Source organism: Ochlerotatus camptorhynchus, unplaced genomic scaffold (genome assembly GCF_037179485.1).
Source record: "Ochlerotatus camptorhynchus isolate MF236.1 unplaced genomic scaffold, CSIRO-AGI_Acam_v1.1 ptg000097l, whole genome shotgun sequence".
Classification (NCBI taxonomy): Eukaryota; Metazoa; Arthropoda; class Insecta; order Diptera; family Culicidae; genus Ochlerotatus; species Ochlerotatus camptorhynchus.
In genome coordinates, this window is record NW_027040587.1 from 592,539 (window position 1) to 664,627 (window position 72,089).

Consider the following 72,089-nt stretch of genomic DNA (forward strand, 5'->3'; position numbering starts at 1 on the left):
AAAACCGAAGATGGATCCGGAAACCAGCTCGACAAAACCGGCGGAACCCCGCGGTATCAACTTCAGCTTCTGATGCCGATCCCTATATCATCCTACTCCACACGTGACTTCGAAAGACAACGAAAATCTGAAATGGATTTTGAATCAATTCCGGATCCTCCTCCGACACCTAATGTATAAAGAAACCGATATGAGAACAACAAAACGACGCTAATATAACAAATTTTCACAGGTTCCACTGAACTGGAACACCCGGACACCCACTCCGACGGGTCCCCGCATCCTCGCTCAGGACCCCAATACCCACAAGTCACCCTTAATCGCAGGGTGAAAGATCAGGAATTTAGATGCCCTGCCCGAAGATCTTTTTTTTTTTATTTCTTTGCAATGCGTTTTATCTTGCTTTACCCTGCACTCAACAATTAAAATAATTTCAAAATACGTATGTTTATTTTTGTTCGCATAGCTGTTAAACCAAACAAAAACAAATACATTTGTTTTCAACACGAATATTTTTAAAATAAACGTAACATTATTTTTATTTTAAACATTAATTTCACATGACTTCAAGCATGGAATGCGTTTGAAATCAACCTAATTTATTTTTTGGCCAGAACAAACTGAGTTTACGTTTAAAATTACCTCAAATATTTTTGTTTCGACGATAGTTTTTTCTGCGTGTACGAAACTAACGATTTTAAATTGGCTCACTACTTGACTAGCCTATTGGTCCCAAGCAAATCGATTAACGTATTCCATTCTAGTCGAAATTCCAGTACTACACAATGTTTGTTTTGATTCGCTATGAAAGTTTGACAGATAACATGAGGGGTTCGTGGATTTTCTTATGTTTCGAGGGGTGCATCGATTAGCTTGGGACCGAAGAGAGTACCAGAGCTGAGTCAAAAAGTTGAGCTCGTTTCTTCGGAACCTTCTGGTCTTAGAGTTACCTCTATGGTAAATATATTTGCAGCGAGTAAATTTACTCACATATACTCAAAAATGATCAAAGTATTCTCGATTTTGTGATCAAAGAAAATTTCATCTGACAGTATATTTGGCCACTTTTTTTTTAAACTTTATATGAGAGCCACTGTTGGCCACTGTTTTCAAGCATTGAAAGATCCAAGGAAGACCACCGTTCTGGTGAATGAAGGAGCATGCTTTATCTAAAATTTCTGGTGCAAAATTTGCATCGCGCTGATAAATGAAATGAACAGAATATTTCTGGTGGAATACTTGTACCGTTATGGTAAATGAGACACAAGCTTTATTTCAAATTAAGCTTTGTTAAAAATTTCTGGTGGAAAACCTGCACCGTTCTGGTGAAAAGATGGGCAAGCTTTTTGGAAAATTTTGGGTCTTTATTTTGCATCCTTCTGCTGAATAGAGAAACAAATTTTAATAATAATTTCTGGAATAAAATTTTCACAATTCTGATGATGCTTTACTGTAGATTTGTGATGATTATAGGAGAAGCAATCTTTATTGAAAATGTCTAGTGGACAATGGAAAAAGGAAATCTGCACCAATCAGAAGATTGGAGAAGTAATTTTTAGTGAACATTAACGGTGGAAAATTTGCATCGTTCTGGTCAATTGAAATTTTTTGGTTTAAAATTACCTGGGGGCAAGTTTGTATTGAAAATTTCTGGTCTAAGATTTGCAACAATCTACTGCATGGAGGGGCAAGCTGAATTGAAAATTCCTTATGTAAAAATTGCACAGTTCTGGTGAATGGCGGAGCAAGCTTTTTTGAAAATTTCGGGTAGAAAAACTACAACGTTTTGGTAAATGGACGGACAACTTAAACATGATTTCCGAGAAAAACTTCATGGGTATTACATTCTGAGGACAGTTCCAAGAGAAAATATTACTGGGGATGATTTCATGAAAATTCTGCGAATAATTTCTAGTGAATACTGCAGATAGTTCCATAATAATGGGGGAGGTAGCTCATCGATTCTTCCGATTCGCCTCCTAGCATCGTGCTATAAGGTACCAGGCGATAACCAGGGTAGTTGATCGATAGCTCGATGACGTCATTTCGTTGGCGTCTGCAATGGGAAATTCTCATAGCAGGCGTTGACGATGGAACGTTGTCGAGTTGTTGAATAGCAACTATCGTGGTAACTCACCGATTACCTGTCGATCTGCCAAATTTGGAAAGACGTCTGCATTGAATTGTCTCATATAATAATATTCCGCCCACTATATCACAAGAAATTGCGAGTAGCTGAGTGGAATGGAGATAAGTTAAGCATTGGGTACAGGACCAAGTCTCCCCTGGGTGGTGCCAAAAGATGAGCGCAATAGAATCATCAAGTTGCCATAAGGCACGGAATGAGACTATTGCATGGCTGGGTAGTCAAAGTCTTCCATTCGTTAGTCATTTCAGGTGGATTAGAACAGGTTTAGGATTAGGGTGGGCGTTGGCCAGATTTGGATTTTTCAGATATAATTTTAAATAGGACCTAGATTATTTAATACACTAGTAACCTCAACTTCTCTCACAATGTTTCATTGTGACTAATCAACACTCGATGGGTAAAATATCAAATTTGCGGTAAATTTGAAAAAAAGGTAACTTGGCGTTTAGAGCGCACTGCCCACTGGACGATTCTGAAACCTGACCAAGTGAGTGGGTTACGGGTTTATTTGATTGTACGTCATTTCCAAGTTATATATATATAGATACATTCATACCATTGGCATTTTGTATTTGAGATAAGACAGAGACAGGATGCGGAGGGCCTGCTTAGGGGGAGCGTAACCCATGTGATGGCTTCCATTTATTAAATAGTTCAGATAGGCTGGAAATGATAGGTTCATGGTGAGAAAATGATCAAAATTAGATTCAAATCATCAGGCCCTGCCCTGGAATAAGGGGATTGACGATGATTTGTCAAGTTTCATCTTACATTTGCATTTAATTGTAAGTTTAGGTTTGCTTTTGTAATTGTAAGATAGATAGTTTGCTTCAATTGAAACATTGAGTTGTATAAACTTGACGAATCATACCTCTAAAATAGTAGTAGTTACAGTGCCGCATTATCTAACAACCACTGCCTGCAACTATTGTTGGAGAGGTCGGCAGGGCTGATTACGGATCAAAACTAACATAACTCTAACACTGAAATGATCCCGAAACTAACGCTCATTCATTGCACTTTGAGTCATAAAGTAGTTTTATTTATTTTCCTACTAATCTATCTACACACTTAGTTTTTTCTACCGAGCTCGGCTGAGCGGGTCTCAGCGGGAAGGGGGTTTCGCTGAGATCTCGGCGGGAGTGACATTTGATTGCTGAGTCTCGGATAATGCCTTTTCTAATAATCTTCCTACGTTTCTTTTCTTTATCCCCTTTTTATTTTTCTGCTCTTCTTTCCTCTTCTCTTCTTTTGTTTTTTTTTGTTTACATATAACTAATACTAATACCTCCTTGTTTTCTCTCTAATTTGTCTACTATGTCCCACCATTACGATGAGAGATGAGCTACCGTACATGGTACACGCTCATATACACTCCCAAAATAGTATGCCGCAAGTAAGTATATCACAGAGGCAACTAAAGATCCAGAAACGCTGATAACGCTGAAGATAATGACCTGTGGTGATTTATATGACTATATAGTATTATTTATTTATACTAACCTAAACACAACGTGGGTGACCCAAATCCAAACGATCACTAACCAAAATAATAGACTTATCTTTTTTCAGCAGGTGTAATTTCGTTTAGTTCTGTTTCTCTCTTTTCAGCAAAACAACTACAAAAAAACCTCTATAACTCTTCTTTATTCTTTTAATCTCCTACTATCCCCTATAAATGTATCGGAAACTAGTGGGACTGTCTGTGCAAACAGAAACAGACCTGCTAGTAGAAGAAGGTCGTTATAACTCGCTTAACTCGTACTCGCACTCGCAGCCAGCAAAGTTCAACAATCCATCGTTGCTTATGCCTTTGTTGTCGTTTGGAACCAGTTTTGCGAGGTAGGCGACGATTGTGCGTATTTCTCGCGTAACTTTTGAAAAGGGCCTATTTATAGCCTGAACAATACGTAAAGAGCAAATTGAAACATTGAACGTCGCGTGAAAGTGGAACTTAATGAAGGCCTAAGTACTTTTTCGTAGTTTTTAGTTTTCGGATTTGAGATATCGTCGGTTACAGTGGCCTGCTTACTGAGCAGGAAAACGCGGTCCCAGGTCCTTACATATCAAAGAGATTTATGGTAAAATCGCTTGTGTATCGTGTATTTTGCGAAACTCGTTGTTGTCGTTAGTTCCGGGTTTGAATGGATACAAAAATTTGAGCAACGGTATTATGTGATATGAGGGGCTCGGTGGCCTTAGAGCAACCGTTTATGCTTACTGAGCAGAACATCATGAGTCTAATCTCAGGCCCATCCACATTCAAGATTCGTCAATCGTTTTATTTGTTAATATGACTACATGGTAATAACAGCAACTCGGTGATTAAAAAGGCGCTCGTCTGCCTAGTGGCAAACGTTTTTGCTTACTGAGCAGAAGACCGTGGGTTTAGTCCCAAGCTCCTTCGCGTTATATGTTCGTTAGGACATCAATTCAGCTTATCTTTTACCAAAACGAACCCTGCTGCAAACCCCGAACATCTCAGTGATTCCTCGTGGAAGTGCAGAGGTGTTCTCGGCTTCCATCAAAGCGAGTGTCATGTCAACACAATCCTTCCTCTTCCTTTCTTGACCTGTGTTCGGGCGCGGCCGGCGCTGGTATTGCCTAATTTAGAATCACCAGTTTTTACACATTGAGGATGATTGCTAGTCCCAAGCATTATCTATTGGTTCTCTGTGTAATTACAGCTGATCTGGCAATAACAGAGTAGCAACCGTGGGCGGTCAATCAAGCTCAAGCTCAAGCTCAAGCTCAATACTGCAGATAGTTCCATAATAATTTTGAAAAGAATGCCGAGAGAATCAAATTTTGAATTAAATTCCAAGGGAATGTTGAGGAAAATTTCAAGGGAATACAGAGGAAATTCTTCAGAAATTTTATGAGAATTTCAGTTCCAAGGTGTTCTGAGAAAAAAAGTTCAAAAGTATTCCGAAAAAAACCTCAAGGATATTGAATTTTTACGTCAGTTCCAAAATATTTCTGGGGAAAATTCAAAGAAAATTCTGCGGATAACTTCTATTGCATCCTGCACATAGTTCCAAGATAATTTCGAAAAGAATACCGAGAAAATTCCAAAGGGATTTCAAGCAACATTCCAAGCGAATTCCGAGGATAATTTCTAGCTCATTCCGGGAAAAATTTCAGAAACTCTTAAGAAATGTTCTAAGAAAAAATCATGAAGAGTTCTAAGTATAATTCCAGTGGACTTCTTACTCTCCATTCCCAGATTAAATGAATCATAGAAAAAAAAAAATGCCCCTCCTTAACAAGATTCCTGTGCATGCTAGTGATTCAAATATCCAGGGAAAAATTCCCGAATTTGAGAAAACTAAAGATTGAATTCACTCAGTCTATTGGTACTACTCCGAGACTGAATAAAATTTTCGTCAATTTCCGCATTTTCCTGCAGATTTTTTAGGTTTTCCACAGAAAACCATGAGACAAATTTACTCATCGCTGAGTTCCTGCACTTTTGGCGAATATGAGTGAACTTTACTCAAATTGTGGTCGTTCTTATTCGCCGTGTATACAAACAAACAAATCGTAAACAGTCGAAATCCGCCGGTTGGGCTTTTAATACTTTGGCTGCTTTTTAGTTGGGCCTCCGCTGGTTGGGCCATGACCCAATTTAAAAGCAACTGGATGTCAAAGTCCCATGTCAAATTGGGGTGAGCATTTGCGTTTGGGACTGCGAATTCAATGTAATTAATGTAAACATTTGGTAATTGTTCGAAACATTTGACTTTCTTTTGAAATTTTAGAAGAAAACAAAAACAAAAAATGTTCAATAATATGTTTTGCTTCTTCCACTTGCTGCAATCCGATGTGATTTAATGTGATTTTTGTGAAATATTCTCAATCACAATAAATAATGCACAGCCCATATTCATGCAAATTTTAATTTAATTCAAAACGAGTTGCATTAACATCACACCGTTGAAAAAATTCATGCAAATTTCTGCAATATTTAGCGCACTCGTTTTGAAAGCTAGAACACGATATTTCATGTAAATTTAAGCACAATTACGCATAAACCAGCAGTATTGCGTACAAGCTTTTTAGCAATATCGATGTTTATGCCGACTCTTGATTAAAATTTAATGAGGGGACATGTTAAGCAATGCTTAAAATTCTTGTTTTTCTTCTGTGCATGAACGGTTTAATCTGTAATAATGCATTCAACCTGAAAGGTTGTAATTCGATTTAATTTGGGATAATATTTCAATCGAAAAATGATTCATCGCATAACAATCGGAAATTTGCATTCTATACGATTTAACATAAAGCGATGTATAGCGTTCGTATATTTGATGTTGACTGAAATTTACAATACTGTAAGTACATTGTTATACGACATCTGGTTGTCTATGTGCACAAACATCGAGCAGCCTAAATTTCATCAATGCTTATCATTATCATATATTTTTCTAATTGTTATGTGTGCTTAATAAGTGCAACAGATTAGCAAAACTACGTTCCTACAACATTTTCTTCATTTAAAAATGCAAACCCAAAATACTCCAATCGGCTTTCCCATGCAATTTATCCCCATAGCTAGACAGTCTTTTCGATTGATGTCCAGATGAGGAGAATTTATTGCTTCTTGTGCTTGAAAATCTCACAATTTCGATTTCACATAAGCGAAATAGCTCTCAAACTTCCAATCAAAACACCAAAACACTGCTTAGGAAAACTCCGTTATAAAAATAATCCCTTAAAATTGAGGTTCTCTTCCTCGCAACAATTCCACCTCACCGCCACACGCCGGAAACGGCTCTCACGAACAACCAATCTTGCACAACCGAAAGCACCGTTTCCGGTCCCACCGAAAGGCATCCATTGCGCCAACATGCACCGTCCGTAATTCATTCAACTTAGCCTGCACAGTGTTAAGCCGTTTCAACCGCCACATTCTTAGCACAAACCTTAAATCACACTTAATTGAATAATCCTCGCTCGCCGGTTGATTACCTGCTGGTGCACCACCACGACGTCGTCGGTAGCCGTTAGTCGGTTTGAATTGTGAGGTGGTGGACTACTAAGCGTCGTCTAATGATCTAATCGCGCGGTGCCAGCTACTTCCAGGGAAAACGACGAATTCTTTTCCTCCACACAATGTATGACGGACACGGTTCGAACGGAGATCCGGATTTAGTAGTTACACGAAAGCCGAGTGTCACCCCGGGTGAAAGACAGCAGCGTGGCGAGTGTCGGTCTTTTCGGTTTCGGTGGTCCCATTTTCCGATAAAATGTCAATTAGGGATCGAGCGAAGCGAGAGGTATGTCATCTGCTCTGCGCTGCTGAAGCGCAGGCAGGAATGGCGGATGGGGGTAGGCTAGGGCAGTCGGTTGGTGGTGGTGACATCGATTCTTGCGGTTGGTTGATTGTTGAGGCATCCGAAGGAGGAAGACAGGGTGGAGTGCGCCTGTCATCCGTGCGTCCGCATTGAAGCCGGACACAGTCGATCCGGATCGATGACGGACAGCTGTGTCCGTTGGGATGGTGCGGACTGAATTGGAAAGTTTCACTGTGTGCTGGGAGGTGGGCAGATTCGGGTTGGGAGTAGGACTCGGATGTCAAATTTTATCGAAAACACTCACCGCACATTGATCTGCAAGGGACACTGGCTCCTTGGGTCCTCTATAGGGAATCCATGTTCCTTGAGAACATCGATTTCGGAACGAGCGAGAGGCCATGGGACGCGCATGCGTCGGATCTATTGGTGTCCCTGTCTATCCGCCAGGTCCTGCTGAAGCCCTTGCATGGGGCCCCGAGAGCAGCTGGGAAAGCTGGCCCAGTTGGCTCCACCCCCTTTTGGTTGGATTGCATTGGGAGAGTGAGCGTGTATTGGCTCGTAACATTGTGCGATCGCTGTGTTGGTGCAGGCAGCGAACGGGTGGTGAGTTTCCCGTGCTTCGGTGGTGAGTTTGGGTTTCTTTGTTTGCGGCTCGTTCTCCCGTTCGTTTCAGTTGCGATTGGTCGGTGCGAGTCGGTGCGAGCGGGATGCAGTGATTACGTTGGTTCCGTCTCGCAAACAGCGACCGAGGGTATGAGATTGGATAATGTGTCGTTAATGTCGGTACCAATACGCTTACAGTTCCGTGCTCCGTCACGCAAGAAGAGGATGTGTGTTTAAAGTTTAGCTAGGCACTTCAGTCGAATATTGTTTGAAAGCCAAATAGTAGTTATTCCCCTCTGCAAACAGTCACATCTTGTTATTCCGGAGAGGCAGGCAGACAAAGTTTGTTCAACATTATAATATATAAACATAATATAATAATAAAGCACTCGCGCGCGCGAGCTGACGCTTTTTCCTCGGGAATTCGAGTGCGCCGTTTAGGGATTTTCCTTGCGACGACGGGATTTTCCACCGGGATTATCGAGTATTTTCGTTGGTTTGATTTTTCGCGTGTGTGAAAATTTCGACTCCGAGTGAGTGAGTGCAGCAGCTGTGACATTGGCTCCATTGGGAGGCGGGAATACAAGTGAGCTTTCGTGTGAAGCAGCTGCTCGTCCCCCGCAGAAGAGGACTTGAAGAGCATATGTGCGGCAAGTGGTGGAATGCTGTGGAGTGTTTTTCGTGAAATTTTCGGACATTGAGTGAGAAGAGAACGAGTGCCGAAAGGGACCATATAGCCGAAAATTGGTGTCGTCACGCACGCACAGCACACGCACGCACGTATCCTTGGTAGTGGTGGCGGCGCCGTACGACGGAGAGTCCTTCAGAGACCTATCGAAGAGATCGGCCCAGTGCCGGATGCCATATTACCATCTCGCGTGGCCCGAGAGGAGCGCACATATTTGCTTTTCCAATCAGTAAAACGACACTGGTGTTTGGGTTGCAACGAGTCAACATCGAACCGAGCTAAGGGAAGGAGCCACCGTTGTTTAGTGTAGTGGCAGCCCCGAAAAACGCTTAAGCCTTGAGCCTCTAGAGAGTAACGACTACGACTACGACTACCAAGAGGACGACGACGAAACCTGTTGAAACTCCCCCCGGAATCCCGGTGCGGCGTCTCTGTGTACAGAGTTTGTTTGCCAGCGGTCCTGTGAACTGTGAAGAAGGACTTTTGCTCCAGCTCCCAGAGTGTCCAGGGGCCTCGAGAACCGGGTACAAGTAGTTAAGTTTTTGTGTCCACACAAAACTCGGTCTCGAACGTCATCTCAGCCGTATCGTATCGACGACAACGACGACGTCGGGTGACAGTTTGTGTTCGAAAAGGAATCGACTATTAAACTCTTGGTGTGTACACTGGGAGTGTGACCCCCTCCCGTCCGTGCCGAGTGTCCAAGATATTACCAAACTCCCGTGTCCCCGAAGTGTTGTTCTCCGTAGTGGCGCGCGCGGTAACTGCCGGAGTGTGGGAACAAGCATGTTTGTGTGTTTGGAATTGTTTGTGTTTATTATTGAATTTTAAATAGGAGGGTGCTCGGTTGTTGTTGCAGTTTCCCGCTGTTAGGAAATCGAAGGAATACCCCCCCAACGACAGTGTGAACAAATAAACAAAGCATAACCTGGTCAAGATAACCGGTAACGGAGTGATAAACAATTTCGGTGATTGCATTCAGGAATGTGAACCTCACGCTCTGAGCGATTGAGAACGGGAGATGATTGATCTGTGCTTATGCTACTACGTCCCGCTGATCAGAAGTAGTATTGAAAAGTGATTTTGATTGATTTGTATGTGCACGGTCTTACGGGGCCGGGAAGACAAAGTTCGAATTGAAGGAAATTAAATCGATAACATAGCGAAGACCATAATACAGTGAAGTGAAAATGCAAAAACTCTATCCGGAAACATCGATCAACAGTACCAGCATGGCCGGCGGGAATATGAGTCCGATGACGTCAACCTACAGTATGAACAGTATGGGCATGACGGTCGGAGGAATGTCCTCGGTGTCGCCACAGGGTGGCAACTTCGGTGCTGGCGTGCTCGGTAGTTCCGGAATGTCCGGAATGGGTGCCGCCATGAACACCATGTCCAGCCAATGCCTAGCGACCGCTCCAATTGGGTACAGTTCGATGGGATCGCCCATCACCAACATGGGTTCCTGCATGGGTGGCAACGGAATGAGCTCCATGGCTGCCATGACCGGATACTCCAGCGTACCCGGTAGTCGTGAAGTACTCGGTGATCCAGGTTCCCCCAACTCTGCCGCTCTACAGCGAGTCCGAACTGAGAAACCCGCGGCAACCTACCGGAGGAATTACACCCACGCCAAACCGCCGTACTCGTACATCTCCCTCATCACAATGGCCATCCAGAACAACCCGCACAAAATGCTAACCCTGGCGGAAATCTACCAATTTATTATGGACCTGTTTCCGTTCTACAGGCAGAATCAACAGCGATGGCAAAATTCGATCCGACACTCGCTCAGCTTCAACGATTGCTTCGTCAAAGTGCCCCGAACGCCGGACAAACCCGGCAAAGGTTCCTTCTGGACGCTGCACCCGGACTCGGGCAACATGTTTGAAAACGGTTGCTACCTTCGACGGCAGAAGCGCTTCAAAGACGAAAAGAAGGAAATTATTCGTTCGATGCACAAGAGTCCGGCGCACAGTATGGACGCGACCAGTCCGGACAAGAAAGACTCCCACGAAGACCATCATCACCATCACCGGGATCACAAGGTCACCGTCGATACCCATGGAATGCTGAATGCCACCCACGGTAAGGATACCGACGCCCTGGCCATGCTACATGCTACCGCCGACCTCTGCCTAGCGCAGCAGTCACATACCCAGCACGGTTCCCATCACCAGCAGCTCCAGCAAGAGGAATTGTCCGCCATGGTAAACCGATGCCATCCGTCGCTGCTCAGCGATTACCACTCCATGCACCTCAAGCAGGAACCCCCCGGCTACACGCCCTCTAGTCACCCGTTCTCCATCACCCGGTTGCTACCGACGGAGTCCAAGGCAGACATCAAGATGTACGACATGAGCCAGTATGCCGGTTACAACGGCCTTAGCCCTCTACAAAACTCACATGCAGCAGCAGCCGCCCTGGGACAGGATTCCTACTACCACCAGAGTCTCGGTTACCACCATGCATCGGCCGGAACCACCAGCTTGTGACATCAGTACCCGTTGGCATAAGTGAAACTTAAGAACTACTACGGTTGCGGAGCCAACAGCAACAACACCCATCACTTTAGCCATCATCACAATCCGAATAGCTTCGGCCACAACCACCACAACAACAACGGTAATTCTATCAGTAGATTCTCCTGTAGCAGTAGCACCGACGCTGACCATAATTTCCAATTCTAAAAAAAACCAAATTCCCCGCGCAAAACTTAAACAAGTAATAGTATAGTTAATCGGAATCCTCCTACACCAGTCCAAGTACAGCACTCTTACCGAACGAACTGAGAGGGTTAGAAGCAATGAGAGAGCGCTTTTTTTTCATCGGAACGATCGAACCCGGCAGAACCGGTCTGTCAAGTGGTACCACGCGTCACAAAACACGAAACCTTCCACACGAACCACGCCAAAATGTCTCATGCGTCGAAACATGACGGCTACTTCCGTCATTCCATCCATCAATGCGTCCCAAGCAGCGCGCGCATCCAAACAAAGAACCGACTGACCGATCGCGACGCGAGCTTAGAGGTTAGGAGGTATTTGCTTTTGGTAAGTGCTTTCGTCCCGAAAAAGCAGCGAGTGCCTCTTGAGCGATCTTGGTTTTCGGTCAAAGCGGGGAATTATGCTAAATCGATCACGAGTTCTTAAGATTCCTTTTTTCTTTGGTTCGTTCGGAACCAACAACCTTTCGACCTTCGCTGAGGGCCATCTTCTGCTCTGCGACCGCGGACGAACGCGGGTAATTGGCGTTGATAGCCCTTTTGAACTGAATTTTGAAGTTTTGGTGGCACACAACGAGGTGGAGAAGGGCAATAAGAGCACTCGGCGAAGCCCGTGGCTGCTGGATGTTTGCTCAGCTGGGGCCTCTGGGCGCGTTTGTTTACGTTTTGGGGCGAATCTTCTGTGAAGGTTTGTTTTGGTAAATTAGTGGTTGAAAAATGGGTTTCCTTACTCGATTGAAGTTGAAGTTCAGGTCTAGCGATATTTTCAACGGATAGGGGAACTGACTCTAAAGTTGGCACACACATCGATGTCAGGGCTGGTAGTAGGTATGTGGTACACTTTACGAAATTTTTTAAACTTACGGCTAGCCACCACAGTATTTTGCCGGAAAAATGGCATTTCGGTATAAACGCCAATGGCTGAATAACACTATTCGGTGCATCACTAAGCACAAGCCATGAGCATTTATCATGGTTCTTTAAAATAATGCAAATGGTTTGAGGATCCCATGAATTTTCTATCAAATAAGCAAGAGCACACACTTAGAAATTATCGCCGACTTCGGTAATTTTTACCGAAATCTGAACAGCTGAACTTTTCGGTAAAATTTATGCATTTCAATTCAATTGCTTTTCAGCTACTTTGAAACAAAATCTCCACTAAAATGACAAGATTTGATCATTTAAACAAGGGTGAACATGTTTTGATATTATTTTCAAATTCAATAGACTTTAAATTGAAGGTCAAAGTTTTACCGAAACAAAACTTAGTGTGCATAATCCAATTCTAACCTCCAATTCCTCGCTCTTCACTAGACTGGCCCACAAAAATAAAAGTTCTAATTTTCCACGGGCCAACCTCCACATTTGTTCCTTTGGGTGAGAAAACCATTATCCGAAAGTTTCAGCTTCTACATGAACATTAAACCAAAAGCGCCAGCCCGTGTAACGTCAAAATGAGCTGAAAGACACGAGCCTGGATGATGGCCTGTGGAAAATATTAACTTTTATTTTTAGTAGTAATCTCCCAAACTGAACTGTTTGTTACAGCAACTACTTGGCATCCAGTCTGATTTATGATGGTTTTATAACGGCAATGAACAATCCATTTAGTTTAATTACAGCATTTCAAAGTGTAAAACATTCCTGGTTAGTAATTCAGCTTATTCCTGTTTTAAAAACTTATTATACTCTGTCTAGAATGACAAAAACTGCCTTGTTTTTAAAATAAATTTAAAGCAGCTCTCAATCTCTCCATAAAACTGTTCTGTAAATCAATCATAGCGGTGCCGGTGGTGTAGTGATAAGCGTGATTACCTCTCACCCCAGCAGGCCTGGGTTCAATCCCAGTCGGCGCCGCCGGGATGTTCTGAGGCATAACATCTCTGATCACGCCTTCCTTCGGAAAGGGAAGTAAAGCCGTTGGTCCCCGGTTCATGAGTTGATGGGTCGATAGGTAGGGTCCAGGTGTGGGAGCTGCCTTCCTGGCGTCGGTAGCATTGGTGCTCAGCACGGAAAACAAGATCGACGGAAAAAAACAAAACCAAAGGAAAAAAAAAAAAATGAACTGTCAAAAATATTTTAGCTAGTTAGTTGGACGACCGCCCACAAGTGAAATTATGCAAAAAAGCATTGTGTTGAAAAATTTTAACTTTTGTTTGAAGAAGGCTACTATTGTTCTACTTTGAAGGAAATATTATCTTGTAACAGTTTGCCTTTCATTCTACATAAATCTGGTAGAAAGACACTCGACGTTAATGGAGAAGATGAAGAAGAACTTGGAGATAATTAATAGTTTTAAGGTAGAGTGATTTTAATAACAACTGAATAAAAGAGCTTTTAAGTTATTTCTCTAACTATTTGATACATTGTGAAATTTAAGATACAATTCTGAAATTTAAGCAAAACTTACCCCATAATTTTCAGCAAAGAAATTGCTGGTTTTCCAGCATTCTCAGATCGGTAAAATGTAGCAAAACTTTGCTGATTTCCAGCAGTTAAAAAATGGTGTTTAAGGATCTACAATTTGGGCCCATCGATAAAAATCTCCTGTTCTTCAATTTCTCTTAGAACAATACGTGATCTGGACAACACAAATGGATAATGGATGGATGGTTGCTGATGAAACATTGGCAAAAAATTCTTCATTTTGAAACTCATGTATAGGCCCATTATAGACACTGTGGCCGACATTAGGGACATTAACCCTATTAGCAATCCAAAAGCGATCTTGGTAATTTTATGGGGATATACAATCGTATCGTCCACTGAAGAAGGTCAAATCCAAAGGCCAAAAAGTCGAGCAACTTTCGTATTCGTTTTGGTCCTTAATATGATTGAAAAGCCAATTGGCCCGAAATCAGTTCGAGTTCCAAACTGAACCAAACAAAAAAAAACGCTATTACACTTTTGATTCAAATAAATCAAGATCAACAATTGCAAAGGCCTCATCTGCTTCTTGTGGTATTTTCTCGTGAATAGGAGCTCTTCTACGCATACCAACAACATTATCGGATAGTGAAAGCTTTTCTCTCTTGATGGTGTACTGGATTTGCATAAAACAAATACTTACTGTTTTTTATGACATTAAGCGATGTCTCGCATAGCTCGAGAAAAAGGGCCTATCATTGTGGATCGATTCTCCTCTACAATTTTTTATTCTGTGAATAACATGGCAGAAAATGCATGTGTGTTGTTGCAGATTCAACCTTCCAATCGACCCGTCAAACGTGGTTCCAATCGAGCAATGTAAATAAACACGGGGACTTCACGAGGAAAATCGTAGGGAGTATTGAGATTGAGGTTGAAATTTAATCGTATACATCTTCATACATTTCATTCTCATCCCTCGTGCATATATGCAAAAATTTTATATTCAGAAACTACACTCAGAGTTGCTAAAAAATTTCCATTAGCCGATGCAAAGTATAAATCTAAATCTTAATTGCAATGCAGCTGAAATATAATGAATCAGTTTAAAGTCGACTTTCATCTAATGGACGATTCAATTATCAATATGGTAGATTACTTACGCTACATAATCAAGAGTTTTCCGTCATGCTATGATCGGTAGGAAGGCGACAGAATTGAAGCCAGTTTTCTCTGACAACACTGTCTTTGAGAAACCGGAAGAAACTGAAATTTTGTAACGTTTTATTCGGTTTAATCTTACAGAAGGTCAAAAAAGTATTAGTTTTACTGTGACGTTGAAGCAGACGACAGTCACTCAAAACAAAAGTCACTCGAACTAAACACAAAATTACGGGTTGCCAAACCAAGCAGGCCAAATAACTTAGTTTGCCAGCGGCGTCGGTGGTGTAGGGATAAGCGTGATTGCCACTCACACCAAAGGGCCTGGGTTCAATCAAAGTCGGTGTCGTCGGGATTTTCTGAGTCATCAATTCTCTGATCAAGCCGCTGGTCCCCGGTCCATGAAGTTGATGGGTCGATAGGTAGGGTCCCGGTGTGGGAGCTGCTTTCCTGACGTCGGTAGCATTGGTACTCAGTACGTAAAACAAAATCGACAGAAAACAAATCAAAGAAAAAAAAAAACTTAGTTGGCCGTTCAAACAGATTTACTTTTATTCTCTCCGCGCATCTCTGATAAAATATCGTCTCTAGCAAGGTAGTTCTGAGTAGATTTACAAGGAAATTTTAAATAGGATTCAAAGGAAGCTTCGACGAAAATTCATTGGTTTTAGCGAAGTTAATTCCTAAGGATATTTTCGAAAATTTTATGATGAATTCTGAGAATTATTTCATGATAAGTTTAAAGGAGAAATCCATGGGAATTCTGTGCATAATTTTAAGAAGCTTCTAGGAGAAAAATAATACTGATGGGAATGTTTAGAATTTTCGGAGAATACATAGCCAAAAGAAGGAATACAATTAAAGCTGAAAATAATTCCGGGCAAACTTCAAAGGCATCCCACGAAAGTTCTGACTTGAATGCCAAACAAATTTGGAGGAGAAATCTAAAAAAAAAAAAATGTGAAGAGAATTGTAAGTGTACTCTTAGGAGAAATTCAACTGGAATTCTGAAAATTCTTCCAATAGATTTTTTCAGCGATATTCAAAAAGAACTCTTAGGAAAATTTTAAGGATATTTCAAGGAAAATGCCAAGGGAGGATAGTTCCACCATATTTTGAGGAAAATTTAAAAGGAATTCCGAGGAGTATTCTAAGGATATTCCAGGGATAATATTTAGACAATTTAAATTCGAGTTCATAGGAAATTTTTAAGGAGTATTTCAAAGAATTAAAGGCCCAAACGCAATGTGGGCGGAAGCGGAATGGAAACGGAAAATTTGACAGTTGTCACTAATGACATCAAGATGCCTAACCGAAGTCGATTTGATTCTAACTAGTTTTCAATCCGACAAGTAGGCTTACTCAGATCGGGCTTTTCCGCTGCCGTTGCCGTTCCGTTGCCGTTGCCGTTCCGCTTCCGCCGTCATTGCGCTTGGGCCTTAAAGGAAGTTCTGAGCAGAGCTTAGAATGAAGTGAGGAGAACTTCAAGTGGATCCATGCGTATTTTTCGGAGAATTGCAAGAATTATTAATAATATGAAGAAAATTGCATTGTATTTCAGGGAGTGTTCTGCAGAAGATTTTAAATTTCATAAATAAATTCACTAGAGAATAGACAAAAGCATAAGAAGCAACGATAATATATCTTTTTTTTATTTGTTTTCCATCGATCTTGTTTTCCGTACTGAGTACCAATGCTACTGACGCCAGGGAGGCAGCTCCCACTCCTGGACCCTACCTCTTATCCCATCAGCTTATTAATCGGGGACCAACGGCTTTACTTCCCTTCCCTTTATGCCTCATAAAATCCCGGCGGCACCGACTGGGATTGAACCCAGGCCTGCTGGTGTGAGAGGCAATCACACTTACCACTACACCAATTGTAATTTCAGGCATGATATTTGCAAACATTTGAAATCAGTTTTGTTATTGTATGTCCCGGCAACTGATAATTATACTCTGAAAATGCGAAGTGGCATCAGAGAAAGGGCTTGCAGGTTGTATCACCTGAAGAAATTCTGAAGAGAATTTCAAAGGGATCCTGAGGAAAGTTCGCCAGTGAGCATTCATAAGGGTGTATACGCGATGATCGATTCTCTTCGTCGATTTTGTTAATAACTCACTTGGATTAACGTTTCTCGGTGCGTTTGCTGGTGCTTTTGATAGCCAATACAATCTGTTACAGCACTGCATTGAACAAATTCTAGAAAATTGTTTCGCTTAGCTGTAGCAATGCAAAGAGAAAATCGATAAAGAGAATGCCCTTACGAATGCTCACTGGCGAACGTTCCTCAGAATTCCTTTGGAATTCTCCTCAAAATTTCTTCAGGTGATACAACCTGGAAGCCCTTGCTCTGATGCCGCTTTGCATTTTCAGAGTATAATTATCAGTTGCCGGAACATACAATAGCAAAAATGATTTCAAATGTTTGCTAATGTCATGCCTGAAATTACAATAGTGTGCCAGATTTATTCCCGAGAGAGTTCGAGATTTCATCCCTTGGAAATCTACCCACAATTAAATTCTCCTCAAAATTAGTTAGTTCTCCATCGAATTCCAATGAAGATCACCTCAAATTCTTCTTACTACTACACGGAAACAAATCCGATTCCATTTTCATGAATAAAAAATCATGAATTGAAAAAACTTGCCATCCCATGAAGTCGTAACAATGATTCATGATTTTGTCTTGGAAATTCATGATTACATAATGCAGTGGAATCAAGACCGCTACAAGCGTTACACGTACTTGGCGAACCGTGTTCATAAACCACACTACATAGGTATCTGTTATACACCTTTTGTCTTCCATGTTATACAAGTACTGATAGTCTAGTGGTCAAAGTATGGGTTTAATGATCTCAAGGTTCTTGGTTCGAATCCAGTCTGACGCTACTTTTAACATTTTTTGGTTAAAAGTTAAACCCATGAATTAGCTTATGATTTCAACTCGGATGATTCATGATTTTGGGAATGTTTGCTGCGTTACGGAAAAGTTGCTCATGATATCATGATTGCTCATGATATCATGAATATTATTCATGGTGTATTTTCATAACATGAAAATACGCCGTGTTCATGAAATCATGAGTTATTTTTCTCATTTCGGAGATCAGATTTTTTTTCCCGTGTACAGTCATCGTGTTACCGCTCTTATGCATGCTCACTGTCGAGTTGAATTTCGTTTGCCGTATCTCGGTAATTCCGCCAACGCAACATTTGCTTGCTGAGATTTAGCGAAAAAATATCCGAGACTTTGCAATCAAACGTCATTTTTGCTGAGATCCCAGTAACATTTATTGCCGAGCTGCTCGGTAGTACGGGAAATTCCAAGATTTGGCAAACAATATTAAGTGTTGTATACAAGAAACTTGAATTCTGAGGAAAGTTCCAGTGACATTTTATTAACATTTTTAGGGACCACTTAGTGGAGTTTCAAGGAAATTCTAAGGTGTATTCCAATGTTATACTGGTGTTATTTGCTTTATAATTCAAAGGGGAGTTCTATGCGAATTTTCAGGAGCATTACAAGAAATGTTTGGGAGCTTTCAAGATAATTCTGAGGGAATTCCGAGGATACTACAATGGAAAATAATTAGTGAATGCTGAGAAGCATTCTAGGAGAATTCTTTGAGGTGTCCTACGTTATACAGCAAGTTATTTTAAGAATTAGAAGAGAATTCCAGGGTACATTCAGAGAGTTTTATGTATAGCGGTAAGCTTCATCCCGGATTATTTTTAAATACCGAACCTGATGGGATGATCTGCGGAATGTTTGCTTAGAATCGTGTTGATTAACGCTGATGTCGAAATCAAAGCAGCCGGAAATTCTTGATCAGTATTAAATCCAAGCATAATCCGGTTGAAGCTTACCACCATTAGAGTATTTTTAGAATATTATTGATATAATTTATTTGAAAGTTATCGAATGTGAAAACACTGTCGTTATATGCTTAATGCACAATTCATAGACCGAATTTGTTTTAATAACATGTAATGTATTAATTTATTATTGATAATGCAAAACATAACAACATTATTGGTGAGTATTTTTTTCAAACATATTGCTATTCTTCATAAACATTTCCACTCAAAATCACAACTCACTTATTGCATGCATTTCTGCGGTGGGACGGTACTGTCGACGCAGAGAGCAAAATTGTCAGAAGATCCGCAATAGCAATTCCTTTAAAATGTTCTTAAAGCTAAGACAACATATCAATAAGATTAGCAACTTTTAAGCCAGCATTTAAGGGACAAATACTGAAGCACTGCGCTTGAGCAGCTCTGGATAAAATATGAGAAAATACTCAAACCTCTCTTTTGAGGTTGGCACTTTTGCTGTCGAGTTCGCTTTGAGTTTTAACCTTATATGAATAGATAGTTAGGTTAGTTTCGCCTTCGGGGGGCATCCCTAGTTACAGAGTTACAGCCCAGAAGGGGCTCTTCCTAAAAGCAATGGAGGATCCTGAGAGAATTCCCTAAAAAGGATTATTAGAATTAGTTAACTAAAGCTAAATAAAAAAAAAAAAGACGTGTGCTGTCTCAGGTTAGGAATAGATAGTTAGATTTTGTCTGAATTTTGGCATTTGTATAAGAAAGCTTACGAGTTGTTAGTCTTTTTGATTTGTTGTCTTCGTTTAAAGATATGATATAAGCAAAGACAAACAAACATTACACTCCATGTGGTTCATGGACCACGCATTGAACAATCAATTTATGTACATATATCTTAATTGGTAGTATTGGACTCAAGATACCATAGATGAGAGCATTAATCCTTCAGCCTTCAGCATTAATTTCAAATATGAAAATTCGTATGATTTGAATTTAAAAAATCTGTGGCTTTGAAATCTTTAGAAATCTCGAACTTTTAAGAATACCTTAAGTCTTGAAGAAGGAAAATGGTAATACATAAAACAATAAATCAATAGCACAATTTAACAAACAAAATAAATATATAAAATGCTTTGAAATTTTGTATTCACCAGTCCATAATAAAATGGATGCCTCAAATTGCTGTTGAATCGTTGCTGCTTTAAATGATTCTTAAAACTGCCTATCAAAAATCTTTTAAAATTTGAAAAAAAATAATATCCCATTCACACTAAAGACTATATCACGTAATATAGGCTATCTTGCAATGAGCACTCATACATAGGATTTCCAGTGAAAACTATATGTATGAGTGCTCATTGCAATTTCGTTTGAGAATTTAGTTATAATTGTTATATATTTACCTGAATTAATAACCTGGTGCTACACGACCAAGCATGGGAAAATCGTTTCATTTGCATTTACTACTCACTCACACGCATACAACATCAGAAGCGTCCGAGCCGCACTAATTTCTTTCGTATTCTCATTGCTTCTATTTGTTCCATGAACAACCATGAGAACAACAGACAGCTGAGCATACATTGACAAATTTGAATTAATCATGCTACCATGCTTCTTACTTTTAAATTTTCCTTTAGATATCACTGCTGTTCTTAATGGTGACATCTTTTGTAAATTATATCTACACTTAGTTCCATTAATTGTTAAAAGAGGGCAATCAAGCAATTTTTTTCAGGGTTAGCTACTATATTTTGAAGTCTGTGCAAGGGAAATCATAAATCGCGCGGCATCGAAATACATGGCTAGGATTTGAATTTTGTTTTTGTTCTCTTGGGACTGGTAGTAAAGTGGATCCAAGGAACCCGATTGAAGCAAAATGGATGGGGAGAGTGTCTTTAAAATTTTATGAATAGAGGGCTGTTGGATGGCCTGTTTTTTACCGTTTGTATGATGCTGTTGTTGGAAGCAGATTCTCATTTATTCTGTGGATGCTCGTTGGAGATATTGCCCACGGATTCTCCCAAACCGTTTTTGGCCCTTCATACAATGACAGGCCCAACTTACAATGTAAACGCTTTACTCATTTAATGTATACAGCCTCAAGCAGTATTCAAGCAAATCTCGTGAACTTAGTCAGTTACTTATGGCTATTGGGACGGTTGGGACAAGTTCTTATAGCATATCAATTCACGCTTCTATACAGCTGTTATCCTGCTGTTAAGTTGTGTGTGAACTTGAAAGGCGATTATTCAACATTTTCCCGGTTATCCAATAATCACTACACCGCTCTTTTTTTTAAATTTTATTCAATATAGTCCCCTTTTAGCTCGATACACTTATTCCAGCGATTTTCCAACTTCATGATCCCGTCCGAAAAGCAATTTTCCGGAAGGTCTGCAAAATATTCCTCCGCGGCGTCGATGATTTCCTCACGCAAGCTGATTTTTTTTTTTATTGATGAGCCTCAAAAGATGGCTTTGGGAAGAGATAATAGTCTGAGGGAGCCAAATCGGGCAAATACGGTGGATGCGGAAGCAATTGGAGTCGTAAGTCATTGATTTTAGCCGTGGTTGCGATGCTCTTGTGCGCCGGCGCATTGTTTTGCAAAAACAATTTTTTTTTTCGCTTCATGTGAGGTCGTTTTGCAGCGGTTTCGGCCTTCAATCGCTCCAATAATGCACAGTAATACTCGCTGTTGATGGTTTTTCCTTTTTCGAGGTAGTCCACGAAGAGTATGCCATGACAATCCCAGAAAACCGAGGCCATAACCTTTCTGACCCATCGAGCCTCCCTCGGCCGCTTCGGAGCACTCGTGCCGGCTTCATTCTATTGCCGGGCAGTCATTCTGTTCTCTGGGGTGTAATAGTGGATCCAGGTTTTGTCAACAGTTACCAATCAACGCCAAAAGTCCGCCCGACTCCACATCAGCAAGTCCAAACAAGCCAAGGAGTGAGCTTGCGCGGCACCCAGCGGCAGGATAACTTTTTCATATGCAGAATCTCGCTCAGTGGTAATCTTTGCGGTATCTGCTAGCTCGCGCACCTTTACTTTCCGGTCATGGTGTATTTTTTTGACATTGCCCTCTGTAACCGCAACGATGGGCCTGCCGATGCGGACTTGATCGGTAGTGGAGCTGCGGCCACCACGAAACTCTCGAAACCAATATCGAATAGGGGATAGGGGAAATGGATGTAATGTCGGTCTAAATGACCCTATTTTTGACCCATACATAAATTCAGCAATCGACTAAATTTTCGATAGCGACCAAAAATATCCATTAGTACCGTCCCAATGACGCGTTTATCTAGATAAAATTGATAAATAGCAGATTTTTACCAATGGGCCCAATCTTAGATCCATAGGCCAACATTAGAGCCATTTCCCTTATATGTCACTCCATTCATGCAACATGTTCAACAGAAATTTACACTTCATTTTCGAACTGTGTAGCCTTTGTTGATTAGTAGGCAGGTCTACTGGAGCGAATGGATGTGGATCAAGAGCCTTAGTTTCTGCGTTTCGGAACTCACAGTGACATAAATGTTGCATGAATTTGGTTCTCTGCTACACAAAATAATAATAAATAAAATTAATAAATCTCAAATATGATCGTCAACCGAGAAGAGAATGTATCGAGGAATGACATCTTCTTCGATTAATAAGTCAATCATAAAGTAAATTTCCATGGATTCAATGCAAGCACCAGGTGGTACAATGTATCTCGTTCTGCTTGGCTTCGTTTGATTGGCCCTTCCTTCCACTGAATCTTGTGACAATGATGTTATTAACTTCGATTCCAATGAAGGAAAATTATTTCTCTAGGGTGGTCCGAGAAAATACACTTTATCAACTTCTTCTTCAGGATTTGGCCGTAATTCGAACAGCAACAAAAGAGCTTGTCCAAACCAAATGTATCGCAGGAAGCAGCTCCAAAACGTCAAAAATGTTCAAAATTCAACAATTGGACTGGCCATGGGAGCGGCACCAAATCAAACGGAACCTAACGGTAGATCGGAACTCGTCGAAGAATGTCCCGATTGAAATCGGAACGGATTGGTTGACGGTTGAGGGACAGACGAGAAGGTCATCAAAAGGCTGGTGGACGTAAGCACAGTGAAAAAAAGAATCGCCCACGCATCTTTTGTTACAGTTCGCGTTTGAAGCGAACCAATTCTTAACTGCTCGAATCTTGTAGGAGAAATATGTACTTGATGAGGTACTTGGACCCAGTGGTAGCACGAGTACTGGTTTTTTACATTTTCACAACTCCGTAGACCACGAGATTCGGTGGAAGATGGGAGTCGATCTATGTAGGCAATACGGGCAACTTCTTTGGCTTCTTTAAGGTCCCCCCAAACTGGGGCGTTTTAAACGCGGTGGCAGCGAATAATTCGCGGTGGAAAATTCACTGCGTTTTAAATTCACTGCGTTTTAAATGCACTCAGCTAACAAATAACATATTGCTGAGATATCAGCTAACAAACAGATATTTTGCAGAGATATCAGGAAAATTAAATGCCGAGGTAATCGGCTGTTGGAGATTTTACCGAGCTAGATTAAGTGTGTAAGGAATATGTTAGTAGAAGTACAATTATTTGTAAGGAGAATTTAGAAACTGTAAGCATGCTTGGCATACACAGTTGTACACACCAACTGCTAATTTGTTAATAACTTTTTACTCAGTTGTTGAAATTTGTTTTTCTTTGAAGTAATTGATAGATTAGGATCATAGCTTACTATAGATATGGAAAAAAGTAGATAAATCTTAACATTTGAATCAACACCAATGATTTTTTACTCTTAAAGTCCGAGATCTGCAGCGAGCATTTCTCACTTCATTTTTACAACGCAAAAACAAATACAGTTTATTACTAGAGTTAAAATCTACTTTGTTTTAAGTATCTATAACAAGCTTAAACTCTATTCTATCTACTGCTTCAAAAAGAACTATATTTCGTCAACTCTGTGTAAAGTTATTAACAAATGAGAAGTTGGTGTGTACAACTGCCAAACATGACAGTAAGTTGAATTCCAAGAAAAGGAGAAAATCCAATGCGATTTTAGAAATAAATTCAGTTCTGAGAATAATTCCATTGAATTTTTAGGAGTATGACAAATTAATTCAAAGGTGAGTTCCAGAGAAGCATTAAGCCGAACTAAATTTTTTTTCCTGAGATAATTCATCTGAAATGTCGGGAGAATACTAAGAGCGAACTCAATAGACTGTCCGAGAGTTCAAAGTTCTTCGAAAAAATCTAAAAAAGATACCAGCACGCTCAGAAATTATCGTAAACACCTAATACTTCAGTATGATCATTCTTCTGGAAATAATCAACAGCTCAACACGCCACAGGTATTAAGTTTTTCACATTTCCCTGAAGTTTTACGAAATTCCTTGATATTCTATGAAGTTCACACAAATTCCTGGGAAGATATGTTTTTCAATCTTCAACTTGAATTTCTTCGATGATCTACGAACTTTCCTGAAGTTCTGTGAGCTTCCCTTATGTTTTGCAAATTTCTCTGATGATCTATCAACATTTATGAAGTTCTGTGAACCTCTTTGAAATTCTGCAAAGTTTTTGAAGATCTACGAATTTTCCTAAAGTTCTGCAAACTTATCTGAAAATATACGAACTTTCTTTAAAGTTTTGCAAATTTTTCTGAAGCTATGCGAACTTGATGTTCTGTCTATGAAATTTCCCGAAGATCTGCACATTTTTATGATGATATGCATTTCAGGGGAAGTTAAGTTTTGTTTTTTTTTTTTCTAAAGATTGACAAAATTTCTTTAAAATTCTATGAACTTCCAGTGGTGAGAAAACTGTAATATCAAACAAAACTGTAACTAAAATGAAGGAAATTTCCAAAATACTTCAACGCATTTTCCTCTGCTTGTAAACAAACTAGCAAAAGCGCCTCTTCTTCATCCGACGACGAATCCACGACGCTACGACGCTGCGAAAAAACTGCCGCTCCGGTGTGGGTACCCACGCGAATTTCGCTACCACGGCGTTAAAAACGCGCCAGTTTGGGGGGGACCTTTAACCTGATGACACCTCAGGGACTTTAGAATTCATGGAAATCGACTTTTCGATTGGCGACCACATCCAAAAAGACGTCATTCCTCAAAATATATTGATTGATTGAAATAAACTCTCTAAACTCCAATTGGGGACTATAAAATGTATGTAACATTATTTCCCTGTAAGACCCAAAACACAACAACCAGGGAACGTGTTCTACTTCCATTCGGACCAGTAGCCTCTCAAGTACCTACCAACCACATGCGTGCTTTCATCAACCACCTACTGAACATTTCAAACCGCGATGGGCAGCTACTGACTGCTGTCTGTCTGTCTGTCTGTCCGACTGTCTGTCATCGGAACGAACAAACGACAGACAATCAGCTCTTTCATGACAGAATGTTGTCGTTTTTTTTTTCGTTTCATTCACATTGGAGCTCGGTCAGCATTTGGCATTCATTCACCCATCCCAGTTGCGGGTACTGGCTTTATGCCGGTAATCACACTCATTAAGCCCCAGAAAGCTCCGGTTTGACTTGCGTCCCGCGGCCCAACCCGAGAGTCCAACTTGAGTCGAAGTTCGGAAGCCGGCTGCATTTATGAATTGCCCACTATTCTCCGGTTTCGGTAGTACTGAGGAGAAAATGCAATGTGACCGATGACGACCTCAATTTGTGTCTCCAGGAAACAAAAGGGTTATTGAGGAATCCCCGCGGTGGAGAGGTACGAGACGAGACGTGCTCATTTCGAAAAACTTGTTCAGCGTGCGCGCGTGAGTGAGAGAATCAATTAAAAGAAGCGAAACTCGGATGATGGTGGTTCACGCTAAGACGCGGCGTGGTCAACTTGGCTTGAGCCCGGAGTAGCCCTCTTGAGGTTGTTGTTCTCCAAGCCGTCGTCGAAGTCGTCGTCGAAGTCGTCGTCGTCGTCGTTGGTTGTTGATATGTAAATATGTGTAGTGGTGACTCCTCTGCCCACTATTAGGGTTGTTGTGAATGAGTGAAACACGACTCGCACCGTCGTCGTCCGGCAACGTGTACGATGTGTGATCGATCGCCTACAAGAGTGTGACAAAAGGCGGAACCGTGTTTGTGTGAGCTGTTGATCTTATTTGAGCATAAGCAATTTACTGACCTCTCAGCATGGTAATTGAACTCGAATGGATCTTAATTGATATACGAATATCGGCGGATGCAGGGCAAATGGGTTGACTGAGGTGCTTGGAGTCCACCGTAGGTTGGCTGTTTCATGCGGAACGAAAACGTATTCCATCCTTAATTCTTACCTATCTAAGAAAAAGCCAAGAGAGCACACTTAGATTTTTTTTACAGGGGGTGAATATTTTTTTTACTGGGTTTTTGAACTCCTGAAAAACTCGACTAAAATTCAAATGACCGTTGTTCGCAAAGATTCGATAAAATCCACAAATTTTATTTTTTATCATTAAACGGGGCTGACAGAAGTGAGTCTGTAAATTTCCGTAACACATTTTCTCAACTTTGAATTTTTCACAGATTTTTTTAAATTTTACCGAACATTTTCGCAATTCGAAAACTTGGTAAAAACTACTGACAGGATAAGTGTGAGCTTAATTAAGGTCTCAGGACCGTGGACAACGACTGCCACACTTTTCAAATTTAAGGTAAAGATGGAAAATTTTATGATGCAGTTACAATTATCGAAAATTGTTTTCTGCACTGGGACGATATTTCCGGAGCCTTGCTAATAACGGTTCTATTATGATAGCTTCTACTTTTGTAATCGCACTATCAGGTTCGGGCAGTCCAACGCTCTTCGGGCCGCTCTTTGTATGTGTTCGTAGAAAGCGGAGACACAGAAAGACCGACACACGCAGCATGGAACGATCTACTACAGCTTCTCTCGCAGACAAGAAGCACATCTCTTTTGCAGTTAATCGTCAGGAAACATTTATGGCATTCTATATTTGCTGATAAGAAGAAGCAAATCATAGCAACTTTTTACGATGTTAGCTAGGCTCTGAACTGTCATTCAAACTATCACTTAGAAGTACCAATGTTCAGTCAAACTACAATAGCAACGCAATAGGCTCGAGACGTACACGGTAAGAAAAAGTACCCAAAATTGAGTTCCTTTCACTCATCACGTGGCTTCCGTGGGGCTAGGTAAAATTAAGTTAAAGAAGAAAACTCAATTTTGAGTAATCCTGATCAGGCATGGCCAGGCATGGAAAATCATTTACATTCATTTCGTGCATTCATTTACATTCATTTGCCTCTAACTTTTTTCTTCAACAGCATTCCGCAAAATAATGTGTAGAGCTTTTGTAGGTTTTGTTATTAGCTACAACTTTTGTTAACAAGTCAAATCCGTATCTCTTATGCATGACGAAGCAGAGCGAACAGAAGCCACTACTGTTTTTCAGTGAATGTATTTTACATTCACTGAAAAACAGTAACAACTTCTGCCCGCTCTAGTTCGTGATGCTTAAGAGATACAGATTTGAGTTATGAGCAAAACTTGTAGCTAATAACAAAACCTACAAAAGCTCTATACATCATTTTGCGGAATGCTGTTGATGAAAAAAGTTAAAGGCAAATGAATGTAAATGAATGTAAGAAATGAATGCAAATGATTTTCCATGCCTGGGCATGGCAAATCATTTGCATTCATTTCATACATTCATTTACATTCATTTGTCTCTAACTTTTTTCATCAATAACGTTCCGCAAAATGATGTACAAAACTTTTGTAGGATTTGTTATTAGCTGCAACTTTTGCTCATAACTCAAATCTGTATCTCCCATGCATCACGAACTATAGCGGGCAGAACTTGTTACTGTTTTTCAGTGAATGTAAAATACATTCACTGAAAAACAGTAGTGGCTTCTGTTCACTCTGGTTCGTCATACATAAGAAATACGAATTTGACTTGCTATCAAAAGTTCTAGCTAATAACAAAAACTACAAAAGCTCTTTACATCATTTTGCGGAATTCTGCTCAAGAAAAAAGTTAGAGGCAAATGAATGTAAATGAATGCACGAAATGAATGCAAATGATTTTCCATGCCTGATCCTGATCATGAATCCACGTTGACCAAGTTGACAAAAAAATAATAAGACGGAGCAGACTGGAACCGAACCATGGACGTTGAGATTACGGGGCCCGTGTGTTGACCACTCGTCTATCAACGCTTGTGAAAATGAAATGGTTAAAGGCGCATAAAAGCAACCTCAATGAAAATAAACTTATATTTGAGTTCATTTATTATTACTCAATAGTTGAGTAAATTTTAACCAACGCCGCTTTTCTGATTCACTCAACGGCGGACCTCAAATGATAGAACCCAACGTTGAGTTTTTTTAAACTTAATTTTGAGTATTTTTTTCTTACCGTGTACGTATGATTCAACAACACACCTTTATTTCTGTGTCTATAATGCATTGTCTAACTACATGGATGAACTCGTAATCATTCTGTATGATGAGTATCAGTGTCTGTTTTTATCATTTACCATCACACGCAATGACTAACGTTTGCATGTTAAAAAATGGACTTTTTTCGGATGGTGATAAAAAAAACTAAGACAGACAATTTCTTTTGATAAATTTCCCATGGAAGGTAATTATTTAACCTTACTTGCAAAAAAATTCTACGCCCTTGCGAGCGGCCTTCCGGCAGTTAACCGGATCATTCGCCATGGCGGACGAAAACATGCGTGTAGGCATGTTTTTGAGTTCTTTCTCCGTTTTATTTATCAATTCCTCCTCAGTTTTCGCGACAAAATTGTTGGAGTAGATCTTACACTTGAGGTTGGCCCAGAAATTCTCGATGAGACGCAGCTGGGGGACGTTGGGCGGGTTCCCCGACTTGGGTACCACATCGATATTCAGCCGCTCCATTTCCTCCAACGATCGCTTCGAGTAGTGGGCCGACGCCAGATTCGGCCAGAACACCGCGTCTTCGCCCTTATGGTATTTCTTGATGAACGACGCAACTTCCGGCAGGCATTTCGTACTATAAATTTCCCCGTTCACGACCAGTTCGGAGCGAAAGAAGAGCGGCTTTGACATCCCCTTCTCGCTGATTGTCAGCCACAGCAGCACCTTCTTGGGGAACTTGGTGTGTGAATTCATGTATGTTCATGTTCGTCAGGTACTTTTTCACTATTTGGCCGTTTGCACCGACCTCCCGCACGCAGCGATGTAGCCACTTTTCCCTCGGTCTTCCTCTGCAACATACTTTGGAGCTTCTTGTCGCTCAGGGTCGTCGGCCGTCCGGAACCGGGCTTCCTTTCGATGCTCTGATTGTAGTCTAATTGTGCCAAGATGTTGTAGATGCCGGAACGGGCGTATCCGGCGTCCACAAAGTGCCGCACGATGTCCGTTTTCGACGCGGCGGGGTGCCGTTCTTTGAACGCGCACACTTCTGAACGGAGTTGCTTCACTGTTTTTGCCATCACGGTTAGAGTTCGACTGATAGAGCTGTCAAATTTTGTCTGCTGACTCATTGGTTACTATGATTGATGCTACATGGGTAGTTTCGTCAGTGCGGGTGAAGGTAAACCCATGGAAAATCGTCAATTTTTGTCCAGTTTTTTAAATGCAAACGTTAGCGCTTCAACCCAGTGTAGATGCATTGCATTTGTTTTGAAAATCTTCGCTGCCACGTACGACTGATATGAACAAATGAATTCGTTCTCCATCGACGAATTTGCGTTTGTTGCAACCCTCTGCAATATTCACATCATCAATATTATTGTCAATAATTCCCCTTCGTGTCAATATATTGATACGTGTGGAGTTCGCTATAGACGACTGCACCGATGAATTCGAGTTCCTGTACTGACGAAAATTTGACAGGAGAGTGCGACAATGTTTACTGAAAATTAACACTAAATGTTCATTATTTATGAACATTGCCCCGCTCTCCTGTCTAATTTCCATCAGTGCATGAACTTAAATCCATCGGTGCAGTCGTCTATAGCGAACCCTGCACGTATCAATATATTGACACGAAGGGGAATTATTGCCAATAATATTGATGATGTGAATACAGAAATATTGTCAATATCGATGTATTGATGTCATTATAGTCTGTATTGACGATAGGATTATTAAAAATAAAAGCAATCGTGTTGGGTCCACCAATGAAATCCAGCTGCCGAAAACATCAGCAGTGCTGCTGCTCCAATTCATATTTAACCTCCAACCATGTAACATTACATGCGACAAGATGGCAGTAAATTTAATGCCCTCAAATCCATTCTTATTTTCCCGCAATTAAAAATTGATTTGGTATTTTTCTAATTGACGAGCACAATTTGCGTGTGTCATGACAGGCGTTTCAGTCTTGTGGTTTGTTGGGTTCATAAAACGCTTATGGGGCCTCCCTTAGCTCAGTCGGTAAAGGCGCAGAGGCAAAGCAAGACCATGCTAGTGGTGGCTGGGTTCGTTTCCCGGTCCGGTCTGGGAATTTTTCGGGTTGGAAAATTTCTCGACGTCTCTGGGCTTTGAGTATGATTTTACATGCCACACAATATATGTTAATTCAAAAATGGTACAGGCATCGAAAGCTCACCATTAATGAATGTGGAAGTGCAGTTAGAACACTAAGTTGAGATCATGCAATAAGCTAAGGGGTCGTCCATTAATTATGTCACACATTTAGGGGGTAGGGTTTTTTTTTTTGAAAACTGTGACGAGCCATACAAAAAAAATTAAGGTCCATACAAAAAATGGGGGAGGGGGGGGGGGTTTGAAAATGGGCCAAATTTGCGTGACATAATTAATGGACCATCCCAATATGCTATAAGCAATACGCTTGAAATGCGAAGAAGAGAACGCTTGAATTTCCAATCCAAAATTATCAAAATCGGAAGCGATCCACAAAAGCAAAACAATCAATTTCATTTCGGGTAAAATTATTATTTTGAACATTGACGATTCCAGAGCCTAAAACTTCAATACTTTTATATCGATCTGAGTGTTCTACAACGTTAGATTTGTGTGAAATGAAAATAATCTTTTCTGAATTTGATACTCAAAATCATCCCCAACAAGATGGGAATGAATTTTTATTGCGACATTTACACCTGACAAATTTGTTTTATGATGGACGATTAGGTCGAACGCTATAATAGTGAACGTGATAAGGCCGTGGGATTGAACCCACGGTCTTCTGTTAAGTAATCAAATACGTTTGCCACTAGGCAGACGAGGTCCTTTTTAATCATTGACGAATCGTGAATGTGGATGGGCTTGAGATTAGACTCATGATGTTCTGCTCAGTAAGCAAAAACGGTTGCTCTAAGGCCACCGAGCCTCTCATACCACATTATAGCGTTACTCAAGTTTTTATAACTATTCAAACCCGGCACCGACAACGAAAAGTTTTACTAAATACACGATAAACAAGCGATCTTACCATGCATTTTTAATATGAAAGGATCTGGGACCGCGTTTTTCTCCTCAGTAAGCAAGCCACTGCAACCGACGATCTTTGCTTTTACCGTTGGTGCTGTCGATCAGTAGGCACATGTTGAGTGATGGATTGAATGGTTTAGACTTGTGATATCAGTAATCTGATAAGTGTCGTGAACTCAGATCGAGGTTGCAAGCCTCGATCTTTTGTCACTGGAACGACGCCAGCCAAACCATCCCGCGTTGATCAGCAACGTCCATCCGCTTTAAAATTAGACACAAGAATGAGAGACGAGCGACTAGCCAGCCTGAATTAGCTCGATGAACCAGTCATCCATCCTTTTGCACTCTTCTATCCCAGAGCATCATAACAATCATTTATTCTATCTCTCTCGTCTAATGTCTGATGTCGTCTCGAAGCCGATCTTCGTTTTCCATGACACGAATCACATTTGTGTATTCGGAGCTTTTCGAAGCTCCGCGTATGAATCGTCTAGTTATGTCATCGCCATGTGTGTCGACTCCCAGTGTTGCCAAATGGACTTTGTCGACTTCACACGAAATTAAAGTAAATCTCGATGAACATTTCAAATGGTCCTATCTGCTTTGATAGATTCTCTTCATCGACTTTCTCTTTTCATAACCACTGCTATGCAAACAGATATCGCGCTAATTCTACCACATAGTTTGATAAAGGATGTTCTTATCTAGCGTCCAAAATGTCAAATACAACAAGGAAAGGTTTTGCAGCTGAATTATTGTCGAAAGAGAAAGTTGATGAAGAGAATCGATCAATGCAGATAGGACCTTTTGAAATGTTTATCTAGAAATTAATTTTTATTTTATATCAACCATATCACATACACTACAATAAGCTGCGGTTCCTAAAAAATGAACCGCGGGTCATCAGCTCAGTTTAGAGAATCGGGTCTATAGAACAGCTCGGAAGCGGATCGCCCATCTCTAATATGCACCCCGGTAGGTATGCGCGGAGCACATACATAAAAAAATAATAACCTCTTGTACAGAAGTTGAATTGATGTGCAGTCTTCAACGAAGTTGTTTTGTATAGTTTTCTCAATCTTAATTCCTAGTCTGGAATTCTTGACTAGCAATTCGAACCGTTTCTCATACATTAATGGAATTCGTTCAAATTTGGCACAGTTGTTAGGGAACTCACAAATCGCAAATCGAAACAACTGTGGAGAGTAGGGGCTTGTTAAGTTGACGCACCCTAATGATTATGGTAGAGGCATTATTCAAGCAATTAGCATTAGCTTCGATCAAGTTGCACAATATCGTACGAATTCAAGGCGGATATCTCTCCAACAGTTAAGGATTGTCCTGGCCACGTCCTTGCAACTGGTAGGGATAGGAAAGGTTTGTTAGTCCAAAATTTACATAATAGAGATGCAGAGATCTCTACGACCTCTCATAAATGTCTCGGGAATTTAGTAACTATGTTAGTAGGGAAGGTAAACCATACGATACACCCAGTCAGTGTTGCTGGCAAATATTTTTTTTTAATATATGGTGAAATTGCTGTCCGGATGATCTGCTGGAAAATAATATCAATACATAACATTAATGATAAAAATTCTTTTTCATGCGTGACGCATCCCTTCGTTCTCCGCGTCATCGACCTTAGGCATTTAAAACTACATACTCATCCTCTCTCACAAACCGATAACCACCCACACCATCCAAAAAACACCATCATATAGGGGAATGCTTCACCTATCCGATAGAGCCGCCATTTTATTACAAAAGTCAAACGCTGTCAAAATCAAAATCTGGGAAAATTGAGGAATTTTGCATATGTAAACTTACATATGTAAATCCGATACATAAAAGCTTCCACTGAGCTCTCTTAGTCGCCATTCTGTTGAACTGCAGCTTAGTGTAGTGTATCAAGCGTAGCTCCCTAAATCGACGCATCTGATCCAGTAAACAGTCACCTTACTCGTGTGTATTTTTTTCTTTATTATTAAACTATTGAACTAATTAAATTATTGAACCACTTGAATTCACGGTTGTAGTACAAAAGGTTGAAGCCTACGGCTGAAAGTCTCTTAAATAAAGAAAACCAACCAAAGGTTGAAGGACAAAAGGTCGAAAGGACAGAAGGTCGAAGGGATAAAAGGTCGAATGAACAAAAGGTCGAATTGAACATATAAGAACAAAAGGTTGAAATGGGCACAATGTCAAATGGACATAAGATCGAAATGGACAAAAAGGTCGTTTAAAGAAAAGGTCGAAATGGACAAAAGATCAAAATGTATAAACGGTCGAAGTGCACAGAAGGTCGGAATGGACAAAAGGTTGAAATGGACAAAAGGTTGGAATGAACAAAAGGTCGAAAGGACAAATGATCGAAATGAACAAAAGGTTCAATGGACTAAAGGTCAAACGAGTAAGAGGCAAAATCGGCAGAAGGTCGGAATGGACAAAAGGTCGGAATGGACAAAAGGTCGGAATGGACAAGAGGTCGGAATGGATAAAAGATCGATTGAAAAAAGGTCGAAATGGACAAAAGGTTCAATGGACTAAAGGTCGAATGAACAAAAGGTTGAGGTGGACAGAAGGTCGGAATGGTTAAAAAGATTGAAATTTACAAATGTCGATTGAACAAAACGTGAAAATAGATAAACTGGTCTCAAATATTTTTCCTTATTCAAATGATGAGCAGTTTTTTTTTTTTTTTGGAACTTAAGATAACATATATTTACTGTGTGTAACACGGAAATGTAACAGACAAATAACTCTCATTCTCTAGAATATATTCCTTCTTTAATCATGAGTAATTTTTTATGTTCTTTGAGACTCTTGGCGAAAATTTATTGTACAATATTTTGTCAATTTTGATGATGGTTTTTTAAAACTTTTGTCCACATCGACTTTGTTCATTTCGATCGTTTGTCCATTTTGAACTTTCCAACAGTTTGAGCTGAATAATATATAAGCATTTTTTCAGCTGAAGAAGCATATTTTTGTCTGAAAAAGCTCTTATTCTACATGCAATGTTCTGTTTTATCAACTTCCAACTTTTGTCCATTCGCTCTCTTATCCGTTCGACCTTTTGTCCCTTCAACTTTTTGTCCATTCGACCTTTTGTCCTTTTCCTTATTTACTGATCTCTGTCTGCTGGATATTTTTTCGAAGACCATTGAGCCTTTTGGTTGAAGTCTTTGATTTCGTTGGTTTTAGTAATTTAGGGCAAGGCTTTCCCTGGATTTATGTGCGAGATTCTCTGGATTCAATGTGTACTAAACCAACTTAGAATGTTTTCTAAACTTGCTGGATTTACTTTGGAAGATGGATGAATTTAAAATCAAAGCTATCCTGACTCTTGGCCTCTCGACTTTTCTTTTCAGGAGTAAGCTTTGCTGCCAATAATTACACTAGTTTACAAATAAAAGTAAAATAAAGCAATTTTGATGTTTGACCTATGATTCCTATGTAAAGTTGTGCCCTGAATCAAAAAATTCAGCCAAAAAAATCTCGGTAGGACAGTTTTCTAGATACAACACAAAAAATTAAATTTCCCTTTTAAAAAGCGAGTTTACTAAATCACAAATATCTCCGGCTGTAATGTCTTTTTTTTATATTAATTTATTTGTTTAGGCTCAATCGAATAAACTTTACAGAGCCGAGTTATCATTTGCATTATACAACTGTAATTCCTAGCAATGTCAATTATTTAAACGCCAAATTAAAGGTGAGAAAATTTTATTCCGATCAACTTAACATCATTTATCAGTGAGATTAATGGTATTGTTGTTAATGAATAGTTTGTTTAAGATTTTTTAAATGTTTTGCATATTTCCGAGAAAAATTGGATTTCAGCAAGGTTTTTAAGCTAGGTAAATACAAATGTTTGTAGTGGTTGTTCCAGCAATAGCACTAATCTTACTGAAAAAAATTCTTCCAAGTGGTCGAAAGCAAATTTTCTCACTTTTAATTTGACAATAAAATAGTTGATATAGCTTCGTTACAGCCGGAGATATGTGTATTTTAGTAAATAACCTTTTAATAGGTAAAATTTAATTTTTTAGCTGTATCTAAAAAAAACTATCCTATTGAGATTTATACTGACTATATTTGTTGGTTATCATCAGTGTACAATGTTCAAATATGCTGTTAACTAGTGTTATCGAGGCATAGAAGTGTCCTGGCGTCCTTCGAACTTGCATCCAGGAGCCATTTTGTTAAATTGTCCTTCCTTCAATTACAAAAAAATAGATCATCTTAAATTTAGATCATCGTTTTCGACCTAAAACAACTTAATCCTATTCTTATTTACTAGTTTGCCAAAGCTTAAGGTGATACTCTAAGGAAGCCTTAGCGTGAAACTTCAAAGGCACAAATGTCAGCTTTCACAAAACATACAAATTTGAAATTGCTACTCTCTGTTTGTAGTAGCACAGCAAACAAGGAGTAGCAATTTCAAAATTGTATGTTTTGTGGAAGCCGACATTTGTGCCTTTAAAGTTTCACGCTAAGGCTTCCTTAGAGTATCACCTTAAATCATAAGCCCCACAGACTTGATTGAAGGCTCTACAATAGTGTTTCACAATACAGTACCGCAGAGTCCCGTTAATCAGAACGACACCTCATTCATATTAATTGCAACTTTTAGCAACCCTTTGAGCCACAAACGAAGTGACAGACGACTAACTGGCGAAGAAATCAATTAAAATAATGTGGTTCGCTGTAATAGAATTTTCTTAGAAGCTTGTGCCATCATCCACCAGATGGGATAGTATTTTTGTTTTGGTTTTGCACAGAGTTGATTTTGTGTACAATGATTCTTTGACAGTGTGCAAAGAGTGTATATCATTTTGTCATTTTTTTATGCATTCCAGTTTTGAGTAGAGTGAAAGAGATAGAACCACAACATTCTAATACTTTTGGTGAAAATGCTAGTTCAATCCAGTAGTAGTGTTGCCATGTGGTTCAATCCAGTAGTAGTGGTGTTGCCATGTGGTACACTGAAAAATTGCAATAGCAGGTTAGTCACCAAAGTTTTCGAGCCGCTCCGTCTGTCACGTCGTTTGTGCTTTGAACATAAGAAAAGCGTATTTCTGGTAGCCTTATTAGCCGTTTTGTTTTAATTCTGCGTTCCGTTTCACAATGCTCAAATAATAAGAAACCACGGGGTTAACGGGATATGAAAAGTGACTATGTGTCGACGATTCTACCAACTAAGAATAAATTATATTGACAGTTAAATGTGTTCGATGCATGTTTGCCGGTGTTTATAGCATGTACACTTGCGTAATCACGTTTTCACTATTATCCTTAGTACCGTTTTTGCTTGCTTTTAGATTGGGAATCTAAATGGGACTGTTATGCGATTAGGGCAATACAAATGGCAAAATGCATAAAGTTCAAACCAATAGGCTCTTTTGATGCACCATCAATGTAGAGTACGCTAGGTGATTTTGAGAGGAAATGACATCCAAACCATTTGTTTACATCATAAAGACGATTTTCAAAACTCAAAATAATACATATTGCAAATTTGCATCGGGAGTGGTCTTATTTGACGATTTTCTACAGATCTGAGCTAATTAATAGCTCAAATAATCACCCACTAAAAATCCGGAAGATCACTACCACTGGGGTTATATAAATCTTCACTTTTCTCATCAAAAATATGTAGCAGCACCAGCCGGATTACTTCAAAATCGGTACAGAAAACAAAATAGTATTCGTGGATGACGATTTCAAGCACCTGCGACGAATAAATTAATCAGGAAAGCTGAAAATATTGTCCACTTCCTATGGGCCTTTTTAATGCACCACCAACGTATAGTGCGCCCCGCGAGTTCAAGAGGAAACATCAAGCAAACCGTTTGTTTACATCAGAATAAGAATTTTTTACAACGCAAATTAAAGCATTTTTCATTCAACATCTTGCCAGTTTCCATCGGTAATTGACTTATTGTATGATTTTCCACTGATCTGAACTAATTTGCACTCAAACTATGTACACACAAGAAATCCGGAAGATCACAACCACTAAGGCACCATTCTAATTTACCATTTGCTCAACAAAAATCCTGCTGTTGATTTTTGCCAAACCGATACAGAATTAAATTTTTCAACTGCAAATCAAGTTTTGGAGCATCTCTGATGAATCAATTTAAAAATATAAAAATCAAAAAATCAGATTGACCGCCCACGGTTGCTGCTCTGTTATTACCAGATCAGCTGCAATTACACAGAGAACCAACAGATGATGTTTGGGACTAACATTCATCCTCAATGTGTAAGAACTGGAGATCTAATATCTAGCAATACCAGCGCCGGCCGTGTCCGAATGCAGGTCAACTAGGGAATGGGAAGGAATGTGTTGACGTGGTACTCGCTGTGAAGGAAACCGAGAAATCCTCTGCGCTTCCACGAGAAATCACTGGGATATTGGAGGATGTGGGGAAAGGTTGCACGCACACGCAGGGATCGTCTTTGGTAGAGCGATTATAATACACAAACAAACACACACACACACACACACACACACACACACACACACACACACACACGCGCGCGTGCACTCGTCAAATTTATATTTTTAGATCAGGACCCACACTGTGGTAAGTGATGCGATCGGTGTTAAAGAAGAATTTGTTTTCATTAAAATCTAGTGGGTATAGAGAATAAGGCAAAGTGAAAAATTGCAAGGAAGGGGACGAGCCTGGGATTGAACTCCCGACCTACTGCTCATTAAGCAGAAACGGTAACGACTGAGCTACCGAGCCTCGTCACATCTCTGATGAATCAATTTATCAGGAAAAGTAAAAAAGTGTTCCGGTTGCTGTCTCACGGTAGAAATTTCTGCTCACAACACTCTTTTTGACGTTCGCCTATTCACCACCAGAGGCTGAAACGATCGCTTGGTTTCTATTGGATTCACCCAACCGGTGGAAACTAACGATTTTAAATTGGCTCCAAGTCCCCGGCAAGGTGACAGATAACCTTAGTTTCACGTACCCACTTGCAAATAGTAGATGTCGCCACCAGCGTTGCCAGATTGTTTTCATGATTATCGGTATCAAATGATTAAAAACTCGGTATTTATCGGTATTCACTATTTTTTTATTTGACTAAAATTGAAAGATGTACTTTCTATGTGAGTCGGAAGAAACTTCTGGGAAAGATTTGAATTAGTCTCTTAATGGTACCAACAAAGCTTCCAAAGAAGATCTTGCGGAGGAAGTTTGAAGGAAGTTCTAAAATATGTCTAACAAACATCCAATGGGGGACCTCCCAAGACAAATATTGAGAAACTTCTGGTAGAATTTTTCAGAAACTTTCGGAAAAAAAGGCCAGAAGCCAGAAAAGTTTGGAAATCGGAAGCCAATCCCGGAGGAGCCATTTCCAGGGGAAGTTAGGAGAAGCTCGGAAAAACCTTCCAATAAGGCAGAAAAAAAACCTACGGAGAGTGACTTATGGAGAAACTTCCAGAGGAAGACGAAATAAACTTCTGGGAGAGCTCGATAGCTACATCCGGTAGAACTTTCATTGAACTTCTTGGAGAAGACGGAAGAAACTTCCAGGAGACACTGGGAGAATCTTCCTAAGGTAGATTGGATGAACATTCTGGAAAAAGTCGGACGCCAGAGGACATACGGAACAGTCAACTACTTCAAGGAGAAGATGGGAAAATATCTGGAAATAATAGATTTCTGGGGGATGTTAGCACAATATTCTCTGAAGTTCCTCACATGCTCTATTGTTTGCACATCGGAATATCTCATACTCGGAACTCCTTGAAAGTTCATACAATTTTCTTAAATTTAATGGGGCTGTTTTGAAGTTCTCTGATCATCCTCAAAGTACTTGTAACTTCCTTGATTATTATGGATCCACAGGAAAATCTCTTATCTTCTGTAAAAGTCTTTTTTAGGACTTTCATTTTATTTTATTTTTGAAATTAATGAACATCAGCATTAAAGTTCCCTGAACTTCCCGCTATTTTTTTTTTAAAGTCCTCGAAACAGCCGATAAAAACACAGAACTTTCCTTAAATGTTCTCACAATTTTATAATGTTCACATAACTTCCCTTACGTTACCAAAATTTTCATGAACTCTCGGATCTTAACTGAAGTTTTCGGAACTTATTTAAAGGTTCAGAAATTTCCTTGAATTTATTTGTACTAATGCTTCCCTAAAGTTAACTCAATTCCACAATAAAATTTCTTTGAAGTTCTTTGGGCTTGTGAAGTTTCCAAAATATTTCAGTTTCCTTAAGTTCATTGGAGTTCTCTGGGCTTTCCTGAGATTTCCGGGTTCTTGGATTTGAACAGAAGTTGATGAAACTGTCTTTAATTTATCTGAACCTACCCAAAAGTCCGAACTATTCTGAAGTTGAAACTAATGGAACCACAATAAGACTCTGGAAGCATTTCTGAAGTTCCGGAGAAGTTGAAAAAACTGACGGGAGGGGACGGAATAACCTTTCGAGCGAAGCCAGAAGAAACTTCCAAGGGAAGTCCCTTTGGTTTGTTTTTTTCCGTCGATGTTGTTTTCCGTGCTGAGCACCAATGCTACCGACGTGCCAGGAAGGCAGCTCCCACACCTGGACCCTACCTATCGACCCATCAACTCATGAACCGGGGACCAACGGCTTTACTTCCCATCCGAAGGAAGGCGTGATCAGAGATGTTATGCCTCAGAACATCCCGGCGGCGCCGACTGGGATTGAACCCAGGCCTGCTGGGATGAGAGGTAATCACGCTTACCACTACACCACCGGCGCCGTTCAAGGGAAGTTGAAATAGCTTTCCATAAGGAATTGGAAAATAATTTACAGGGTAAGGTGGACGGAAATTCCTAGAGAAAGTTGGTAGAACCTTCGAAGGGAAGGTTAAAGAAATTTCAGGAAGTTCAAAAACTAACGTTTTTATGGACCTATTTTTCCACTGAATAAAAATATTTCTCTATTTCCAGAAATTACTGGGATGGAGCCATCAGCTGTTTTTCGACTTCCTCTGAAAATTCAGTGCGGGTAGGCAGTAATCATTTTGATTATTAATAAAAATTCGGTACAAATCGGTATTGTAACTCAAAAATCGGTATTCTGAGAAACCTTATCTGTATATCGGTATCAAGTTTGAAAATTGGTATGTCTGGCAACGCTGGTCGCCACACGGCGTAAACAGTGGGATTGTACTTCACCGCCGAAACGGTATTTCTCTATGGAAAACCAACGTTTTGTTTCACCATGTGTGGTTGTCTACACGGTGAATGAGAACGACTCAAATTTGAGTTTAGTTCACTCATAATCGCCAAAATTGCGGGAACTCAGCGATGAGTAAAATTTGTCTCATGGTTTCCTGTGGAAAACCTACAAAATCTGCCGAAAAATGAGGAAATTGACGAAAATTTTATTCAGTCTTGGAGTAGTACCAATAGACTGAGTGAATCCAATCTATACTTTTCTCAAATTCGGGAATTTTTCCCTGGAAAATCCTGGGAAAACATGAGGCAAATTAACTCATCGCTGAGTTCCTGCACTTTTGGCGATTATGAGTGAACTAAACTCAAATTTGGTTCGTTCACATTCGCCGTGTAACAACAGACAAGAATGCCTTATGAAAAGAGCTAATTTATGATTTTCGTGGTGAACTGAAATAAATCCATACAAATTGAACCAAGTTTCATCGTTTTATACCATGGCAATAATAATACTTTGGTTTCATCAGTTATTTTTTGCTCTTGAATTTGATTGTCCTTTATTACTTTGAGCATAGTCTCAAATTGATAGCAATGTTTAACCTATTAAGCAGGACTTTAATCATAAAAAGCAGATCGCTAGCTTTCATGCTAAAAAATACTGGTTTTTGAGTCAAAAGTTATTATACGTCGTTTGGTGGCTCCGTCAAAGTGTATTTACCAGGATATTCGGGAGAACTATCAATCACGTATCCTTAAGTGCAATCCATTTATCATTTTAGGACCACCGAAATCATCTTAGCGACAAACAGTTCAATTCAGACAAACGGCATCTCCATAGAAATCGGGTGACTTAAGTAATATCGAAAAATATTTAGATCAGAAGGTGATTACGTCAAAAAGCAATTTGACTGGTAAATAATTTAAAAATGGGATGTGATCCTATATTCGGACAGTATATAGTGTAGGAGCACCGATTGACACTGATAGCTTGACTTTGTTTGTTTACCTTTGTTACTTTCGACGTAATGAAAATTTGCTCTTGAAGTACGCTCTTACTCGCTGCAAAACCATTATTTTTTTATTCATCATCGACGATAATCCAGCATTTTACGAGCGCTTATGGCCGCCACAATCTGGCTGACTTTTTGGTAGGGAACATATGATTTGACGTTTGGGTTGTGTCGTTTGACGGGTAAACGTTCAAATTTGATCGTTTACACATCAAACGACACAACCCAAACTTCAAATCTTATGTTCCATGCCCGAAAATCAGCCAGATTGGGGGGGCCATAAGCGATCGTAAAATACTGGATAGCAATAGCGTTGAAATCGTCGATAGTATTCTCGCTCAATTTTCATTTGTTTCGATTAATTCGATGACAAACACATATTTTCGTGTTACAAATCATGTTAAACTGGTGAGCGCGCGACAATGAGATGAATTTTAAGCTTGGATTTTATTTATTGTACATCATTTCCGCATTCGCCCTATATAGATAATCCTTCTGAAACTTGTGAGTTTGACAGAACCACCAGCACCACATTGTCGGGGTACACTGGCAGTATACTGGAGTTGTCAAGTTGACCCCGGGTTGATTGGCTCACACTGGACTAGCCTATCGGTCCCAAGTACATCGATGAACGTACCCCATCTTGTCGAAATTCCCCTTGTCGCATGCTTTAAAACCTCAATAAAACTTGCAATGTTGCTTGGGTCTTGTACCTACTACACTATATTTATTTTGATTCACTATGAAAGTTTGACAGATAAAATGAGGGGTTCGTAGATTTTCCTATGTTTCGAGGGGTGCATCGATTAGCTTGGGACCGAAGAGAGTACCAAAGCTGAGCCAAAAAGTTGAGCACGTTTTTTCGGGACCTGCTGGTCTTAGAGTTACCTCTATGATTCGCCTATCTTATGAAGCTAGTTCGTCGAATTTACTTTCAGCAAAAATGTTCTTTTGAGAATTGAACTCTGAGGGTTGACCCAGCCTAACTCAACTCTTAATTTATGGACAATCCTGGGTAACATTCAGCTGTTTTTTTATATGGTTAAGCTTATCACTCATACTAATTTTTCTCTTGAAAAAAAGATGGCAGCACTTATTATGCGGCGATATATTGTAACTACCATCAATTAAATTGCTTTGATTCTTCGTTATCAAATGAACCGACTTTTTCCACATAAACGCATGTAATGTAATTCATCACAAACTGACCGCGGTCCAACTCGGTACCCTGCTCGCCATTCACTCGGCGGCTTCATCCATGCACTTCTCGGAACCACTAGCAGCTAGACGCGGACTGCGCACCGGTCACCCATTAGTACCAACCTGTGAAATAAACAAATTATCTCTTTAGTTTTAATTAAATTATTGGATCGCAAACATGGCAATTGGATTATCGCCGTTGCCTTCCTTTCGATTGTTCGTTCCTTTCCGTTCCGAAAGCGCTCTCTCTAGCTTCTTCCGTCTCGACTGACTCATCACGCATATCGACTTCGACTCCCTCCTCACGTATCCGTAACCGGTCCAAAGTAGCGCAAAGTAGTTCAACTAGTTTCTTTCCTCCATACTTCAAACCATTCCAGTTTTTTCGATCGAAACCGAAGACTTCGGAGGCAAAGATTAAGTTTCGCATTATGACCAACTGGGTGAGCAGCGAGGAACACGTCACACAGGCTCCGGGTCTCCAGCCCCAGCAAAGCTAATTGATGACACTGGCAGCAGACGAAATCAAAATGTGCAATTAAATTCGTGTAACAAATCGTCACTTTCACCAATACAAATGTAGATTGTATTTCGAGTCCCTTCCCAGTCCAATCCGATCCCTTCGATCCTCACATTTGTACAGACCAACAACCACCACCAGAGAAGTAGAGATAAGAAACTAAGTTTGTGAATTTAATCTGAGTAAATACTACTGGGAAGGGAAGCCGATCGTCATCGTAGGATGTAAGCAAATTTTATTCGTTTCATTTCCGCAATATTAAATCAAAGGTGTACATATTTTATTATCTTTATGTCTAAGTCGAATCTTTTATATATACAAACAAAAATATACGAAGGAATAACATAACAACAAACAACCAGCTCTAGTAGTATACATAAAGTGAATCAAAGAATCTTGTAAATAGTTTTATTATTTTTCTAATTTCTATCAGGGGCATAGTTAAAACGAACCATTCCATCTCATTATGTAAAAAAAAAAAAACAAGTTGGGAAAACAAAACTGGAGCAACCTAGCAGCCGAATTACACAAATCAAACCTTAACCAGTAAATATTATTTTCCCAAACCATCGTTTTCCTCTAGGGCTCATAAACACAGTTAACTTCAAACTTTCAAACTAAAAGAATCGTAGAACACACACACACACACCCACAGATAAACAAACCCAAAACCAAAATGATTCTGAAGTTGATTTCGAATACTAAACGTAGGTCATACATAAATATCCTCTTTTATCAGCTCTGAATCGGTAGTTAGACACATTTTTATATTTAATTGAATTGCCATTCAAGACATGTTCGGAAAGAGAAAATCTCAATTTTATTCTTTTGTAGAGAATCGATTCCGAAAACAAACGACAAAAAAATCAAAACAAGGAAAATCACACCCTCAAAAACATAAAAACAAACCAGAAAGCCACAAACAATTGTGCACAAAGGGAGAGAAAAATGTGAAAAAATAATAAGCTAAGTGAAGTAAATTATAACGAAAAACAAAACAAAAACAAGAACGGAACGAAAGGTTTTAGGAAAGTGGGGAAAAATTCTCTTATATAAATTGTAATACGATGCTAAACGGAAGAAGCATGTTGCACAAATACATCAGCACACACACCCACACCCACACGCACACAAGCACACACACCCAAGTGAAGTGTGCGAGTGCGAACCGAACTAAGCAAGAGTAAATAGTAGCAGAGGAAGCGCGCGAAACGCGGTGTTCTGTGAGCATTAATTTAAACAATAATTTAGCAACTCTCGTTTTTTGTCATAAAGTATGAAAATTGAATAAAAACAAGGAAATAAATCAATTAAGTGTTTTAAAAATTCATCTCGATGCGGGTGTTTTGTGTTTCTCTTCCTTTTTTCCGGAGCGAAGCTTTGTGTCAGCCGAACTGTTTTGAAGAAGCCCTAGTTGGTGAAAAAGGCAGTGACTGTTGCTCTATTTCTTTTGGATCGACTGAGAATGGAACAGCAAAGGGAAGGTGAGAGAATGGAAATATGAGTGTGCTGATAAGAAGATGATGCGCCAGGTCGTAAGAAGTGGATGGGTGAGAAATATACGTGAGTGATATGTGAGTGAGTGAGGAGTTAGCTCTAGACCAACAATAGACTTCTCTGACGTTTATGAAATGCACAAGTATTAGTGCAGAACTCGGGGTAAATCATAAGTATTAGTGCAAGAAAACCTTTGAATTTACCCAAAGTTCTGCACTAATACTTGTGTAATTCACCAACGTCAGAGAAGTCTATTGAAATAGACGGAACAACCAAACGTAAACAATGGCTTTAATCGCAAATTTCTGGAGAATCAAAATACACTCATGCAAACTAACAATACCATTCGATAAAGGAAGTTTGCTCTATCAGATGGTGTGTTAGATTGCGTGGATGTGTTTTGATTCTCGAGAAATTTGCCATTAAAGCCATTGTTTACGTTTAGTTGTTCCACCCAGGGATGGAAAATCATTTACATTCATTTCGTGCATTCATTTACATTCATTTGCCTCTAACTTTTTTCATCAACAGAATACCGTAAAATGAGGTATAAAGTTTTTGTAGCTTTTGATATGAACTACAGCTTTTGCTAATAAATAAAATCTATATCTCTTATGCATGACGAAATAGAGCTGGCAGAACATGTTATTGTTTTTCAGTGAATCCAATTTACATTCACTGAAAAACAATGGTGGGTTCTTATCGCTCTGATTGATCATGCATAAGAGATGCAGATTTGAGTTGTTTATAAAAGATGTAGTTAATATTAAAACCTACAAAACCTTCAAACACTATTTTATGGTATTCTGTTGATGAAAAAAGTTAGATGCAAATGAATGTAAATGAATGCACGAAATGTATGTAAATGATTTTCCATCCCTGGTTCCGCCTATTTCAATTGTTGGTCTAGAGTTAGCTTATTAATGCATCAAATTTTCCTGAGCAACACCAGAGGTTTTCAGATAGTTGTTTAATAAGTGTCAGTTGTCCGGTAAATATTAGTGACTTGGATACAATTAAGGGGGAACACCTGTTGAGATCTCCAAAACAAGGATATTTTTTGTTAATTTTTTAAGAACATTAGACTATACCCAAGTAACCAAAAGTTCCGCATTCAACGATAAAACTCACTTCTAAGCTCCATAAAGTTCAAATAAAGTTCCGACAGAACCCTCAAGTTCAATAAAGTTCTAATAAAGTTCTGACAGAACTTTCTTCCCAAGCAACCGTATTCAACGATAAAACCCACTGCCAAGTTCCATAAAGTTCCGATGCGTACTCCTAGCAACTGGAAGTTCAAAAAAATTCCAAAAAGCATCCCTAAGCACTGCTGAGGAACTTCAGGCAAGGCTGAAAAGATGGCCACAACAAAGTTCCGAACAAGTTCTCGGCGGAACTTCTTAGGCAACTTGAAAGTTTCTAAAAAGGTCCGTCATAGCCCACATGAAGCAATCCGCACAAGTCAAATATGAAATGATCAATGGCTCAAATAAATCATAATTCAGTGCCGCCATTTCAAAGGGGCGTAATTGCATTTGTAAACAATGACTGTAGTCTTCGATTTCTCGCGAATAAAAGCTCACTCATGAAAAATAATGACACCAGCAGGTAGATGATTGTTTCCTCTACCAACTAATTTTGGAGAGGTAAGATTTCATTCGCGAGAAATTGACGGCTGAAGTGATTGTTTATAAAAGCAATTACGCCCCTTTGAAATGTTGACACTGAATTCTTTTATTTATGCAGTGCATCAATATTCTATCCAAACATAAAAAGTTTATTGAGCAATTATAAATATTAATATTGGATTCGAAACCTGTGTATTTGGCACGCGATCTACGAACCAGTGTTGCCAGATATACCGATTTATCGGTATTTATACCGATTTCCGATCTAGATACCGATATACCGATAAGGTTCCTCAGAATACCGATTTTTGAGATTTTATACCGATTTGTACCGATTTTTTTTTAAATAACCAAAATTATTATTGCCTGCCCGCGCTCGAATTTCGGAGAAAATTTTTGTGAGAGACTTGTATCTTTTTGAATACCTCATGTTTTTTGAGCCTTCAAAATTCAAAAAATCATCTCTAAAAATGCCTTATGATTGATACTCTTTTGAATAATGTTTGTAATTCCTCCTTTTGATTGACTACCCATCAATCGAGAAATAGTCGATGGCTCTTTCCAGTATTTCCTAAAGAATCGAGAAACATTTTTCAATTGTTATTTAAATTCCGGACGTTTTATTCATTTTTTTTATCTTCCTGAAACTTCATCCAACTTTCCCTGGAATTTTCTTCCACCTTACTTTGGAAGCTTATCCAGCCTTTGCTCGAATGATGCTTTCATCTTCTCCCGCCAGTTTTTTTTTAACTTTCCCGGATTCAAGGAGGCTATCTGATTTTTATTGTGGATCCACACTAGCTGCAGGAACATTAAGAAGCTGTAAGTTTCGATAAATTAAAGACAGTTCCATAAACTTATGTTACCCGGAAATTTCAGAAAAGTCCAGCGAACTCCAGTGTACTTAAGGAAACATCATAAATATTTTGGAAACTAGTCCAAAGAACTTCAGAAACATTTAATGGATTTCAGGAACTTTAGTGAAGCTCAGAGAACATCAGGGCAGATCAATTTATTTCAATGAAATTAAATAATTAATTAATTTATCTTTATTAGGCAGGCTTTCAGCCTGGGGCTGGTTCGCCTCCATTTCAATGAAATTGTTGAAATTATAAAGAAGTTCCAAGAAACTCAGGAAATTTCCGAAAACTTCAGCAATGGCTGTGTCGATAACTTTTAAACATTAAAAAACCGGGAAGATCAGAGAACTTAAAAGCGGATGTTACAATAAATTCCATGACCAAAGGATGACCAGAGAACTCCAGGACAGACCCATATTTCAGGAAAATTACAAGCACTTTTAAGAAATTTCGAGGAATAAGGGAATATTCCTTAGTGCATTTCAGGAATGTTCCGAAAACTTGAGGAAAATTGCGGAGTCTTCAGAGATGTTTTATGAATTATGTACTTGTTTCTTTCAACTGTTCCGTAAGCACCTTGGTTTTCGACTTTCTTCAGATGTTTCTTCCAATCTACTTTAAGAAGTTTCTGCCAGCGTCTCCAGAATGTTTCTTTCGTATTCTCCAGGAAGTTCAGTTCATTCTCCCAGAAATTTATTTTGTCTTCTTCTGGAAGTTTGACCATAAGCCAAAAATTATAATTTTACCACTTTAGTCTGTTATTTGAAATTAGCATCTTCAACTACATAAGCCAAAGTTTTTTTTTTGTTTTTTGTTTGACTTTTATTGGAAGATTTTATCCGAGCTTCATCTGGATTTCCCTGGAAATGGCTACTTCTGGAAATTTACTTCCGGTTTCTGAAACTTTTCTGGCTTCCTGTGGATGTGACATGCGATTTTTTTCCGATAGGTTATTTAAATTTTCGCCACAAGTTTCTCAATTCGTGTCTTGGAAGTTTCCCAGCTTTTCTCGAACTTCATCCAGAAGAGCTTCTTTCGTCTTTCTCTGGATGTTTTTAGCTCCATTTAGAAGCTTATTCAAACATTCCTCGGAGTTTTCTTCCGGAATTTTCCGATCATAGTTCAAAAGTTGAAATTTTGCTTTCATTAACGGCTTTCTGTTTGTTAATTAACTGTAACGACCTTGATTAACGAAAACACTGCAACGACTACGATGTAATCTGCCCGACATTTTGGCCATGGGTTGTGGCCTTTTTCAAGTGAAAATATTGTTTGTCGTTATTGTCAATAGAACAGCAAAAAAGGTTATCTTCCATTTAATTCCACTTAATTAATTTTGGTATCCATGACAGATACGTATTTCGACTACAATGTGCAATCTTCATCAGTGTCATTCCCACTAAAGAACTTATCAAAATCTAACCCCCTTAAGTACTCATCCCTTTAGGGGTTAGATTTTGATAAGTTCTTTAGTGGGAATGACACTGATGAAGACTGCACATTGTAGTCGAAATACGTATCTGTCATGGATACCAAAATTAATTAAGTGGAATTAAATGGAAGATAACCTTTTTTGCTGTTTTATTTAGCATTCCTCTAACAACCCAATTTCATTACTTCATTGTCAATAGTTTAGTCGTTGTCGTGGCTAATTTTCCATATTTTTGTTCATTTAATTATTTTAAATTGAAAAAGCTACTTCGTTATAATTTTGAGCATCACTTGAGAACAACGCTAATTTTAAAAATTAAATTAAAATATTAAAGAGTTTTTATACTGAGAAAGCTGTCAAACAAAGCAATTCACAAAGCAGTCGTCACCATTGTTAAAATTTTCGCTTTCAAAGCGGCAAAAATATAAAACTAAATAAATAGTAAATACCGATAAATACCGATTTTTAATACCTTTGATACCGATAAGCTTTAAAACATTCTGGCAACGCTGCTACGAACGCTAACCACTGTACCACAAGGAGGGTGGCCAAACCTACCGATTCACAGACGAAAGGTTAAAAACTACCGAATTCTCACTTTTCCTACCGAGAATCACAGATTTTTAATAAAATGAAAAACGTTCAATAGGGGAAATGTCGGCTCTGACAATACCTTAACCTATCATCGTCAGGGGGCAAACAAAGTCCTAGAGCACTCAAATTTGGCTAATAGATGCTCTGAAACACAATGTATCCACATGCGAAAATTGAGCTCTCTAGGACGTTGTTCACCTCACTGACGATAATAGAACACACAAAGCAAAATTTCAACAAATTTGAAAGAATTTACCATACACACTTAGAAATAACTTATTTTATACGAGACGGAATCAATATTTGACATAAAGTATGAAAAATAAAAACAAATTTCATGGTCTCCGAGAATGAAAAGTTCGATACTCGACGAAAACTACGTTTGATTGACTTGAATTTCGCGTCTGTTATGACTCAATTTTATGTCAAATTTGACGTTCGTATATGTCAGTCTCAGAGCATCTAAAATTACATCAATTTTTCTAAGTGTGTATGCAGTATTTAAATAATGTTATATAAAAATGCCTACAGTTGCCTGTTGAACTGTGGTCGTTAATTTACCCAACAAGGTCTACACTAATCACTGTATAAAAATTGGCTGCTACTTTTTGCTATATTTTGAGTAATTGACATTTTTATGCATCCCTTTTTTGAGACATTTATGTTAATAACTATATAATAAAGCATGGTATATAAAATAGTGAGTATTTATTGGATGAGTCAAAACCACTTTGTTAATTATCAGAGTATAAAACTTATACATTTGACGTATATAGGTGAAAAAAGAAAAAACGCAATTTTAGAGGTTAGTTTTCCTAATTGCCCAATACCTCGCTTAATGTGAGTCATAGAGTTTCGATGTATTCGACAACATTTCTCAACACTTTAAATTACACAACTTTTCCCTGAAAATCATTCGGCTAGGATGCTCCATTCAAAAGATAAAGTCGAGCGCCACCTATGTGGCGTAAAAATGAACTAATATGAAACTTTCAAAAGATGGCGCTTTTAGTATTGAACAACTTTGTAGAACATTGTATCGCTGTAGAAAGCAAACCAACGGCGCTAGAGGTTTTGGCCACGTGAATGGCTTCGCTGCCCCACTGTGCGACGGCACGGATAGGTTCATTCAACCCATATTGCCGATTACGAGCTGCGAGATGTACAAAATTACGCTGTCTAATCACTCTCTCAGGTGCTTAAAAGAAAAGCTGCCGAAGTAATTCGGGGGAATCAATCTCGCTGGTAATGATCTTAGCAGCAAACACAGCTTGAGCGTTCCGTCTTCTTTGTTCCAAGGTGTCAATTCCAAGCAGACGACAGTGATCCACGTAAGACGGCAAGGCAGATGACAAAGCGCGCAGCGAACAAACTTTCTCTGTACAATCTCAAATCTGGCTATCCAGAATGCTTGGTATGGGCACCAGAGATTGAACGTACTAACGAACAATACAGCGCCCGCAGGCAAAGCGGATCGTGAAAGTCTTCAGATATTTTAAACATAAAGCCAAGCTGCCTGTTAGCTTTAGCCAGGATGTCATTGTATCGATTTGTCCTCCAGAGTCCATGGTCCGAACGCAGAGCGACACGAATTCGGTTAAATTGGTTGTAACTGACCGTTTTAGGTAGAATCCATGCAGAGCCGTGGAGATGTAATTTTTACAAGAACTGAAGAGTGCCTCATTGATGATGATCTCGAATACTTTGGAGCAGCAATATAGTGATGTGATGTCTCTGTAATTCTGGATATTCCTTTTATCGCCTTTCTTGTGGGGAACATTAGAGTACGAAAATTTCCACTCTCCTGTAGTGACAGATTAAATAATTTCACCAAGGGAGTGAGCAACGACTCCGAACACAGCTTCAGAACGGACGCAGGAATGCCGTCTGGACCGGCAGCAAACGAGAGTTTCAACCTTTGAAGAGCTAGATTGACGGTATGTTCACTGATGTGAAACGGACGGAGCTCAAATGCATCTGTTGGAGAATCGCTTATAGCAATTGTGACTTGATTTGGTAGGGCCGAAGATTCATTGAACGAACTCATGAAATGAGCAAAAAGATGGCATTTCTCCGGTTCAGATTCAGCGGTTTGTTCACCGAGATGAACTGACAATGGCAAACCGACTTCGTTATTTTTAGAGTTTACAAACGCTTTGGATTTCTGCGAAGAGATGATTGCGTACGGAAGACATAGGAATATGTTGCATTTCCTATAGTCGTTACTTGTGCGGTTGAACTCCAGCTTCGTAATGTATGAACGATTTTGGCAGTATCTTCGTAGCGATTAAGCCCTATACCGTTTCAGTCGACGCAAGTGACCGTTAGACCACGATGGTTTTGGTGCGGGGTGGGCAATAGGTACAAATTCAGCCATGATATCCCAAATCATTTTACTGAAATCTTCAACGGCATCGTCAACACATCCAGCTAATTCTAATGGTCACCAGTCGATACCGGAAATAGCAGCACTAATCGCAACATAGTCGGCTCGACGGAAATCCAGTGTACGATTATTTTCGGAACAATCCTCAAAAACTATTGGCGCTGGGAGGTTCATCAGGACGTCTAAAGCAGGGTGGTCTGCATAAAGAAAGATCAGAGGTTCTATGGCTTCCGAAACGGTGCATGCCAGAGTTGCAGCTCCGTTAGACAGAACAAGGTCGAGAAAGCGAGCGTTCCTATTCAATACACCATTGATCTGCGTGAGGCCATGTAAAGCGAAACCGTCGAAAAGCGTTGAACTAGCAGCCGATAGAACCGATTGAGGCTTAACCTGGAAAGACCCATCGTACGACTTACTCCACCGGAGCAAAGGCTGGTTATAATCTCCGAGCTGCAGAGCATAGTAATTGAATTCCAAATTAGAACAATAGCACCGATACAGTTCACATGGTCCTGAATACTAATGACATCGTTGCGGCGGTCAGGAGGTAAAAAGATCACGCCTTCATTACTAACTCGACTTGGCGTAGTGATTCTAACCCACAGCTGTTCTAGGGCATCGGAAACAGGTGTCGGATCGATATAACTGTTCCAACGAGATGAAATAGCGATTAGGACACCTCCACCACGGGTTTTTGCACTGTTGGAGGCATTACGGTCTGTGCGATAAACCGAAAAGGCCTTCCCGAACAGTTGAGCCATGTCTCCGTCAATACAATGACTTCATAATCGAAATCGCTAGCGGACAAAAAGAACAAATCTACCTTGGTCCGTAGTCCTCGAACATTCTGGTTGTATATGCGCAGGAGATGAGCTACGTTTACAGCGCTAACTGCAACAGATGCGTTGTCGGTCGATGGTGAAGAGCTGCATACAATACCACTGGAATTCGAACAGACATCATATCACACCTTCTAACGCGATGTTAAATAGCAGACACGAAAGTCCATCACCTTGCCGTAACCCCATTCGAGATTCAAAGGGATACCATCGTTGCCTTGACCAATCGCATCAGTTTATCCGGAAATTCATACTCGTAATCTGCCACAGCTGATCACGATCGATTGCGTCGTATGCGGATTTGAAATCGATGAACAAATGCTGTGTGGGCACGCTGTATTCGCGGCATTTCTGCAGAACCTGCCGAATCGCGAAAATTTAGTCCGTGGTAGCGCGGGCACCCATGACTCCCACCTGGTATTACCCCACGAACTCTCTTGCAAATGGTGACAGGCGGCGGCATTGAATTTGGGAGAGTACCTTGTAGGCGGCGCTCAGCAGTGTGATCGCGCGGTAGTTGCAGCAATTTTTGAATTCATTGTAAAAGCAATGATACAACCGTTCGGTTTCAAACGGGATCAATAAGCATTTATTGATGCGTTTTGGTGTATCACAAAACCTACCATTGTTTACAAATAAAACTAAAAAGACGGATCCGCCTAGAGACAGAGAAAAACATAATCGAGTGGGGCTTTCAAACGCAAAATCACAAGGAAATGCCAAAGGATAATCGAGTAATAATTCTAGCAATGCTGTCGACGGAAGAGAAAAGAAATCCAATTCCAGAACTTTCTGGGAGGCCTCGCAGCTCCGACAAAATTTGTCAACAACAACAGAGCAGGCGACTGAGAGGAGCAAAGTGAATGCGGTTTACGAAGCACTGGAACCCGTCACATTAGACGCTTAAAATTGATGGGAAGACACAATGGACGGATTTCACGCCAACTCATCCAGTGGTTGGCAGCACCCTCTCAGAACCTTATGGAACTTTGTGGGTGTGGAGACTTAGCAATTTTAAGCAACTTTGCGTATTTATTTTTTTCAAAATTTATCTCGCCTAACATTTGATAAGGGTCAAAGTTTTTTGTCGATTTTTTTTCAAATCGATATAGCTTAAAAATGACAAGCCCTACAAAAAAGTGATGTATGGCGAACTTTTAGAAAATAATCTGAAATTTTATAAAAAAATTTAAATAAAATAAAAAATCGGTTTCTACACTCTAAAAAAATATATTTAAAAATTAAAAGTCATTTTCCCAAAAATGGTACCCCTCAGATTTGCTTGATATTTTTTCTCATGAAAGGCAATATAATTACCTAACTTTTCTTCATACATCGCAAAGTGGGCGCTTTTAAGGAAAAAAAGTTGTTCGAACAACAACTTTTTCATGTTAATTTTTTTTTTAGCGTGTTTCACTCAAAGTCGAATAGTAATACGCGCACAACCTTATTAAAATTCGATTAAACTTTATGGGTATACTTTTCGATAATCTGGGCGAAATCTAGCCTAACATTTGAAAAGGGTACAGAGAAGTTACCTGCAAATCGTCCAATAAGAGTTCAGAACAAAACGTTCTAATGAGGAACAGCCATCTCAGCATGGTTTGCACTTTCCTGTGATGGGTTGTATTATAATATATGCATACACTCTATCCAACTTCTATAAAACCACCCTCAAATTGTTCCAAATCAACAGGTAACCTAAGTAAAAATCACTTAGTATGTTTTATTCATGAAAAGATTTCAATTCATGTATTTGTGATTAATTTAATTAGAAAAATAATCATTCATTTATTTTTATGTATTAGGTGTGTCCATTAGTAAGCAATATGCATATATGTTTATACCTCATCTCTCAAGTGAATACATATAATAGCGCAGGTAACTTAACGATTATTTAAGGCATGCCTAAAATAATCGTTAAGTTACCTGCTATATAGCAGTTATATAACAACGCAGGTAGTCACATGAGAGATATAAGGTATAAACTTAAAGCACTGCAGTCTGTTTCTACCGACATAATCTAATATTTAAGTTTGGTGATATCACAACAATGCTCATAGTTGCTGTAGTGCATAGTTGTTGAAAGTGTAGTGCTGCATAGTTGTTGAAACGAAAAAGTGTTTATATATACAACAATGGAAAAATCTGCTGAATTGATTATTAAAAGGGTGCAATGTAGTGCCAACATAAACAATCCCAATTGCAGCCGCAATAATTTCGTAATTTATCATCAAGTCTCATAGAGAAAATACATTCATGGGGCTTTGATCATCAATTGGATGTAACAATGCGTATTTATGAATCGTGTCGTGGAATTTTAGTGCACAATAGGACACCTCTCCCGAAAAAGAGGCGATCGGATGGAAAAGAATCAAGCCATGCTCGGAAGTTTGAAGAGCCGCAACCATCAACAAGTCATCAGCAATCAGAACATCAGGAATTTGATGATACACTAGGTAAATAATAATAACTTTAACTGTTTCAACTGTGTGGTTTAAGGATTGTACATCGAAGATACAACTTCATTTTCAACATTTTTTTAGAGCACGAGCTGGATGAACCGCTTATCGTACAAATTTGATCGATTGGTAGGCCAACCTCGGTGAACAATCTATCAAATTTTCACGACTGTACGATATGCGGTTTATGCAGCTCGTGCTCCACAAACATGGGAACTCTCAAACGAATGGCAAAGAGAGCAAGTCTTGCTCGAGATTATGGAAACACAATCACAACTCCACAAGAACTGTATGACTGGGCAGTTAAACAAACAGATACAAGCATAACAAAATTGAACTTCTGCTTCATATCAAATGATCAATACACAAAGATGTCCGATGAACTCAAGGAGCTGTTCAGTCATGTAAAAACTATACCTGGTACACAAAAATTTCATTGTTTTGTACCTATTTCTCAAAACATAATTTCTACTAAGCGATTTTCACATTCAAAGGAAACTCCGAAAAATTTCACTCTGTTTCCGATAGACTAATAATCAATGAAAAACTCAAATTATGTATGGAGAATTATAGGAAAATAAATTATGCACTAAACAAAAACACTAGAGTTTTCATTTATTAAAACACCATTCGAAATGCAGGAAAATCCTCTGTATTAGGCCCTTTCAAATGTTAGGCTAGATTTTTGTTTTAAGCACGCCCAGATTATCAAAAGGTCAAAATCTTTATGCTCATTAAGTTTCAACGGATTTTAATAAGGTTGTGCGCGTATTACTATTCGACTTTGAGTGAAACACACTAAAAAAAAATTAACATGAAAAAGTTGTTGTTCGAACAACTTTTTTTCCTTAAAAGCGCCCACTTTGCGATGTATGAAGAAAAATTAGGTAATTATATTGCCTTTCATGAGAAAAAATATCAAGCAAATCTGAGGGGTACCATTTTTGGGAAAATGACTTTTAATTTTTAAATATATTTTTTTAGAGTGTAGAAACCAATTTTTTAATTTATTTAAATTTTTTTATAAAATTTCAGATTATTTGCTAAAAGTTCGCCATACATCACTATTTTGTAGGGCTTGTCATTTTTAAGCTATATCGATTTGAAAAAAAAATCGACAAAAAACTTTGACCCTTATCAAATGTTAGGCGAGATAAATTTTGAAAAAAATAAGTACTCAAAGTTGCTTAAAATTGCTAAGTCTCCACACCCACAAAGTTTCATAAGGTTCTGAGAGGGTGCTGCCAACTCCGAAGACGAGTTGGCGTGAAATCCGTCAATGGCAGCCTTCTCCAGAAATAACGTTGCGATGATGATCTGAATAGCATCAGTGCCAAACTGGGACTGCGGCAAACTGCTGACAGGAAACTTCAGAAGCTGTTCGTCAGCTGAAAATTGGCTGCCTTGCGAACCATAGCAGCGATTTCATTCGGCGAAAGGGTTAACTGTTCCAAAAACTCCAAGCAAGCGCACATCAACTTCATCGCATCATCCGGAAGAAGGAAAACTTTTCGGAAACGATTGAGCTTCCACCTGTTCCAAGTTACGTAGACTCACTTCCTGAGTAACTGCTTCCAATAGATGAATTGCCCTTATCACTGATGTCACGCAACTGGTTGATCCAATGCTGGAGTAGAACATTGTTGCAATGATCGCACAACAAAACTATCGAAAGATAAACAAATTATGACGTTTAACTTTTTCCAAGCAACTTTGCCACCATTAATGCCATCATAAAACTAAACGGAATAGGATCAAGCAAAATGGCTTCAGATTCAAACAATTCAGGCTGCAAATTATCTTCGTAAAAGTCGCATTAAAATGTTTTGCATTTGTTAGCAATTTCATGACAGCAAAACAGCTTTTCCACAAATGGCCTATTGAAAATATGTTTATGCTATAGCCAAATTCCGAAGCACATGTCACATTAGATTTAATTTAACACCTAAAAAAAGACCCCAATATGAGTTTCGATAATTTTAGTAATTCTTTCACTTTAATGATAAGGAAATGTTCGTACATCGCACGAAAAGGGCATCAGCGCGCATCATGGCATCATGGCGTACGATTCAGTCGACTCAGTATTTAAGATCTCGGTTACTGTTACTAAGAACGGAGGAAGGAACAATAGAAGTCGAAGTATCTGAAGGATTACCGCAAGGTTGTCCCCTCTCACCGATTCTCTTCAACTTGTACACGGCCGAGCTTCATGACCTTTCATCCGATGGCTGCGAGTTGGTGCAATTTGCTGACGATTTCGCTGTCATCATCACAGCAGACTCAGTGGAAGAAGCTGCAGATACCTGCTCAAAGTTCCTACCGCAACTTTACGACAGATTAGAAAAACTAAACCTAAAAGTGAGCAGTCACAAATCAGCGATCATCCCATTCACTAGAAAGCGGACTGAAGGCCTCAAAGTGGCTGTACGTGGGGTCAAAATCGACATGGTAAACACCCATCAGTACCTTGGGTATGTGCTTGACAGAGGATTGGCGCACAGGAAACACATAGAGTCTGTAAGAGACAAGGCGGGGAGTAAAATCGGACTACTTTTAAAATGCTATCAAGGAAATCAAGTGGAGCAAATCCGGAAACCCTCGTAAAAATAGGAAACGCTTTGATCCGGAGCCGGATGGAATACGGAGCAACAGTGTTCGGAAACGCAGCAAAGACCCCTAATAAAAAATAACCATAAACGAACGATAACCCAAATCATTGAACTATTCCACAAATGGTTTGGATGATACCCAGAACACGTCGTTAAGCAAATTAACCATACAATTTTTATTAGGGACCCACCTGAAGAAGCTACAAGTGCAACAAAATGCATATGTGCGAAAAGCAATGAACTTCCTCAGCACCACTCCAGTTCACGTTATGCTGGCGGAAGCAGGCCAACTACCTATGGAACAGCGGATCGAATCCCTTACGAAAAGGGAACTCATCAGGACACTTTGGTACAGAACTCCGCTGATGAAGTTTGTCGGAGAGACTCCAAGTAGAGAAATGGGCAACGAATCTTTTCTAACGGAGATCACAGACAAGCACGTGGACCTACTCTTCCAAGTTCACCCTTCAGACAGGGAGTTCCCCCTGTTGAAGAGAAGGCGATTCATTCCTGAAGTCGAGTTCGATAGGATAATTAAAACAACGTTAATGGAAGCAAGGCCCAAGAAGGAACGCACCCCTGCAACAGTATGGCAGGCACTTTTCCAGGAAGCAAGCCAGACCTTGTCCAAACAGCATAACAGAATTTATACAGACGCTTCAAAAACGGCTCAGATGAGACCAGCGTAGCGGAAAGCATCAATATCAACTTCACGATTACCAATGCTGAATTGCTCGGCATTCTGATATATGTTGCTGAACGAAAGTCTATACGAAGCAAATTACCTGCTGTGGAAGATCCACAAGGAATTCCAGGACCTTGGAGGACGAACGATCAAGATCCAATGGGTACCAGGCCACAATGGTATCAAAGGCAACGAGACAGCGGACCAACTTGCCGTGACCAAAACACAAGAAAAACAAACATTCTACCATTGAATAACGGTAGGAGACGCCTTAAGACTCAGCAGCACAGAAATATGGGAGGATTGGACCAGGAAGTACAAAGCAACATCGAAGGAGAAAGGGAAATGGCACTACCAGCTCATGGACCGGCCAAACAAGAAGATATGGAGCAAGGATCTCAGGTTGCAGCCAGATGAAGTAAAAGTCTTAAGCAGAATAAGAAGCAGACACAGTCTGACCAAGGAAAGAAAAGCAAGCTGGGGATGGGAACTGTACGATACATGTGATTGGTGTGAAGTAACCGAAAACTTAAAACACATCCTATACGACTGCCCTAGATACAACCAAAAATAGAAGCAGATACATAGTACTAAACTACATGAAACCGTTAGAAATGATCCTGACGGAAAGCTGTGAAGAAGAATTGAAACAAGTGGTGAAGTTCTTAAAGGAAAACAACATCCACATCTAAGACGGACAACCATTGATCAAAAACCTACACCTTTAAATTAAAGAAACAAAGCAAATTACTCATTACCAGCGGCGAGATAGACCTGTCTGAAAAGACAAATCCAAAGAAAAAAAAAAAAACATTGTGTAAATCAGGCATAACATTTGATAACGGCACAAAAGCATTTGTAAACAAACTTTCTAAGGCCCTTTACACGTGAACCAAATTACGCCCACGCAAATCAATACCACTTTCGGAAAGGTGATAGTTGTCCCTATCCGATGATGTTGCTGGTTTGCGTGGGCGTACTTTGGTTCACGTGTAAAGGGCCTTAGAAAGTTTGTTTACAAATGCTTTTGTGCCGTTATCAAATGTTATGCCTGAAATTATAGTTTTCGAGTAATAAATTAGTGTCATAAGGACTAGTTTTAGTTAATAAAGTGATAAAGTGAATTATTACTGTGCTCGGTGCAGAAGTTTAGCACAGAAACACTGTTCTCCTCTGAACTATACGAACCGGAAATTTACGAGGTTTTTTGACAGAGATTCATTTTTGAACAATGAAAATGGCAAGATCGGACGATATTAATGTATCCTTTTTTATCCCGATTGATGCTTTATTTTTAGTTCGCTTAGCAAGCTTCAAAGGCAAATGGCACAAGTATTGATGCCATATGGCTTTTTTTGTACTTTTAATAAGGATTTCAAATGGTTCTCAATTTATTCGCCATATAACCTTTTTGCAGCAAGTCATTCCTGAAATGTCTCAATGATAAAGTCTTTAAAACCTTTTTCAGGGTTGGCCAACTAGACAGATTCTTGTCTTAATGAGGTTTTGGTGGATGTAATAAAGGCAAAGCTATCTTGATCAGGGTTTAATGGATGTTGTTTTATAAAAGCCTACTTAGTTAAATGTTAATTGGGCATGCAAGCGGCCCAAATGACATAAGAATCAGTTGAAAGAAACGAAAAAATCAATTCAATCAAGCATCTTTTCGTCGAGTTGCGTATTTTTTCGTTTGGGAACACCTAATTTGATTAAAATGACATGTTTGTTTACGTTCCATAATTCACGTCAAACATGGATTACGTCTCATGTAAAAATAGTTATTTCTAAGTGTGTATGTAATTTGACCAGGGACCTTTATTAACCCTTCGCACTCTGCAACGTAGGCATTCAATACAAACCTATCCACCCTTCAAGAGAGAGCTAGCCAAAGCCACTACTAGTCGATTGAGGCCTACCTTCAGCTATCATAGAAAGACAGACAGACAGCTGAAAATGTAATGACCTCCCGATCACTGCACACTTAGATGAACCTTCCAATTCAGATGGACACGTGTTTTGTTTGACGTAATACTCTGTACAACTAGCATAGACCCTAACGGTGTTGCACTTTAATACCGCCAACAAAAAGAGGTGATGTCTTGAATATTTCCTTCCATAGTTTAGATTACTGATGCCATCGTTCCCGCTCGTGACTCCGATCTCCATCATCCAACACCAGTAAATCGAGCCAACTGGCCATGCAAGCAGAAGCAGCACAGACGCCAATACAAATACTTCAACGAAACTCGGATAGGATTCCCCCCTTTTACTCTGCTCGCCAAATTCACCTCAGCAGCGTTTCTCGTGTTCTTCCACCCAGCACCAAGCACCCACCCCCACCAACGAACGAACGAACCGGAGATATGATGGTGATGACACATTTACAAAGCGCAAATACACAGTCTCACACAAACGAACTGCTGTGTAGCAGAACTGAGTCGTAGTGTCTGTGTCCTGTGGGTTTGTGTGTGTGTTGGATCCTGGTAGAGTTTTTCATCTGATTTTTCTTCAACAATGAAGCAAAAAAAAAGCCCACAGCAGCTGGTGGCATCCTCCGGATGTTCTCTCTGGTGAAAAAGGACTGACTTTACCCCACCCCCCTAAAACCCCACTGCCCATAACCTTTCACCATCCCGTCGCTCACAAGTGGATTGTGAGAGCATGTATTTGGCTTGCTTGGCTGCATCCAAGCTATAGCCTCCTCCACCCACCCAGCCCCACCCCACTCAAAACCATGGACTACTGATGGACTTGAAGAGAACTCATGTTGTCTGCGCGCTTCAGCTCCAACGACGACGGGTGGGAGCGAGCGGGAACGGGAGCCTTTTGCTCTCACTCTGGCCTGCTGCTGGTGCCGTGTTAATGCTTGCTTTTACGTTGCTCCTCGCCGTAGCGCATGAAATATTGATAGGAAAAATCAATAAAAGTGGAAAATGTTGAAAAGATAGCGAACATTATGTTGCTTTTTTGGGGTGCTTGGGAAGGTTTATTTTTTTTTCGCTCATTCTCACTGAGGTAGGAAAATGAAGTTCTCCAGTTTAGTGATGGATTAGCTGGTTGGTTCTCGAAAATGTGATAATTACTGAACTTTAGCGATGAGGAAATGCATCACTGAACACAAGCTTACCTTGTGCCACTTATAAATTACGAGCCACCCGACGCGGCGTGATGACGCTGAATGCGGAAATAAAATAAATTCTCATTTTTACTGCGCCATAAAAGGATTTGAGAGCAATTGAACGTATGGTGTTTTAGAGCAGGGCGTTTCAAGAGGGTATTGTTTCAGGCATTAGGGTTGAGTCTTCCGCTGTTTAAAGCTATCAAGCTTGGATGGCAGCAGTATGGTGCCGTGGTGGATCGATCGCATTAGGTGGCGATTCAACATCAAAACAACCTCTAAAATGACGGTAAATTGCAAACTCAGAGGGAACAAATCTGGCGAACTGATCAATCGTAAGTGGCATTATTGAAGGCAAATAACAGCAAACTTCATAGTCGATAAATTTTAGCTGCTAATCCAACAGCACATTGTCTTTGATGAACATTTCCTGAATTCATTCAAAAAGCTTGGAAAGCCACAGGTAACCAAGCAAATGGTACTTAAAAACCCCTTTTGGCAAAATATACGGCTGCTTTACTGTTAGACCTCACAAGCTGACGGCTCCACTGTCGGAAATGTGACAACTGATGGCGTTATGCCTTCCGAACGATGCACGCGAAGGAGTTAGACAAAAATTCTGTGTAAATGAAAAACTTGTCATGTGATTCAAAATGTGGTTAGATCTATCTGATTATAAATGTATCATATATGCCTATTTCCATATACTACTAAATACGTGCCAGATTTCGAAGCTTCGCGTTTCAAAATCTGGAAGTGTGCTTGAAGTACCATTACCCATATGATAACGGTAGTGTTTACATGCGGGCCTTATTGCATGTGAAAGCAAGATTGGAATTACCAGGCATTTTGATAAATCTGTCTTTTAAATAAAAAAGTCTTTTGAACAGTCATCTTGTGATTTTTTTTTATGAATTTACAAACTATGTATCTTGACGAAGTTATCTCTAACGGATTATTTTATATGGATGGCTGTCATAACGGGTTTTTTTTAAATAATTATTGTACCACTGCAAAAACTGTTCGCCACGATGGTAATGATGGATTTTTAATATTTGATTTAATAGTAGATTAATTAAAAAAAAAGTAGTCTACAAAGGTTTGAGCCTCGCGCACGTATTACGGATATAGAGGACTGAATTTAACATTTGATAAAAAAAAAATTCAATTTTGAAGCTTATTTGAAAGATACCTTGAGTTAGTAGTAAGTTTTCTGGCAAATGTTGGGGGTTCGTGAGCATTCCTGACATTGCTGAAAATTATGATAGCATCAGATTGCGGGGTTACTAGTGTAATAGGATGCTTTGTTGATTGTTCATTAACTCTTGATTGCTTGTAATGCTTATGAATATTTAAGGTGGACAAAAAGGCGAACTAAGAGGTGGACGCCTGAGCTTTTCCACATTTATATCGCTGTGAAGCAACTGTAAACTCTAGAGGGAATTTATATCTGTAACTGTAACCAGTTCGATTTTGTTTGCAAACCTGGTTAAATTGTCATATTTAATTATCTTAAAGATAAATCCTATAGCTCAAACCTTTGTAGGGGTAAGAGGTGGGACCATCATCATGAAATGGGTTGCTGAATCTTCAGTAGAGCTATCACTTTCTAACTCCGGGACTAAACTTGCTTGCAGTTATCACATCAAAGATTGTTTAAACAAATTTCTTCCATAATATCACTGCCGGTCAATGGAACTGCCGTAGAGATCTGTAAGCTCTTGTAACTTTTTTTGATGTTTCCACAATTTACCTGAAGTTCTCTGGACTTCTGTGAAGTTGTCGGGAATTCTCTAGATATCCCTTGTTCAGATACGTGAAAATACCTGGTTTTGAATCTTCATCGACTGACAGCACCAGTCGGCCGTTCGTCGATCATAGCGCCCGGTGGACAGCTTGTTTATTGATCTCGCTCTATAAGGCCTCCTTCATTAAAATGGAGAAATCCACTAAGGCTCTGAACCATTTGGTGGATTATTTTAACTTTTGGTTAAAATTTGGCAGATGAAAAGTTTTCGATTAACCCTGCTGTCCGAGCGTGGTTATTTCTAGAGATGGGCGATCCGCTCCCGAGCTGTTCTATACACCCGATTCTCTAAAGTGAGCTGATGACCCGCGGTTCATTTTTTAGCAACGGCAGCTCATCAGCTCACTGATATCACAAGTCTAAACCATTCAAACCAGTCACCGCGTAAACCAAATCGCGCACGTAATACACCATGTGCCTACTAATCGTCAGCACCAATGCTAAAACTTCCAAGCGGCTGTTTGGAAGAGAGAGACATATGCACATGTGCTATACGATGTTAATTTTCTACTGGTATTATCAAATTTATTCATGTACCCGGCTCTTATTGCTGATGTTATTGCTCCAGCATATGTGCTCTCACCGCTCCTCCCATCATTCTCTGGGGGAGTGGAAGATCCGCACAAAAGCAAATAACCGAAAAGCGAAATGCAGCTCTCCAGCTTATCAGCTCAGCTCCGGATCCGAATCATCTACTCGACACTGGGAGCTGTTTAGGTTGACAACACTTGGACCCGTCCAGCTCTCCAACCCGTCCAGATCTTCAGATCTTTTTCTCTCTCTCGATTCTTCACGATGCAGCTCCGGATCCGAATTTCTATAATTTCAATGTGAGCTGAAGGGCTGTTCAAAAGAATCGACTCCCTTTAGTGAACTGGACGGGTTTGATCCACTCAGCCAGATGAGCTGTTTTGCCCACCTTTATTTCTGACAGACAAGAAGTTAAATTTTGACAGCCGTGACTGAGTTCTACTCGAAAACAACGCAATTTTATGTTTACTTCAAGTGACTTTGAGCGACTGTTCCATTGAAATGCACGACATCCTTTTGTAAAAATACACCGAATAAAACGTGATAAAATTTCAGTTTCATTTAGTTTCCCAAAGACAACATCGCATCGTCACAGAAAAGTGGTTCCAATTCTGTCGGTTCCCCAAGAAGCACAGTTTGTCATAAAAGGGTTTACATAGCTTATTTACGTCAATCTCACAATCACACGATACACATATTTCTCTATTCCTAAAACATGAACTTATTCCAATTGAACTTTATATCAGCAGTGTGATTATATTATTATTACAAAACAAACATTAAAAAACACACTCACAAAATACACACTAAACACAAAGTGAATCAAACTTTCAATTTAAGGTTAATATTGTTCAAGAAAACATATTCATAAACTCCAGATCGCGTCCAGCCAAAATATCCCGAACTGGAACATTAGGTTGTATACCTCGAGCCTGAAGGGAATCGTAAAACTCGGATCTGATTCTACGGTGTTTAGCACATGACCAAATAATGTGATCTGCGTCCTGGTCACCTTGTCCACATTCACAGAGATTACTGTCCCCCAGCCCAACACGGAACAAGTGAGCGCTTAGCGAATAGTGATTGGACATGAGGCGAGACATCACACGAATGAATAAAATCTCGACCCACCTTCAACCCATGCCATCATGCCATGCCTGGGGCTTTCATGTTTTTAGATGATTTAATAGCCAACAGTTCGTCAGCCGTAATCTCGGATTCCTGGGAAAAAATATTGGGAATCTGATGGAGATTGGTTGCGTTTTCAGCAAGCTCAGCTTCGTCAGGGCTGATAATGTTTTGTCCGAGATTATGGGAGCTGACGAAGTGTTGACCTATCGCGGCAGTCTTCTCTTCAGGAGTTATCAGATGAGCCACTGGGTCGCCGGGACCATCCAGTAGGGTCAGTGGTGGAATGGGTGTTGGCTTATTTTTAAGAATTTTCAGGTTCCAGAAAGACATTGCACAATCTGGGAGAGAGCGGATCTGATTTCTATGGTCTACCATCCTGGCTTAGTTGGTTTTTGTAAGACGATTGCAATGAGTCTTCAAGACACGCAAACCAGAACGCAGGTATTGCCTTCGGATGGAGTTACGGAGTCTGATGAGATTTTTCATATCAAGGTTCAGAGTATTGCTCACCTGTCTGGATACTGGCACCATGCTTGGCATGCACAGTTGTACACACCAACTGCTCATTTGTTAATAACTTTTCACTCAGTTATTGAAAATTGATTTTCTTTAAAGTAATTGATAGATTAGGATCATAGATATGTAAACTGTAGGTAAACCTTAACATTTGAATCAACACCAATGAATTTTTACACTTGCACTCCGAGATGTGCAGCGAGCATTTCTCACTTAATTTTGACAACGCAAAAACAAATACAGTTTATTACTAGAATTAAAATCTACTTTTTCTTACAAACCTATTACAAGCTTAAACATTATTCTATCTAATGCTTTAAACAGAACTATGTTTTGTCAACTGTGTGCAAAGTTATTAGCAAATGAGCAGTTCGTGACCAAAACTGACCCTCCTCGATGGAACGCAGACACCGGTCGACATCTTCGGGCGACTCTGAAAGGACACCGTAGTCGACGGTGGAGTCGACACAGTGTTGGAACTGATCCAAGCTGACGCGATGGTAATTGCGTCGGAAAGCTTGGAATCGGATTCAGAATTGTACCGTTTTGGTTGCGTCGGCTGTTACCCCAAGGCTGGTGTTTAGCGTTCAGGTCGCCAGCGATGATGTACTTTTCGCGCCGTCGAGTTAGTTTGATGATGTCTCTCCGTAGATCAGCTGCCGACCCGTCCCTGATGGTGACTTGCTTGAGGCAGTAGGTCGCAATGATGGTGATAGGGACGACAGGAGTGGAGACTTCTACCCCTAAGGCTTCGATGGTTTTCAGCTGTATTAGAAGTCAGAAGTCAGAAAGGTAGACGGCAATGTCGATGTTTCGTTCGTTGAGGAAGTTAATGAACTCGATATTCTTTGCTCTTGGGCAAGCAAGCGTTCCAGTTGGTGATCTTGATGGTTTCGCGGTCCATAATTGTCGGTGAAGTGTGATACATCCAGAATTTGCTCGGTTATGGTTCTGCAGGAGCGCTTGATGACGATTGCTTCTGCCATGATGGTTATGAGTTCCTCTGTTGTGAGCAGCTCTTCGTTTTTGGTGCGATGGTGGGGCATCATCTCGACGCGATAGTCCCAGGGGAGGGGACTGATGGCTCTGATTAGCCGAAGGGTTTGGCACCTTTGGCGGGACGGATGCAGCAGCAGGAGCAGCAGCAGAAGGTTGTTGAACGGAAGTGGCGAAAGAACCGGAATCGGACGCCGTTGGGTAATGGCGGGGAAATGTTGCTTGTTGCGTGCCGGAGCCTTCTTCCTACCCGGCCGTTTCTGCGTAGAGGCCCTTTTGCGGATGTCCATAAATTCCACACGCTTCGGACAAGACTTGCTGGTAGGTGCGTGCTGCTTGCCATATTCATTGCAGCGATGAGCCATGTGGCAATTTTTGGTCCCGTGCCCAAACATGAGGCAGTTTGAGCATTGGGTGACGTTACGGGGGCGAGGTAGGTAGCGTTTCCACTTAACCACGATGTGGAAAAGCGCCCGAATACACTGCAGATTCTTCAGACACGTTGTGTTTCGTTCGAGGTGGACGAAATACAGCTGGTCACGGTACTTACGGGAGGCGTCTTGCCGATTCATCTTGAAGACTTGCGACGGCTTTATGCCGTTCTTCTTCAGTTCATCCGACAGCATGTCGGGCAGACCTCGCAGGACCACGTTGAGCGGCTTGTCCTCCTCGACATCGTGAGAGAAATATTCCTAGTTTTTCTACTTAAGCGTCGATGGCCTTGTAGTGATTCCTTGCTGGTACCATCAGCATGATGCCTTCAGTGCACATGCGCATGGTGCACTTCAAGCCATTCTCTGTGCAATCGAATTTGGATTACGAGAAGCGAAGTCAAATTTTACTTCGAAAAGCACAACGAATTTGGATTACGAGAAGCGAAGCCAAATTTTACTTGGAAATGCACAACGAATTTGGATTACGAGAAGCGAAGCCAAATTTTATTTGGAAAAGTACAATGACTTTGGATTACGAGAGCGAAGCCAAATTTTAAATGGAAAAACTTAAAGAATTTGGATTACGAGAAGCGAAGTCAAATTTTACTTGGAAGAGCGCAATCGAATTTGGATTACGAGGAGAAACGAATTCGGATTATGTGCAATTGAATTTGGATTACGAGAAGCGAAGTAAATTTTTACGTGGAAAAGCACAACGAATTTGGATTACGAGAAGCAAAGTCAAATTTTACTTGGAAAAGCACAACGAATTTGGATTGCGAGAAGCGAGTCCAATTTTTACTTGGAAAAGCACAACAAATTTGGATTGCGAGAAGCAAAAGGAAATTTTATTGGAAATTGCAATCGAATTTGGATAATGAGAAGCGAAGTCAAATTTTACTTGGAAGAGCGCAATCGAATTTGGATTACGAGGAGCGAAGCTAAATTTTACTTGAAAAATCAAAACGAATTCGGATTATGTGCAATTGAATTTGGATTACGAGAAGCGAAGTCAATTTTTACGTGGAAAAGCACAACGAATTTGGATTACGAGAAGCAAAGTCAAATTTTACTTGGAAAAGCACAACGAATTTGGATTGCGAGAAGCGAGTCCAAATTTTACTTGGAAAAGCACAACAAATTTGGATTGCGAGAAGCGAAGGGAAATTTTATTGGAAATTGCAATCGAATTTGGATAATGAGAAGCGAAGTCAAATTTTACTTGGAAGAGCGCAATCGAATTTGAATTACGAGAATCGATGCTAGATTTAACTAGAAAAAGTGCAACCAATTTGGATTACAAGAAGCAAAGCTAAATTTTACTTGGAAATGCGCAATAGAATTTGGATTACGAGGAGCGAAGCTAAATTTTACTTGGATTGCGAGAAGCGAAGGGAAATTTTTTTGGAAATTGCAATCGAATTTGGATTATATTTAATTTGTAAAAGTGCAGTCGAATTTGGATTACGACAAGCGAAGCCAAATTTTACTTGGAAAAGCGCAATCGAATTTGGATTACAAGGAGCGAAGCTAAATTTTACTTGGAAAATCAAAACGAATTTGGATTACGAGAAGCGAAGTGAAATTTTATTGGAAAGTGCAATTGAATTTGGATTATGTAAGCTAGATTTCACTTGGAAAAGTGCAATCGAATTTGCATTACGAGAAGTGAAGTAAAATTTTATTGGAACGTTCAAACGTAGATTACGAGGAGCGAAGCCAAATTTTTCTTCGAAAAGCACAACGAATTTGGATTACGAGAAGTGAAGTGAAATTTCATTGGAAAGTGTAATCGAATTTGGATTACGAGAAGCGAAACTAGATTTAACTTGGAAAGGTGCAATCGAATTTCAATTACGAGGGGCGCAGTCAAGTTTTATATGGAAAAGCACAACGAATTTGCATTTCGAAGTCAAATTTTACGTGGAAAAGCACAACAAATTTGGATTACGAGAAACGAAGGGAAATTTTACTTGGAAAAGTGCAATCGAATTTGGATTACGAGAAGCGAAGCCAACTTTTACTTGGAACAGCGCAATCGAATTAACATCAGAAAAACGGGGAGAACTTTGAGAAAGTTCTCAGAATTTCATTGAAGTTCCAAGAACTTCAAAGATGTTCCGCAATTATCAGGGTCAGGGAAGTTTAAGTATCTTTAGAGTAAAGTTTTGACAGCTGCCAGACAGTCCTATATATTTCAGAAAATTTTGTTCAGTAAAGATCAAATAGCTTCAGGGCAGTTCTGCGAACTTCAGGAACATTGCAAGAACTTCACAGAAGTTGCTTGAATTTCAGTTAAGTTTAAAGATTTTAAGCCAAGTTACTTGAAATTTTGGAGAAGTTTTAAGGAAGGTCCGAGAACTTTGGGGAGTTAACATTAATTTCAGGGAAATAGCGGGATCCTTCAAGAAATTCCGAAAAGTTAAGAATATGGCAAAAATCTTCAGGGAAGTTTAGTAAGCTTGAAAAAAACTTCGGAAACTTCACAGTTCATGAAACTCCAGAGAACATCAGGGAAGTTAAGAGATGTTATTGGTAGTTCCGTTCAACTCAAGTCATTTCCAGGAGCGTCATTAGGATAATAGCGGAACCTTCTGGGAGGTTCCGTGATCTTAAGGAAAAATTAGATATCTAATGGGCAGTTTCCTTAACTTCCCGAATATATCTGGAATTTCAAAGAAGTTTTGAAAAATGAATGGATTTACGAAAATTTCACGGTGAAACTTCCTTGCAAATATGAGCATGAGCATGAGCATGACGCATCAGCTTCAATTACACAGAGAACCAACAGGTGATGTTTGGGACTAAAATCCATCCTCAATGTGTAAAAACTGGAGATCTAATATTTAACAATACCAGCGCCAGCCGTGTCCGAATGCAGATCAAATAGGGAATGGGGAGGATTGTGTTGACGTGATACTTGCTGTGAAGAAAACTGAGAAGTCCTCTGCGCTTCCACGAGAAATCACTGGGATGTTGGATGTGGGGAAAGGTTTTCAGTAGGGATCGTTTAGGTAAACTAATGCTGATAATGACGTACCTTAAACACTAATGGATATGAAGTATAAATTGATAAAAAGCAAAGGTCTTACCGAAGGAATCAAGTGGACCTGCATCATGCTGGCTCGTAGTGTTTTCATATACTGTCCTCATATCATCCTTCTTCTTGACGTAATAGTGCCAGCCGTAGACGATCCACGGGGATCAACATGAACTGGACTAGACTCTTTTAAAATTCATTTGAAATACCTCTACTTCACTTCTGATAAATTTCCAACGTTCGTTGATTGATCATTCTTGAAATTCGAGTTTTAGTGGCGATTCAGAAGCCAATTTGCAGTAGCTCGTTCCACTCGACCAGCAAAAGGGAATTCATTGTGGAACCTCGAAGCAGTTTCCTTGTTCTTGACCTCCACAACTCCTACTCCAAACTTTGGAACTCAGGCTCAACACACTATTAAAAGCACTTTTATGGAAAACGTTAAGTTTGTATTTGTATTTGTATTTAAAATAATTCATCTGGCAATTTAGTCTTAATGAATATATTAGAGCTAATTTAACACAGACCTAATCCGATTTGCAAAACGTTCGGTTGGTTCATTGAACTCGAAAAACTCTTCGACAGCCGTAAACGCACGAATACACGCTGAGATTGGTTCGTTGTTCCCAAACATGGTTCCGTGAAAACATGGTTGCAGTAGCGTTGTATTCCGAAGAGATCTGCTCGGCACACGAAAGTTCAACATCGCAAGCAGGTCGGGGACATCAGTTTCACCATTCAACAGCTTAGCAATAAGCAACGATTGCTGTACTTTCCGTCGTTGTTCCAGTGTGTCTAAGCCCAACAGTCGGCATCTATCAGGATACGGCGGCAAATTGTCAGGATCACTCCACGGCAAGTTTCTCAGTGCCAGACGAATGAACCGTTTATGAACCCGTTCGATCCTACACGCAGGCAAAAGAACGTAAGAATTCCATAAGAAACACTTATGAATTTTAGCCACAAGAAATCAGTATGAATTTCATTGATTTGCCTTATGAAAAATAATGTTGACAAAAAAATAATAAATCGGAGCAGACTAGAACCGAACCATGGACGTTGAGATTACGGAGTTTGTGTGTTGACCACTCGTCTTTCAACGCTTAAGAAAATGTAATGGCTAAAGGCGTATAAGAGCTACGTTATGTTAGATGAAAATCTTTCATAAGTCGCGCTTATGAAATTCATATTTGTCGTTCATAAGTCGAGTCTTATGAAATTCTTAAGTCTATTTGGCTCAGTGTAAGGCACCACGTGACATGGTGAGGATGCCAAACGACGGACACATTTTCCAAAATTGGACGGACAAGTGCACAGTACAATGACTTCCAACAATGTGGATCCGAAAAATCCTTCGCAACTTTGGAAATAAAGCCCAACTGTCGCGTTGCTTTCGATATGAGCGCTGAACGGTGTAAATCAAAAGTCATTTTTGTGTCTAGTTGAACCCCTAGATTAGTCACACTGGTAACTCTGGTAAGAGTATCGCCGTCAATATGATAGTCAAACAAAATTGGATGTACCATGCGGTGAAACGTGATTATCTGACATTTTTCCACACTAATAGTCAGTTTGTTTCTCTGGCACCAATCGGCAAACAAAGTCAGCGAGTTTTGCAGAAGCCAACAATCTTCTTGTGTGCGCACCACAATGTACAGCGTTAAATCATCTGCATATACCAGTTTGAATCCTTCGCCCAAAACCAAAGCAGCATCGTTGAAGAACAGGATAAACAGCAACGGTCCGAGATTACTACCTTGTGGAACTCCAGACTTGTTTGAAAACGGCGAAGATACAAAACCCTCAACCTTCACTCGAAGTACACGCTCTGTAAGGTAGGATTCCAACCAAAAAACCAATTGCATAGAAACTCCAAGACGAGATAACTTGTGTAGCAGTATGTTATGGTCAATTTTATCGAACGCCGCCTTCAGGTCGGAATAAATTACATCGACTTGCGCTTTTTCCTCCATACTTTTTATGCACTTCGACGTAAAATTCAACAAATTTGTGGTAACCGATCGTCCGGGCATGAATCCGTGTTGATCAGTGGATATGTAGCTTTTTGTGGCATCGAGAATAACTCCACCCACTATAATCTCAAACAATTTTGAGACAGCTGAGAGACTCGTGATTCCCCGATAGTTAACAACATTGTAACGATCACCACGTTTGAAAATGGGTGTCATAAACGATTGCTTCCAAATGCGAGGGAATTTTGCTTGCTGAAGTGAGCGATTGAAGATATCACACAACGGTTGGGCTAAAGCGGCAAATCAACGGCATATTATAACTGCAGGCAAACCATCAGGACCAGGGACAAACGAACGTTTCAGTTTATTTGCA

General features: G+C 39.8%; 1 protein-coding gene and 1 pseudogene across 1 annotated transcript; both read left to right on the forward strand.

The window, feature by feature from the left end:
* The first annotated feature begins 8,092 nt into the window (after positions 1–8,092).
* fkh (fork head) lies at positions 8,093–44,514 on the forward strand. The gene is made up of 2 exons (XM_065219025.1): positions 8,093–11,365; positions 43,039–44,514. Exon 1 carries the CDS (start codon positions 9,928–9,930, stop codon positions 11,233–11,235), a length of 1,308 nt encoding a protein of 435 aa, XP_065075097.1. The 5' UTR covers positions 8,093–9,927; the 3' UTR covers positions 11,236–11,365; positions 43,039–44,514.
* A 13,720-nt stretch (positions 44,515–58,234) lies between these two features.
* On the forward strand, positions 58,235–58,862 carry LOC135698876 (uncharacterized; annotated as a pseudogene).
* The last annotated feature ends 13,227 nt before the right edge of the window (positions 58,863–72,089 follow it).

Excerpts from the sequence above, each read along its gene's own strand:
- fkh (XM_065219025.1), top strand. The coding sequence starts at position 9,928 with ATGCAAAAACTCTATCCGGAAACATCGATCAACAGTACCAGCATGGCC.